Genomic DNA, 60,948 nt, shown 5'->3' on the forward strand with positions numbered 1-60,948 from the left:
CTATTTTACCCAACTGATTTCATCCTCATCATGGTAGACTTGTGTATAATTATGTTTCTCACACATAGTTGCAATAACCATTAACCCCCTAAAGAATTAGACTTCTCAGATAGCCAAAACAATTGAGAACACAAACATGTCCAAGTTCCCACATGAAACTAAGGGCTTTAACGCGGAGTTCCTCGGGTGGTACAACATGGAATCTTCTCTACTTCCGGGGTTGCTGAAGGCAAATTCTACGTCATTGTTTAACTTTGTGGACTCGGAGACGCGTTGAAAAGTATAAATTAGGTCTGCGGGATACTCGACTATAAGACGGTTGTCGCCGAGTATTGGAACCACAAGCTAATGAAGGCAGAAAAAAAGCTTGTGGACCTCAATGGTGAAGCCAACGAAGCGCTCTACTATGTAAGCAAGCAGAAAACGAAGGCTGACACGTCTGGAGAAATGATCACATTCATAAATTTTGATTTGTTCCAGAAGCGTTGGGGTCATATTGAGTCGTACGAGCGTTCTCGGGAGGGAAAGCCCGAAATAAAGGAGGAACACAACAAGGGCTTTGAGGATTCTTGTCGACTAGCAAAAGGAAAGGAACCGCGTCAGCCATAATGGGATTATATGACATTTTATTGTTGTGCACTGTATTAGCTAAGTTTTTTATGATAATAAATATGCGTACTATGTATCCTTGTTATATGCACATAACATGCACATAGAATGCACATTAAATGCCCATAATATGCCATACGTAAGAAATGCACACCTTATGTACGCAACTTGCACAACATATGCACATATAGGGAAGCTTTTGTGAAACTTCTGCAATTGAACTGCAACAGAAGTTGGAACATACCCACTACTGTACCACATCAAAAATCAAATTTTTTCGACACATTACTGTAAACCTAGTTGGCATTAGCATGTTGGTATTGTGATTCTCTTCAAGACTAGGCGCCAAAAGGGATGAGACTTACACTATTATTTTAGGGTTTCATATATTCGAAAATGCACCATCCTCATATTAGTGAAATCCCAAACAATAAAGTGCAAATTGGATAGCAAATTTTGCCTTCCACTTTCTAAATGGATTGGTTGGCAAACTAGTTAGCAAATTGACAAGACACAGTAGATGTGGTGTCCATGACCCTTATGTCTTGTCCTAACCTACTTGAGGTGTGCATTGCATTCAATATGTGTAAGATGTGTTTTTTTCTCATGTCAACTCATAAATTTCCCAATGTTTAATAATAATATATTACAAAAGTAGTGGGTTTTAATTAATGTTTTGTTTGGGTACTTAATTTGATTCAAAAGGGTTTTGGAAAATGTTAATTTTTTCAATTCTAGATTATATGTTTTCAGTATTCAAGACGTAACATGCAGTGTGCATATCATGACTGTAATGACCCAAAATATTCGGAAGCTAATTACGGTGATACGCCAAACATAAAAACATGGTTAATCTCTACGCTATTAACCACAATAAATTTTCTTAGTCAACAATTATTCATAAAATTTACTTCGATTAGTTATGGCTGCATCTAACCTTCTTGTTAGACTACCTACGTACACTCAAACGGGGATCAAGCCATTCGTAGTTCCTCTTTTGTTAAACTCTGAACTTTTCTCAATACACTTCTTAACTAAAAACATAGATTACCACACTACATAACAACCATACGCCAACCAAGACTTGTCGTTTCGTCGTTTCGTCGTTTACATACATAACCTGCTTTCCAACACCATTATACAATCACGTCAATTAATCGATTCAATGAATCAAAGATGCACGATATTAGCATTTAACTACGTTAATGAATCAACAAGATCACATATCATTTCTTTTCAATCATAAGTGTAATAATTGAAAATGGAATATACATCCATAAGCACCATTATTACAGTGGAATAGAATTCATTCATCGTGACAATGCTTAAATGCATTCACAAGTTTTGAATGCATATACAGAAGAAAAATGATTCAATAGCTATTTGGACATACATTTAATAATGCCAGCATATATGAATATTGCCAACAAGACTACACCCAACCCAATTTAATTCCATTCAAGATACACACACACACACATGCATAAGCCTATTCTTCATGTACACAGATAAAATGAGCATATGGCCTCAAACAATACAAAGGAGCTAATGTAAGTTCTATATTAAAGATGCTAACCCATGCTTCATAGAATTCAGTTATCTTATTAACATAGGATGAGCCAAATAAAGTAATCACATTTCAACATTCATATACAAATAGGCAAATCGAATTATTCCCATTCCTTAGAGAGCGTCCAAAACATTTTGCGGCTCAATCAATATGCTCAAATATTTTTACTACAATATGTAAGGGAAAAACATGAGAATTCTTAACCATCCGCCTCACCAATTTAACCACTCAAATAATTGTCTTGCCTTTATGATTACAGATTTAGGGTTTGGAAAATTCCCCAAACCAAGCAATAACTCCATCTAGACAAATAAAACAATCAAAAGAAGAGAATAAAAGAAACTCATAAACACCAAGCCAAATCCCTTTTTCCAAGAAAAATACAGATAGAATTGATAAACCCACTAACCCTACGTCCAAATCAGAAAATAATAAAGCATGGGTGAGGTAGAGATGTGAATAACATGATATTCTTACCAGAAACAGAGAAGTCACATGACAAATCGCAGGTACGCCTCGGAGCGAGTGTCAAAGACTGAGAACAAAAAGATTGAAGGTAGGGATTCAATGGAGGACGCCGTGGTGGTGGTCGAGTGGGTGGTGTCTGGGAAGGATGAGAAAGATTAGGGGGAGAGAATGAGAGAGTCCTCTCGAGAGTTCCCCTGAAAGAAGGAAAGTAAGATGTGGAGCCAAAATTAATCCAAAAAATCACACGTGGATTATTCCCCAAGAAAGACAAGATTGGCCATATTAAATGAGTAGGGAGCAATCTCATTCACCGTGCACAGCTGAGGTAGAGCGGATAGAGATCAATGACTGCTCAAGGCGCCCCCTGCCCATAGGAAAAGTCAAAGGTATTTATGATAGAATAATCCCTTATTTTTTTTCATAAATACATTCCTAATCAGAGAAGACCTCTTTCAAGTAAGTAATCCTAATTCCATTTATTTAGGATATTTATCTAAATATTCCAAGATATTTATTTACACAAATATCTTGAAATATTCCCACCTAAGTTCCACCCTAGGGCCGGCCACCTTTAAACCCTAGAGGGTTGGCCTATACTCATGTCCTCTCCTATAAATACCCACTTTATCTCCAAATTCATGAGGCTTTTTGCTACCCACAAACACTCAAACACATTCTTCTCAGAATTCTAACTTTGGCTCGGAGATTCTTCGGCCAAAGCTACCCCATTCATCGTGGACGCTTCAGGCTTTTGGCCTTAATCTTAGGTGTTATTATTTTGCAGGTGCAGATTCGTCAATCAAAAGAAGGCGGAAATTTGCATCGAGAAATTGGTGCTTTCATTGAGAGCTCTAATCCAAAGACTCGAAGAAGACTCTCGCTTTCAACTTTTTGTAGATCCACGACTATGATGGCAGGAAATTCAGAAATTTCAACCAATGGGACCCCTACGTTGAAGGACATAGAGCAACCAATGAAGATAGTGATGTGGCCCCATGCCGTCACTCATCGAGGCTCACCACAGCAAAGACTGCACCTTTGCCACTAATAGGTACCATGACCATGCTAGCAGCAGCAGCCGCTATAGTGGCCCACAGAGTAGCCTCCACTCAACATGAGAAAACTCTAGGGCAAAAGCCCTATGGCGCAATCAACCAGCAAAAGCAAGCTCAGGCAACTGCTCACCCTCGCCAGCAGCCCTTAGCGCCTACTACCTTCACTTAGACCCGAGCTGCCCAGACCGAGGCAACTCAAGCCGCACCAATCGCGACACAAGCTGCAGCCCAACACGAGGCCAAGCAGGACAAACCGAGGTGGCCTAGCTCCTGTGCGCACGACCTACCCCCTCAGCCCCCCAGACAGTCCAGCATGGTCCCAGACCAGTTCAACCTGCCCATATCCAGATTCTGAGGCTAACAGTTGAACTAAGGGTATTTTCACCCCACCTTACTGCAGATCTGACCCATCATGGCTTAAGATTTTCACCTGGAGTCCATTACACTTCCATAACTCAAGCAGACGTTTATCGTCCCAGCTCTTCTACTCCAAATGGCGAACAACACCTATCTTGACAGGTCGCCAAACTGACAATCGCCCTCACACAGTAGACTACCTTGGTGAGTCAGCTCCTGCAGCGCACCGAGGTGCAACGTGCCCCAAACGAGGTGTCCCGAAGTAGGACAAGGGTAGGCGATGACGTTTCTCTTTAACAGCATCTCGTCAAGCAGCCTTTCGACTAGCCAATAACCGAGTGTTTTGGCAGTGTACACTCTTGTATGGGCCTATGAGATAACGTATTCTCTCATCTTAGCACGCAAAAGAGTGTGCACTCTCGGCTAGGCCTCTGGACGAGCATACATTCACGGTTAGGGCCACATTCCGATAATCAACATGGACAACCTTCTAGGTGAAATGTTCATTCGTGGCTAGGCTCGCAAGGAGTATCATCCACCTTACATCGTAGTAGGCAGCATGATGACAGAGAGAAGCATTCCTTCTATCTGGCAGCCTACGAGTAATTCACTCGCCTGTTAAGAACGTACCATATGCACTGCAACCACGACATAGACGAGCTGAGCATAAGGAAGGGTAGCCGAGATCAGCATGTCTTGACTGAGTGATTACATAGATTCCAGTGCATCGAGACCACATACGAGGCCCTTTGTAGAAACATGACACACATAGGCAGATCACCTTTCATGGACGAGATAGAGTAGAATGAGCCCCCGCGTAAGTTTAATACGTTGCATTTAACCCTATTCAAGGGAGATAGAAACCCGAAAAGGCACTTGAAGCACTACTACAGCGCGGTGATCCTCTACAGAGCCAACGACACTTTAATCTGCAAGATATTTGCCACTTCTTAGTAGGGCGAGGCACAAGATTGGTTCTATACCCTGCCTCCACTGTCCATTCGAAGTTTTGACGAGCTTTCTGTAGCTTCTTAATGCTCAATCAAGAAAAAGCCCGATCATCTCTTCAACGTCAAGAAAAATATGAAAGAGTCACTCCGCGACCATCTCCCAGCAGATTATCATCTATTTGGAGAATTGATCATGAAGGAAGACCTGACTCTGGCATACTTATTCGCCCTAGTATAGAAGCATGCACTTTGGGATGAGGCCCGACTAGCAAACAAGGCATACGAGCCCAGAAAAAGGTGGACAAGAAACAGTCTAACGACCAAAGCAGGTAGGGGGCAAGCGCAAAGACCGGTCCCCGACAAAAGAAGGTCAGGCCGCCAAGAACTACACCAAGTTCACAATCCCGATTAACCAGATACTCTGCGATCTTAAGAGTGAGCCTTGTTTCAAGTTGCCAAGATAATCCAAAGAAGACACTTCCAAGCTAGATCACACCAACTAATGCGCGTTCCACCGAGGTCCTGGTCACACGACTGACGACTGCTATACCTGAAGGGACTACCTAAAGAAGCTAGTAAAGGAGGGTAAATGCAATAGATACTTGGACAAGCTAGCTGAGTAACCTTAGAGGAACGCAGATTCAAATGAGGAGCTGCCTGCTAAGACCATCAGAATCAACGACGTCTTTGCTGAGTTCGAATACTTGAGGGCCACAAACAACTCCAAGAAGAAAAAGATCCAGTAGACTATAGTAATCTCCCAAGTTCAGGCAACCGACACCAAACCTATACCCATAGTTGGTTTCACCGAGCATGATGCCGAGGGAGTTGACTTCCTACACGATGATACTCTGGTAGTGTCCGTTCAACTAGCACGCGCTATAGTTGACATAGTGATGATGGACAATAACATCATATTAAATTTACTTCAGCTATTGGTCATTCAGAAGATGGGTCTGGAAAGCATAATAATACGCTAAGCAGAGGTACTCACCAGATTCAATGGATATACCTCAACTGTTATTGGCAACATAACACTTGATGTGATAACACCACCAGTAGTCTCAAATCAGACGTTCATTATAGTCAGTGACATGTCTCTCTATAATGGGATTTTGGGAAGGCTCTGGCTAATGAAACTGGTCGTCGTAACCTCCGTCGAGTACCAGAAAATCCGATTCCGTATCCAAGAAAGAGGAGTTGGAGAGATCAAGTTTGACCAGGTCGTATCCCGATGATGCACATTGCAAATGTTGAAGGAGTTAAAGAAGAAGTCATTTACCCTCGTACAAGCTATTAAGGTTCAGAAGGACAAGCCTGCTACCAAATAGCTACCACAATTGGCGTATCAAGATAATGGCATTCAAAAGGACATACCGACAGAAGAAAAATGATGGAAGCCAGAAGAGGATGCTAAATACATCATTCTTAATCCTGAGAAGCCAGAGAAGACAACTAGAATTGGCTCACGACTTAGCTCAGTCGCACTCAATCGTTTCCTCTCGCACTCAATCGATTGATGCAAGCTATTTTTCAAGGCCATCAAAAAGGTGCAAAGAGACAAGTGGGATGACAAGTAAAAGAAAGCATTTCGAGACTTGAAGAGATATTTGACATCCCTTTGCTACTATCCAACCTGGAAGCAGCCGAAGAACTGTAGATCTACTTGGTAGTCTCAGACATAGCAGTAAGCTATACCCTCATACGAGAAAAGCTGAGGGCCTAACTGCCAGTATTCTACACTTCTAAAGCTCTCCTCAATGTGGAAACAAGATACCCGAGGATTGAAAAGTTAATTTTGGCGTTAATTGTTGCAGCTCAGAAGCTCAGACTATACTTTTAGGCTCACACGTTCGTTATCATGATTCAGTTTCCCCTACGATCTATCTTACATGGTCCAAATGCTTCTCAACAAGTGATAAAGTGGGCGTTGGAATTCGGCCAATATGGCTTGGTTCACCGACCTCGCATGACGATAAAAGCTTAGGCATTGGCAGACTTCATATCAGAGTTCACTCCTGGCCTAACAGACATAACATCACAGCCTAAAGGTGCCCCGAAGTAGCCAAGTATGCCCTGGCCGCACCAACCCTTTTTGACAAAGACTTTTGGCGCCTGCATGTCGACAGTTCATCCAACTACAAAGGTTCTGAAGTAGGCTTGGTTTTCATCACCCCAGACTGCTCGATGTTTGAGTAGGCAATCACTTCAAGCTTTAAGGCATCAAACACTAAAGTAGAGTATGAGTCCTTATTGGCAGGCCTCCGAATGGCATAAGATATGGTAATCAAGAAGCTCGCAATCCATTTTGATTCTCAGCTCATTACTAGCCAGACTATCGGGGGTATGCAGCAAAACATCCAAGAATGGCACTGTACCTCGAGAAGGTACGAAAACAACATGAGACGTTTTAAACTTACACCCTCACACAGGTGCCACAGGCAAACAACGTTCATGTAGACGCCCTGGCAGCTACAGGCTCTGCTTTGGACAACCATTTTAGACGCTCTATCCAGATTGAGTATTTAGGAAAGCCGAGCATAGAAAAATGCCCAGTAGCCGAGGTGTTACAAGTCAATTCAACCCTAAGCTAGCAAGATCCCATCATCGACCACCTGGTCAATGGGACACTCCCTACAGAAAGGTTAGAAGCTAGGAAGCTTTAAATAAAGGCGGCATGTTACTACATGTGAAATGGCATTCTCGTCCAAAGATCCTTTTTAGGCCCATATCTCCGCTGCCTAGCACCTTCTGACGACTTGAAAGTTCTGAGCTCAATCCACGAATGAGCTTGTGGAAACCACTTAGGAGGCCGATCCTTAGCACAGAAGGTCTTTAACGTCAGCTACTATTGGCGGATCGTGCATCAAGATGCTAGGGAATTTGTTCAAAAGTACGACAGCTTCAAGCCTGTACCGGCACTGCCTGCTAGCAAGCTCCACCCGTAGACAAGCCCATGACCATTCATGCAGTGGGTAATCGACTTGGTAGGGCCCTTGTCGCCCGCTGCTAGGGCAAGGCTATGACCACCACTACTCAATCAGACATAGAGCACTTCATATAGAGGAACACCATTTGCCGATTTAGCATCCCACAACCTATCATCACCGACAACGGCTCGTAATTTGTGGGAAAAAACTTGGCAAAGTTCTTCCCGAAATATGGCATCAAGCAGCACATATATAAGCCTAGATATCCCCAAGGAAATGGGTAGGCAGAGACATCCAACAAGACAATCTTGGACTGCCTCAAGAAATTCCTCACTAACAAGCAGAGAAAGTGGTCAGACAAACTTCTAGAGTCATGTGGGCATATCACACAACCAAGCGACAAGCAACCGGGGAAACTCTTTTCTCCTTGGCATTCGGTTCAAAACCAATCATCCATCCCAATGTTATCGTGTCGAGCATCAACACCATACTGCCAACTTTGATGCCGAACAAAAATGAGATGGCCACAAATCTAGTTATGGCAGAGAAAGAACGCGAGAAGGTCATCACATGCATTGCAGCCTACCAGCAGCAGCTCATCTCCAGCTACAACAAAAAGATAAAAATTCAGCAGTTTTAACCTAGAGATCTAGTCTTAAGAAAAACATTCATCACTGCCCGAAGAGAATGCTCCTAGCAGAACAGGCGACAATGGTAGCTACACCATCACCCCCATGAACGACAAAGAGATCGACAAGCAGTAGAATGCCTACAACATGCTGAAGTACTACACATGACCTTTCACTTCTCCCTGAGCCTTGCTCAGATGAAATAAAGCTCGAATACTAAAGCAGCTCGACGAGCACTACCTCGCAAGCCGATGACTATCCAGTTGTTATGCAGTTTCTACCTTTCAGCTAAGTTTAATATCCTTTTTCTCATTTTTCAATGAAGATTTCTGAAGTTATTCATCACTTAGCTCGATTGTGTATCTGCAACAACTGTCTACTTATGTTTTCATTGGAGATCGCGCCGAATCAGGGACCTGCCACAAAAATTGCGCCCCCTTCTAGGGACCAACCATGTTTTCCCTCTGGAAGAGGGTAAACTACGCATTCCGAATATCCAGATGTGGATGGGTTGGGTTGCCTAGGTATAACTACAGCACGATGGCCTGCGCCAACATCCCTAGAAGCAACCACAATGGTTTATTTCAAGACTTAGCTAGATTGGAGGATTTTAGGCCTTTAGCTTGATCCGCAGGGACCTGGGCCTTAGAGACGGAAGAGAAACACTATGCAGTTCACCCTTTGGACGGCTGCCCACGAAGATAGACTGCAGTTGAGCATCATTGATGTGATCAGCTGCTGGCAACCCCCAGGTGAGCAATCTATATGTGACCAACTAGCGATCTTCGTGTTACAAATAGTATTCCCTCTAGCAGTTAGAGGAACATCCTTATTTAGCATCCGCGATGTGACCAGCTGAGTATCCCTAGTACAATACATAGGTGATCTCTGCGAGGATACAAAATTCTAACTCCGGCTACATGCATGGGGTTCACGCAGTTGAGCATCCTTGATGTGACCAACTAGAAAAAAGTAGCTGAGCATCTTGTATTTGACCAACTTACGATCTTTGCGTATACTTGGAAACCTAAAGTCGCTGCTAATTCAACGAGCAGCCTACGATTTCTGGAAGATCCCTGGGAACTTAAAGTCGCTGGCTATTCAATAAGCGGCCTATGACTTCTGGAAGACTGCCTATGGTACACCCTTAAAGCAGTTAGCCACATAAACCTATACCACCGCACAAATCTTGTCAAAGGTTAACAGGTTAGCGCGCATATGCACTGCCTAGCGCAGAACAACCCCTCAGGTTCACACTGATTCCTAAAGTGATGTGCTACTTGCTACACAACCTACGAAATTGGTTACATAAAGTGCAAAGCGTTCTTTCGAACCACTGCCCACAAAATTCCATAGAACCATGCACTTTTGATGCGAAAGGGTATCGAATTTTGTGTCTCATCAATCTTTAGTATGTTGTGATGCAAACCACGTAGCTCAAATGATTGGAGAAATGATGACCAGCTAAGCAACCTATGGTTAGGGGGTAACAACGCGAGCTAAAGCTCAGCAGGTCAACGCCATAGAAGATCAAAGTTAACAACTGAGCAGTCATGCAGACTCGTCTGCTTCTGTAAGTAAGGCGCTTGGTTGTTGACTCTCTAGTTAACAACTTTGTAGAGGTCCTAAGCCTAGATTGGCAGTCACATAGGTCATCCAAGCCCGTCTGCTTATTAAAAAGCAGCACGCTTCGCTAACAACCTTATGATTAAAGATCTAGTGGACCACCAATACGAAACATGCAACTACGGAGGTCATTCGGCTCTGCAAGTTAGAAGTTTCAAAAGCATCAAGTAAGCGAAGATTCGCACTCGACAACCCGAAGTTGGTGCCTAAAGTAACTAAAATGGGCTTGGCTGCTTTGTTCAAAATAGCATGCTCAATTGATAATTTTATGGCAAAAAATTGAAGTAAGGCAAAAAGACAAGGATGAAGTAAAGCAAAGGAAAACAGTTTATTAATTTCTAGCAAATTAGTAAACTGGCACGAAGGCCAACAGAGTTCAAGCAAAGGGAAAAGGCAAAGCAGGACATGAAAAGAAAGTAAATCCTAAAGTCTATCTATAAAGACTACTTCTCAGCAGCTTGGAAATCTTCAGCAGTTGCATCGCTCCTAACAATATTAACCTCATGCACTTCATCTACAGCTGCCTCATCTTGGGCAGCACTGTTGCAAGCCGCCCTTGCTTGGGCGGCACTACCTTCAACCACATCTACTTGGGCACCCTGATCCTCAGCTGATTCACCAATGACACTCTCGAATGAAAACTTAAGCAGATTATCGGAAGAAATAGCAAAAAGCTCGAGGTCCTTATCAGAGAAGGCATAGTCAGACGGCATACCAAGGAAATTATATATATAGCCAAGCTTGTAGAAGTCAGCTCGACCTTAGGCAAAGACAACCTCAAGACTGAACATTTCGTTCTTCAGCTGCTTATTCTCTTAAATCAGGTCAGTACGAGCATTCTGCAACTCATCTAGTTCCTTCTTCAGGTTTAGACAACACTTCTTGTAACTCCATTTCCTTATACTCATGGATACTGACGGTCTTCTTGAGTCGAACAACATCATTATGCATGGCGAGCAGCTCTGCATCCTTGGCATCACGGGTGGACCGAAATTCTGAGATGGCACACTCAAGGTCCTGCACTAACAACGTTTGGACTTCAATCTCCTTCTTTGCAATGCCATACTTCTCCCGGATCGCATCAAGCTAAGCCTTTAAGTCATTAATCTCTTGGATAGCGGTCTCAAGCTTCTGAGCAATAGAGGCAGAGACATCAAATCCTTTTAAAAAGGCAAGTTCATACTCCAACTCTTTAATTTTCTTAGCAGCCGAGCAAGCTTCTGCTACCATGGTTGCCTCTATCTCCCTAGTAGCATTGGCATCATCATGCTCCATCATGTACCCGCTTGCCAAGATCTCATATTTCTGCATCATAGCAAGTAGGGAACCCCTCCGTGAGTGAGCTTCACGCCTCGTGAAGAAACTAGAGTTGACAACCTTACTTACACCATCAACAAACTTGGCACGTGCTTTTGTGTCCTCAAGTAGATCGGGCTTCAATAGTGCATAGATCTCAGAAAACTCCCCTAAGGCTAGTTTGGCAGGCTGTTCACGACTGCTCATAAGGGCAAACACTTCATTTTCAGCAAGAGGGCCAGCACTAGCATCGTCTTGGCAATTGAATCGCCATCTTCACTTTTTGTCGCAGCACACACCTCCGTAATTAGTTCAGACTTGGGCACGAAAGGTTGTATTGGAATAAAACCAGGGACATGGGGCACGACAGAACTCTTCTGTTGTGCAATCTTGTCAGTAACTGTTCTAGTAATCCTCGAAGTAGCAAGCTTCACAGGCTCATATTCATCAACATCTTTCTTCCCTTTGGAAGAAGTTGAGTCAATCATGAGCCTTCTAGCAGTGGACGCACCCTCGCGAACAGCAGAGGAAGTCTTCAACTTTTTCTCCATCGACGACTCTCGAGCAGGCGTTGAAGATCTATTTCTCCTGCATCCACTACCAACAGGCTCCATGGTAGCAATCAAATGAGCGAACACCTCACCCTTGATCCTTCTAATCTCCTCCTACTAGGGCAGCCCACCTTTCTCCCTACGAAGAAGACTGAGCAGCCAATGTTATTCGCGATATTCAACAGGCATCCTCAAAGCGATGTGAACCTTCTTTATGTCTGGAGAAGTCTTGGGAGTTAAACCAAATTCTGAATCTACATAAATAGAAAAGGACAAGTCAGAAGGTAACTTAGCAAAAGTATAAAGCAGCTTAGAGACTAAGCAGCCTACTTACCATCGATGAAAGCAGTCGGAACACGCAACCCAAGCAAGGATTCGAATTCCCACTCTTCGCTGATCTCTAGGGTCTTCTTGGCCCAATCATAATCCTCTTTGCTCGAGTGAATGAAGAGTCTATGCGGGTCCTCAGATACCCAACATCATCGATGTGACCTATGTCAAAGAAATACCAAAACTCATTGGTAGTTAAGTCCAAGTCAAAGAACCTGCTCAAGTTGTGGAACCCCACCATCATGCGAACCACATTCGGAGATCATTGAACAGGAGCATACTTCATGAAGCAGATCACCTCTTGGAAGAATCAAGGCATGGGAAAGGTGAACCCCAACATGAAGTAGTAGGGGTGAAACTCGATAGCTTTCCTAGAACCATACGGTTCACGGCTGCTACCATCCTTGACCCGCTTCACGCGAACCCCAAATGAAATTGCGTGCTTAAACAACTCAAGAAAGTCTTTGAACTGCTCATCAGAACCTACCTTGATGTGAGCAGCCCTGAAGTAGCTTAGCTTACTTACAGATCCGCCCTGATGATACAACGGCGAAATAAATTCATCATTCTTGTGGCTTGAGGAAGACATGTTTGAAAATCCTACAACGGCTCAAGGAAAAATTATTAGAAGGCTGCTTGAAAAAGAAATAAAAAAAAAAGGAAAATTTTGCATGGAGCATCGGGCCACGCCTCAACCCAGCTGGCTGCCCCATAAACCCAGTGCACCAGACCCAAGGCACGGACCTAGCACACCAGGCCCTACCTCTCAGGCCAAATCGGTAGCACGCTGCCTCCTATCACCCTCAGCCCAAAAGCCACGACCCAAGTTCAAATGGAGGGGGGTTGGCGCCCCTGCACCTCCCTCTTTATCCCACATTCTCTCACCTTGAACAGGCCCAAGCCTAGTATCCCCTTCAACTACATGGGCATGCGCCTAGTGGTCAATCTTGAGCAGCCCAGGATCGGCACCTTAACTCCCAGGTCCACGCATACCTGTTCTCAGCCATCTAAACCAAGTCACACCAACTATCGGCTTATCACCGAGCTGACTACCAAGCAGCAGCGTTGTGTTGCTTCTCCAACAGGAATAGTGGCATTCCAGCCACCTGTTTCCCAAGTCCTCGGCCTTTGTCGAGCTAAAAATTCAAGCCCCAAGGCTCCACAAAATCAAGAAGAAAGAGAAAATTAAATTTGTCTTACCTTGGAAAAAAAGAAAAACAACAGAACACAATTCTTTGCACGGGCAAGCGAAGAAGATTGCTAAGGGAGGAGGAACAAATATCCTCTGGCTTTCTCTCTTTCTTGCGGGGTTTTAATTGCACTCCAAATTTATTTAACCCCTGCTTGACGCAGACTTAAATAGGTTTTGTGGCAATTACATTCCCTTTCCTAGAAGAATTTAAATTCCAAGTCAAACAGGGAATCTACATCAAATTGGGACACAAACTCCATTGCAACTTTGGATTCCTACACCTCCCGCCCTTTCCTACGAGCAGCCCAGCCGGTGTGGGGGCATTTGTTGAGCTAAAAGTAATCCCAAAAATCATGGAGCTAACACGTGGATTATTCCGCAAGAAAGACAAGATTACCCCTATTCATCGTGGGCGCTTGAGGCTTTTGGCCTTAATCTTAGGTGTTATTATTTTGCAGGTGCGATTCGTCAATCAAAGGAAGGCAGAAATTTGCATCCACATAAGCCAGCCCCCAAAAAATGACAATGGGTTCCCCCCTCCCCCTAAATAAACCATGAAATCCACTTAAATTGAAGGGAATTAATAAAGTATCCCCAACTTTGTTAATTCATTTCTCTTTCATTACAACCTCAATTCGCCAACGGTCTTAGCCTACGCTCTCATAAGATTGACCTTTATCCAAATATGCCAAGAAAAACAACGGAACATATAAGGATAGAATATGTCCCCATATAATTATGTTTAGCCAACTAAGGGCATTTTCATCATTTTAACTTATCAAAAAATTAAACGCTGTAAATATAAATACATTATAACTCTAAATACGACACATAATGCTTAATTTAATAATCAAATCCGAGAACAGGATTTCACATTTCCCTTCACTTGGATTTCATAATCATCAATTAATTTGAATTTCATAAGTAAATCACATTTAAAAATAATCAGGGCATTACAATGGCCATAGGAGATCATTCAGTGTGCTTAGAGTGTGCATAGTATATGGATATAATGCGCATGCATTGTGCATATAATGCACATGCATTGTATACGGAGGGCGGTTATCTTTCATTTACTTATGTAATGGTATACGGTGGTTTTGTTTTTAAATTATTACGTACATAAGAAGTTAACTTTTTGTCGTGGGAAATTGCACCGTTTGAATGACCCTTTTTGTGATGGGAAGTTGCACCATTTGAATGACTCTTATTCTCCATATATTTAAGTTGTCTTGTAGGTTTGTATTTCATTACAAATCCACAAGTTCAATTTACAATCCCAAAAAAAAAACTAGAAATTGAAAATGATGAAGAAAGGCCGCACCACCTTTTCCTTTATGTAATTTGTTTTTTACGACATTCTTCTCAAAATTCTCATCATCATTGTTTCCTGCTCGTTAAGGGACCTCTTTTCTACGAAGATGGTCTCGAAGAAGTTCAAGGAAATAGCTGAAGACCCTCGCATCTACCAACACATCAATATTACAGACTTTGAGACAGTCAACTCGCTTAGATCATAGGGCATGTCTAACAAAGTCTCAACCTTCATCAATCTCCGCATCCAGTGCCGCAACCCCGAGGCCCTCTACATGGTGGGGATGCGATACTTCTTCCGAGACAATAAGGAAAAAACCGAAATCTAGCAGCTTAAGAGTGCAATCTCGGAGAGCCATCAAGTAGACGTACGTGTACAATGCGATCTTGGTATGCCACGAGTGGGATTCCGAGCACGAAGGGCTCAAACTTCTCTATTCTTTCAACCATCACAACTCGGGACAATTGAGTGTAATGGAATGCCGAGAGAGGTTTCGACTGTGTTTTTCGGGTTTTTGGGTGCATAGGGAAGTAAGGGACAACGTTGCCATCAAACCTTGCGGTGACTGTGGAAGTCCATAGGGTCCGGCCACACTCCGAACGCATTGGGATACATGTGACCATGAAAAATTCACTACTTGTAATGCATGTAGATGGCATCAGGAAATGAAGATATTTTGTGATATATTATGTGGTAGAGATAGGTACTAAGTTTTTTTTGCTCGTTTAACTTTGTTGTAATCGTAGCGTTTAAATTCCAGCATTTAATTTTGTTGTCTCTCATGTACTACTAAATTCATAATTCTATGGACTTTGTACTTTTAAATTTTTCTTTTTACAGATACACAAACAACAAGCTTTAAAGACTAGGCATAATTACAAAAAACTAGCCCAAGGTGTCATCATTACCATGTCATCGATCAAACTTGCCGTCATTTTTTCCCACTCATCAATGTTGGTCTATCTTTTTATTATTTTCTTTGGATATTGTGCATAAATGACTGACATGCAAAGAAAATGCACATTCCATGCATAGAAAATGCACATTACATTTCAAGTACATGCACAGTAAATGCACATGTATTGCACATGAAATGCACAATATATGCACACGACATCTTCTTGTCCCCTAAACGAACCCAAAAAGTACAAATAATAGTCAATGATGGGTCCCATAGGTTTGGTGTGTGCTTGGGTTCTCCAGGGTTGTCTGAATTAAGAGTGATGATAGTTCATTATTATGTATACATGGTTGGGTTGTAAAGTTTTAACCACCTCATCTAGTTGGTTATTGTGCATACACAAACAAGAAGCTTAAAAAAAGCAGGCATAATTAGAAAATTGTGATAATTGATTATGAAATTGTGCATGAATGACTTTTGGACTGCTTGAGAAGTGGTGTATTTATTCATGTTTGTCCAAACACAAACCACCTCATCCAGTTGCAGAACTATGAAGAAAGGCACAACGGCCCCTACTTTCATACAATCTCTTCCAAACGAGCTTTTTTTGGAAATACTCACCAAGGCTGCTTTCCGCTCTTTTCATTTCCTATATTCCGTAAAAATGGTGTGTAAGAAGTTCAACCAACTCACCCAACATGACCGCATTTTCGAACACATCAACATTCAAATATTCAAAAAGGTCAACCCGCTGACTTCATAGAGGAGACATGAAGAAGTGTACAAGTTCTTGGAATGGTGCACGAAGTGCAATAATCCCGTAGCCATGTACACCCAAGGGATGCGATGGTACTTCCGATACAATAATTTTGAACTCGAAATTAAGTCCATGAAGACGGCGATCTCTAAGCATCATCAAGCATTAACGTACGTCTACGGTGCAATCTTGGTGTGCCGGGGGGATGAAAGAGAGAGAGGCCTCAACCTTCTACATTCTCCCAAGCGTCAGAAATTGATGAGTGTATAGAGCGTAAAGAAAGAGCTCAACAGTTTTTTTGGTTAATTCGGGGTGGATAGGAAAGTTAGAGGTAGAATAATCAAACTTCACGAGGACAGTGCTACCGTCAAAGCATGCAACGACTGTGGAAGTGCACAAGGTCCTTTCACAATCCGACCCCATTGAGGTTTTTGGTGCCATGACAAATTCAGTAGCTACAATTCGTGTAGATGGCATAAGGAAATGAACATTTTTTTGTGATATGTTAAATGGTTTTAATAGGGACTAGACTTGTTTATTTTTCTTTAGTTTTCTTCAAATTTAGTTGTCATGTACTTTTTGTTAGTAAATGGAAAAGGGAGAAGTTTTTGGTATCATCAAGGTATTAAATATCGATAATATCGGAAATATTGGTGGTCCAAAAACACGGAAATATCGATGGAAATATCGGGATATTATCGATATCGATAAAAATAATATGGAAACCACGGAAATTGTAAGAAAAACTTGGAAATTTTTATTGAAACTTTGCAGGATGTTTATTTAGTCAATTATCTATTAGTTTATCATAAAAAATTGGAAGGAAATGCATTGTATGATGGATTTAACTTATTTAAGTTGATTATATAGCGAGTTGGCAAACATTGTGAGCGTAGAAAATATGTAGTAATTAATGAAAGAAGTTTAAACACACCATAATCATTTATATATAATGAATTAGTACAATATTTTACACTTTATACATTGCATGATAAGATATATGAGTGACTTAGTACCACATAGAGTTCCTATGAGGTTCAAAATTTTGACTATCTTCATCATCTCCATGTGTAGAGTAAGTGTATTGTGAAGAGTAGTCATCAAATGATAAATCCCCAAAATAGTTTTGCATGTAATTGTTAACATGCCACCCATATGGATCCGAGATTGGTTGATGTTGTCTATAAGCAAAATCATTTGAAGACATTTCCAGTAGCTTCAAAAAGCAGGGTGAATATATTGAAGACCAAACCTCACGATCACTGACACGTGGGCTGGATATTTTGAAAGCAGGTTTGGATTTTTTTTTTCTTCTCTCGGATAACACACACACACACACACATGGGTTGGATATAAGAAATTTCTTATATATTTTATGAATTAATTAAATTTACTATATCAAATGTAAATAATTCTTGACTAATATGTTATTTCTTATAGAAGAATATACATATGTGAATGTTTTATGTATATATATAATATGCTTGCCTATGAAAAAAAACCTAATATTATCTAAATAATTTATAATTTATATAACATATATATATATATATATATATAATATATATACCAAACTTTTAAAAATAAAAAAAACCCACATAGTGGGTGGTTTTCATTATTAAAAAGCTAAAACCATTAACCATCCCCTCACCTCTTTAACATCACCCGTCCACTTTTAAAACCATCTCATGGTTTTCAATTTTATAATCAAAACCACCTTGGGTTACCTCACTAAAACCATCCCATGGTTTTCAATTTCATAATTAAAACCACCTTGGGTGGTTTTCATCACATCACCTGTTTTAATCACATCCCATGGTTCTCTTCGCACTCTCTCAGACTCTCTTCCCTCATCTTCACAATTCATAGACGAGCTGCAAAAATTCCCTCATCTTCACAGATCGTCTCTGTGAATTTCTAACTACAACTTCACAAATCTTCACAGACGAGTTGCAAATCGTCTCTGCAAAAATTCCCTCATCTTCAAAGATCTACAACTTCCGATCACGTACGAATTTCTGCAGCTCGTCTTTGCGAATTTCTGCAGCCCATTGTGAAAATTGCAGTAAGTTTGGGATTTGCAGCAAGTTTTAGAACATTGGACTTTTCATTTCCGACGACGGAGGCGCAAATCTTGGGTCTGAGCCTGGATTGCAGAGAGAGATCTGGGCAGCTGCGACGACGCAGCCTCGGCTGCCTTTCCGACGACGGAGCCACGACGACTTTTTTGATAATATCGAATATATTGCGATATTATCGATAATATCGCGATATTTTGACGATAATGAGACGGATACGTGGGAAAATATCGGTGTCTCTGAAAAACGATAGTATCGGCGATATATCGCCGATATTATTGATATTTTAGTCATTGGGTATCATTAACAATATTTGCTTTCTTAAATGAGAAGATGCACAACACAAAGCATGAACAAAGCATGCTTAAGTCTCTAAAACCAGATGTCATAGGTTTGAATCGTATAGGACGTGATTCTGTGTCGTTGTTCATCGTGTTATGTCAAAATTAGACTATAATAATTGAGCACAAACCCAAAATTGACCTCCTTTATGCATCTCGTGTGCATATAGTGTCTAGTTTTCTAGAAAACTTGAAGCCAAAGCCAAGAAATATTTGACCTCAGCCATAGAACCCACGAACTCACAAAATATAGGTAAAGCCAAGAAACCCAGTAGCCATAAAACATACGAACCCAGAAATTAATACTCATAAATATTGCACTTTGAAATCAAAACCTATAAACAAACCTTTAAAAAATTAAAAAAATTATTCCCCAAATATTGTAAAGAAACCCACATCACTGGTACTGGGCTTTGGCTCATGTTGATTCATCCAATCGTACATGCGACCTTCATGAGAGCTTTTGTGGATGAATTATTATCCATTACACACCAAGCTTTTGGGATTGTGAGTTGGGAATTGTACTGCCACCCAAAAGTTAGATGCAATATGTGATAGGATTAAAAGCACACCACAAAGTAGCACACAAATGTCCTATTGATTTTCCTTATTAAAGCTAAGATTTGTCAATTGTAGCATATGAAAATAAGGGTCTTTCCCGCAGAAGATTGTTTTATCTAACTACTTAAAATGTCACAAAAACTGGGCTGCTGTCCCTACTGACTAGCCACCGAAAAATAATTATTAGACATATCTAAAGTCTACGAAATTTTATATGAAAACACTAGACACACAGAGCTACACTCACACAAATTTTTGGGATTTTTGGAGTTGATTTGCTATTTAAATTAAATTGAACAAAAACAGGACAGAAACATATTTTAAGTAGTTCACAAATTAAGAAAAACGAGTTAGGGGAATTGCTATCCACCACCAAATAATCATGCAAACATGCTATGTTCCATTCAAATTCCTTTTATTTCCGGATGAAGATGCTCAAGTTGGCTCAATGTTAGAACTCAACCTATTACTCTTTCTTATGTAGTATGTTAAGAGAATGGCGTTTTTAACTTAACTTAGTCCCTAGCATGCAATCGAGAATGGCGTGTTCATAGATTTAACAAGTAGAAATCATTAAGAACGAAAAGAGATTGAGTCATCAAAGGCATCGTAAGTACTGGCGTTGTCTTACTTATCCTAGAAATTGGTTCACATGTTAATCGCAATTAACAAGTACTACTCTAGAACATATGTAGGTCCTCATTCGACAAGGGCAAGCACACACATATTCATAGCGTTAAAATCCTAGATATGCTTACTACGTATGCATCCATAGAAAACAAATAAAGAATTCATCAATGAGACAAGTAGTGAACCAATTTTCATCCATTCATAAAAGTAATTCAAAGGAAATATCATAACAAACTTGCAATCATATTCGGGGCTTCAAAACAGCCCCTAACTACTAAAAATTTAGGGGTAAATTACATAGTAACCCTTCAGGTTTGAGGTCTATTACAACCTCATACAACATCTTTAAAACATTTCACTTTCATACCTTACGTACTATTTTATTTCAAAATAATACCTCCGTTAGATTTTCCATCCATTAATCCGTTAAATGATGACGTGGCTGCCACATGGTTGCCAAATGTGTGCCACGTGGCAAAAAAAAATAATTTTTAAATTAAAAAAAAAACCCGAATCTTCTATAAAAAATTAAAATTAAAAAATTAAAAAAAAAACTGAAAAACGTAGAGAACCCACACCCCACCTTCCCCACCCATCTTCTTCCCTGAGCCCTCCCCCTTCCCTGCAACCCATACATCCTTTCCCACCCTAACCCCACCTCCCCCGCCAGCCCCCCAACCTCACCTCCCCCCAACCCCCCACCCCAGCCCACCTCTCTCTCCTCCACTCTCTTCACCTCCCCTCCCATCCAAAAACCCACCCAATCCCATCCAAACAAACGCCCAGATCTCCTTCTCCCCCACATTTCTCCGATTCATATTTAACTTTCCTTGTTTCGGATCCGCCGAGATCATCCCCCACTTCTTCATCACCGCCCATCATGCTCCTCCTCAACGGCGACACGATTCGACGAGATTGACTCCAAGGGGAAGGTCCACGATCTCCTGCATCCCCATGATCCGACGACTCACCTTTCTCCTCGCTTGCCTCACAACGGGGTCCACCCCGGGCATCGAGTCCATCAGCAGCAGCAGCCGCATCAGGGATTTGGTGATAAGGGAAATAAAAAACTTTGAGGGATCTGGGGAAGCTGGACTTTGAAAAAGGAAATGAAGCTGGACTTTGAAAATAAAAGGAAATGAAGCTGCACAGATTAAGGCCATAGTTGAGGGATCTGGGGAGGTCTGTTAGGCAGACTTTGAGGGAATTTTGGGGAGAGAGATTTGTGTTTTGGGAAATGAAAGATGAGCAAGAAGGATGAGAGGAAGAAGAAGAAGGATTGGAGATGAAGAAGAGAGAGAGAGAGAGAGAGCGCGCAGTGGAGAGTGGGAAAGAGCAACGGGGAAGATGAGTGAGTTTTTTTTTTTTTTTTAATTGGGGTAAATTATTATAATATTTTAAAAGAATAAAAAATTATTTTTTTTGCCACGTGGCACACATTTGGCAGCCACGTGGCACAAATGTGGCAGCCACGTCAGCATTTAACGGATCAATGGATGGAAAATCTAACGGAGGTATTATTTTGAAATAAAATAGTACGTGAGGTATGAAAGTGAAATGTTTTAAAGATGTTGTATGAGGTTGTAATAGACCTCAAACCTGATGGGTTACTATGTAATTTACCCAAAATTTAGTTACACACAATCCTTAAGTTAAAACAAAAGATAGACATGAGTTTGAGAAGATAGAACCGAAAGAAATCGACCAAGGCCTCCTCTTCCTTCATTCCTTCCCCAACGTTGCTTTTAAACCAATTCTTGCTGCATCATTTTCTTCTCCTTGACTCACCCACTAATAGCCATATAGTGATGACAATAAGTGAGAGGAAATGGTAAAACAATTGTAACTCTTTGGGTAGCCTTTATGCCAATTACTCCCTATTAATTCTCATCTTTATTTCCATTCCCTTTTATATTTGAATAAGTGTCAGCTGACTTGTTCTTGGCTACATCAGATTTGGCTGCTAGATTTATTGGGTTTATTGCTTCCATTGCAGTTACAAACTGCTCAGCTTCTTGGGAACCTTTCAGTGTTAAAATGGCCATAACTTTTTCTAGATAAATGATGTTAACAATCCGCGAAATGGTCCAGACAATAGACATCCGTAGCTTTCCAAGAATATAAGGCTAATTTTCTAATTCATTCTGAGCTATTCGTAACTTGCTTCCAAAGTCAGCTGATCTGCACAGGCAATTTTGACGAATTTGTTACTTAAAATCCCACTTGTGCTATTTTTCTTTTATTTGCTTGACAAATCCCACAAAACACAAAAACAAAGTTAATAGCTCAAGAATACAAGGAACTAACTAAGAAAAGTCAAGTGAATTTGATGTAAAATATATATAAATATGAGCTTATCAATCTGAATCTTGGGTCACCAGTTCGAAAATAGAGGAGAGAGGGGATTGGTGAAAGAATGGCCATCGGTGAGAGAGAAAGGGTTGTCGCTGGTGAGGTGGGTTGTTAAAGGGTGAGTGCATCGTTAGGGTTCTTCAACAAGAGATAGAGTAGAGAGAGAAATCAGAAATTGGGAGGAAATAACTCATTTATATACGAGGGCAATTAGGTCATTTCAAGGTGTAAGAAAATCATATTTATGTCCAGCAAATGTGTATGACGTGTGTATGCTTTGTGCATATTCAAAAAAATCTTTTTTCTATCCCAAGATTAAGAAAATGTCTCATTTTGTTGTATTTTCCAAATTTTAATGGCCGACAGCATCACAAGAAACAGCAGGCGCGTGGAACACAAGGGACATTAAGGTGTGTGACCCCTTCATCAAAGCTGTTGAGAGATAGCAGGGAAATTTGGAAAAGTAATCAAAATTTGAACCCTATTTAGAATTATAGCCACTATTAAAAGATTATGATAATTATAACCAAAATTGGGTATGAAAGTACTAATTTACCCTGAATAACTAAAATCGTCCTCTTTCTGGTCTTAACCGTGAACGAAGTAGTAGTTCTGTTGTACCGACTAGAGCAGCAGTGGCGTTGATGAGGAGAAAGAGCTCTTCGTACGAAATACCAAACATTTTGTCCCATTATACTTCAATGGAGGAGGAGGAGGGTTTGGTGAGGAATGGGACTAAGGATCTACTAAGAGTGGGAGGGCAGTGTAGGTAGCGGCTGTGGAAAATTGGATATGGTGGTTGTAGGGCGGGGCGAGGCGGGGTGGTGAAAAATCTAAGTCCCCTTTGAGTCTGGTTGATGCTCTTGCCGCCACGACACCCAAACACCGCTGCCACCACAACCTCTTGTATTAACACCGATCTTCTCCTGCTATCCTCCAACGCCCAAATACGAACCATTTCCTCCTCCTCTTCTTCTTTAAAAGTATGAAAATTCAGTTTCCCCGACAATATTCCTATTCATTTTCTTCTAGTATATGTATATATATCATGTGTGTGTGTGTGGATATATGGATAAGTTTTAGCTTTAAATTATGTCTCCCTCACATACAATATTGCTTAGGTAGGAACCCACATCTGCTGTACTCAAGTTGCAGAACAATTAAAGTCATAACGACGGCTGAGGAGACCCTTACAGTTACAAACCATTGTTCAAGAATTTTAGTCATTAAGGACAAATTAGTACTTTCATATCACATTTTGGTTAATAATATCATAAATTTTGAAAGGTGGTTATAATTCTATACATAGTCCAAAATTTAGTTAGCTTTCCAAATTTCCCGAGATAGCAAGTTGATAACAACATGCCCATGTTTCCAATTGGGCCACATGCTGCCGACATATCTCCAGTCCACATTTCCAACTAGGCCATATCCTCATCTTCATCTAATCCATTGCATGGCCTTTCTCATGAACAGCTACAACAACTTGCCCATGTTGTGTCCTTGATCAATTCAAACTATACTTCCGATAATAAAAATGCTTACGCAAATGTTATAGGTCTGCCCTCTGTTTCTATTCCTTCAAAAAATTCGATATTTACAAAGCCTTGGATTTTGGATAGCCAAGCTACAAATCACGTCATTTCTGATTCCACACTTTTCACTAAAACAAATTCGACCCCAACACCCGTAGTCAATTTATCCACAGGTTCTACCACCCCCAATCACTTCCCCTGACACCATACAATTTAATTCTGATATCACCTTAGATAATGTTTTATGTGTCCCATCATTTCGTTTAAACCTCATGTCTGCTAGCAAAGTCAGTGATTCTCTAAAATGTTGTGTTATAATGTTTCCCACCTTTTGTCATGCAGAACTTGGCTACAGGGAAAATGATTAGCTTGATAAATAGTGTGGTGGTCTCTATTACATGTCCCCTGTGCAGAGGACATCGGTTTCTTGCCAAGTTTCGCAACCCTTCAACTTATGCCATATGCATCTTGGCCATCCTTCTCCTTCTCGTCTTAAATTAGTATCTCCATTATTGTCTTTGAATAATCTATCTTTCAATTGTGGTGTTTGTCTCATGTCCAAACAAACCAAATTTCCTTTTCCTTTAAGTTCAATTTCAACTCATGTTGCTTTCAATTTATTACATTGTGATATTTAGGGGCCACATAAAACTCCCTCGTATTCGGGGGCTAGATCCTTTCTAACCATTGTGGATGACTTTACTAGATGCACATGGATATTTCTTATGCAATTTAAATCTGAAACTCAACAAATTTTGCAAAGCTTCATATCCTTTGTCCACGCAGAGTTTCAAGCCAACATTAAGGCAATCAGGGTTGATAATGCGTTAGAATTCTTATCCATGAAATCATATTCCCAAACTAATGGCATTGAATATCAATGCACATGTGTTTACACTCCACAACAAAATGAAGTTGCCGAACACAAACATCGTCACATTCTCATTGTAGTTCGTACCTTCCGCTTCCAATCCTACTTACCTCTGTTCACCTTTGGGGTGACTGTGTTTTGTAAACTGTGTATCTCATCAACCGTCTACCATCACCATTACTCTCCAATAAATCTCCTTTTGAACTTTGGTACAACCGACCACCATCACTTGCTCACTTCCGCATTTTTTGTTACCTCTATTATGTTGGAAAATATTAGTATTTAGGTTTATTTTAGTTTTTGGGTTTTGCTTGTTAGTTTAGGATTTGGGCCTAGCCCATCTGAGTTAGGGTTTCTTAGGTTTAGTTCTCTATAAATATTGCTTGTAATTTAGTTTGAGAAGTAAGTCATTCACAATGTAGTCTCTTGGAGTTTTGTAGCCGTTTCGGCATTCTTGTTTGTTTAATAATATTCCTATTATTTTGTAGTCTTGTTCGTTGCGTGCTCTGATATCAACTTGGTATCAGAGCAGGTTTGATCCTTCAGAATTTAATCTGCTTCTGTTTGCTCGTATCAGTTTGTTTGTTTTTGGATTTCGATATTAGTTGTTGGTAGTCTAAACCGCATCTGAAGCATCTGCCCCGTACCGCCACCGTCCCTCTGAATCAGAACTCGTTGGAACAACCACTGCATCTCTTCATAGAAAGACGACCCGTTCGAAACTGCACCCACACCTAATCTGCATCACCTCTCCTACTGATTCACACTACACCATCACCGTCTGCACCCTTCACTAACCTGCATCTCACAGCTTGATTTGCACCTTGACTCGGGTCAGTACCCGCATCGACTTCTACGATTCGAATCTGTGGCAACCGGTATGAAGTCCTGCATTTTGACATTGCATTGGAGTTGTTTTGTTTGCTGCAATCCCTTTTCTTTTGTTCGACATGTATTTTAAAAAGGCCCAGCAGGAGGAAAGAAGGAAAGAGAGAAAATTAAAAAGGAATAAAAAAAAAGAGGAGGATTAAAAAAAAGGAAGAAAAAAGAAAAAGATAAAATTGGTTGCTTGTTTGAGGCCCATACGAGCAAAGGAAAAAAGTTGGAGGTTTTAGGCCACTCGAGCAATCATTGCGGAAGTTGGATTTTTTTTTTTTTTTTTTTGGATCAAATTTTTTGCTTGTTTGTTCAGGTTTGTTTGGAAGCTCACAATTGGTATTGGGAAAGTCCACATCTACGTTGGCAAACTCATGTCGTGTACCGCCATGAGTTTGATGAGGAGTGTTGGAAAATATTAGTATTTAGGTTTATTTTAGTTTTTGGGTTTTGCTTGTTAGTTTAGGATTTGAGCCTAACCCATCTGAGTTAAGGTTTCTTAGGTTTAGTTTTCTATAAATATTGCTTGTAATTTAGTTTGAGAAGTAAGTCATTCACAATGTAGTTTCTTGGAGTTTTGTAGCCGTTTCGGCATTCTTGTTTGTTTAATAATATTCTTATTATTTTGTAGTCTTGTTTGTTGCATACTCTGATATTCAACTTATTATGGTATTGTTGTCTATCCCAAACACAAATTTAACAATCGTGCCAAATGTTGCATTTTTGTTGGCTACTCTCATGGCCGAAAAGGTTACAAACACTACGATTTGGATACCCGTACATTCATTATGAGCCGTGATTTACAATTTCACGAAACCATTTTCCCTTGTGCCAAATTCCACTCCATCTAATGAACCACCTCCTACCAACCCACCAGGCCCTCACAAACCCATTATCCATGCCTACCCACCAGGCACAGCATCTTTTGCCCCTTCTGACGACCCAATCGACCTAGGCCCACTACCCCCCGACCCCACCACACTCAGGCCAACTGCCTGGCACATGCCTGCCCACTATCAACCCCAACCTCCCGCGCCTTCCAACACCACACCACCTCATCCTTCACCCATTTCGGCTAGCCCATCACCACATGCCAGCCCACCTTCTCCTACTGCCAGCCCACCTCTTAATAATATCAGCCCACTCCTGATACCAACCCACCTTCTCCTGATGCTAGCCCGATATCACCCCTCTCTTCGGAGCCAACCATGGCATCTACACGACATTCACACGACATTCACCCATCCTACGCACCTTCCGGCATGGCATAAAGACTACCACATGTCCAACCACATCAGTACATCGACTCGTCCTTCAGGTACTTGTTATCCCCTCTCTGATTTTCTTTCCTATTCTCGTTTCTCTCTTACTTATTCCGCTTTTCTAACTAACATCACAGGTCCTACCGAGCCTGCTTCATATGCTCAAGCTATCTAAGATCCTAATTGGCAACAGGCCATACGTGCTGAATTAAAAGCTCTGCAACAAAATCACATATGGACTATAGTTCTCTTGCCTTTTGGTCATAAACTCATTGGCTGCAAGTGGGTATACAAAGTCAAATATAAGTTCGACGATACCATTAAGCAATACAAATCTCGTATTGTTGCCAAGGGTTATACTCAGGTTGATAGCGTTGACTATCAAGAAACCTTTTTTTCCGATTGCCAAACTCACCACCATCCGTTTTTTTTTACTGTTGCATCAACCTGTCATTGATATATCCACCAATTAGATGTCCTAAATATCTTCCTTCATAGTCACTTACATGAATTGGTTTGAAGTCTCCTCCTAGTCTTCGCCGACAGGGGGGGGGAACATTATATGTCGGCTCAACAAATCTCTCTATAGACTCAAAAAGGCTTCTAGAAATTGGTTTTCTACCTTTTTAGATTCCATTAAGAGAGCTGGTTACAATCAATCGAAGGTTGATTATTCTCTCTTCACCAAGGCACAAGGTACTTCCATTAATGCAGTCCTTATATACATGGATGATGTACTCCTTATGGCAATGATCTTCAAGAAATGAACACCTTAAAACTTTTCTTCTCAAACGCTTCCGAATAAAAAACATTGGAGATTTGAAGTATTTCTAAGGCATTGAGTTTTCACGTTCCAAGAAAGGTATTCTCATGTCTCAAAGAAAGAAACTACGTACTAGATATGTTGCAAGACTCAAGACTCACAGGTGCACAACCAAACAAGTTTCCAATGGAACAAAAAATCTCAAGCTCACACTCACAGGTGAACCGCTGCTCAATGACCCAACCAAATACAGAAGATTGGTTGGTAGGTTAATTTATCTCACTGTCACAAGGCCAGTTATTGGGTTGGTTGTTGTGCTTTTTAAAAAAACTGCTTCTACTTTGTTGTGATAATAAACAGCTGTAAAATAAAGTTATTGAGTGTTTGGTAATAATTTTTTTTTTTTTGTAAAAGTGCTTTTAACAAAAAAAATAGTGTCTGAATGTTTGGTAAACTTTTACATAAATTACTGTGAATATTTTAAATGACTAAAAATGATATGGTATTTAATGTGATATGATAATTATCAAAGAGAATACTATAGGGGCAATAATTGTAATTTTGTAAAATATGTGGGGGTATACTTTCCATTTGAAAATTCCATTACATAGGCACTGACTACTATGTTTTGAAGAAAAAAAAAGCATTTTTTTGGAAGTATGGTAGACCATACTTCTATTTTTCTACACTTTTCTATTGTCATTGAAAAAGTTTTTTTTTTTAATTTTTTTTAAAGGAAATTATTATTAACCCTCCAAAAATCTCATTTGGCACTCCAAACTTTCTATAATTAGAAAGAAAAATACACTTGTGATGAGTGTAGAATGAGATTTTTGGAGTGCTAATAACAATTCCCAAAAAAAAAAATCACTTTTTTTACCAAACACATTTTATGTTCTAGATTTTTTAACAAGCTGTTTTTTTAAAAGCACTACAATCCCAAACCAACCCATAGTCTACTTTTTTCAAACACTTAGTCAATTCATGCATTAGCCTCGATAAACACATTAGGATGCTACCTTACAGATCGTTAGATACATCAAAGGCACACTTGGTCAAGGTTTACTGTTTCCTGCCTTTAACAATCTTGCCTTGAAAGCCTTTTGTGATTCAGATTGGGGAGGCTGTCGTGCCACACGTAGATCAGTCACAGGATACTACATTTTTTTTGAAAATTCTCTTATCTCATGAAAATCCAAGAAACAAACCAATGTCTCAAGGTCATCAGCAGAAGCTTAATATCGAGCCATGACCAAACATGCTTGGAGCTAACTTGGTTACAATATATTTTACAAGATCTAAAGGTCCCACAGGTAGCTCCTATACCATTGTACTATGATAATCAAGCAGCTTTGGATATTGCGGATCCATTTTTCCACAAACGTACAAAACACATTGAAATTGACTGCCATATAGTTCGAGAAAAATTGCAAGCTGGAATGATTAGCCCTTCACATGTTCCTACTCAATTATAGCTAGCATATGTATTTACAAAGGCTTTAAGAAATGACCAGTTTGTGACACTACGCGACAAGTTGGGAGTTCACGATATTCACTCTCCAACTTGATTGGAATAAAGAAATATTATTATAATACTATTCCTTTCCTAACATAGGTCAAATCCCACAAATCACGGAAATATTATTATATGATTATATCATACCTTTCCTAACCTAGGTCAATCCCACAAATGCATGGCTTGCATGCCACGATTGTAGATGTGTATTGATTGTGAAATATTTTATATAATATCTTGCATGAGGAATAGTCAACTGAACTTTGAAGAATATTCAAAGAAATTACTTCTCCTACTTTCTTTACCCGTCTTGACTTAGAGTTGCATATAGTCGTCTTGACTAGGAGTTGCCAAACCTCATCCACATACATAGATCAATCTCTGCAAATTGCTCAATCTTGTGTTTCTTCCTAAATAGCGTGCTTTCTGCAACTTCTTTCTAACTATCTGATTCTGATATATCTTATTATGATTACACATGTATATAGATTGGGGAGGTTGTCTTGACACTAGCAGGTCAATCACACGATACTGCATTTTCTTGAAAATTTTCTTATCTCATGGAAATCCAAGAAACAAATCAATGTCTAAAACCCATCAGCAGGAGCCGAATATCGAGTTATGGCCAACACATGCTTGGAGCTAACTTGGTTACGACATATTTTACAAGATTTAAAGGTCCCACATGTAGCTTCCACACCATTGTACTATATAGTATGATAATCAAGCAGTTTTGCACACTGCAGCTAAGCCAGTTTTCCACGAACGTACAAAGCACATTGAAATTGACTGTCATATAGTTCAAAAAAAAATTGCAAGTTGAAATGATTAGCCCTACACATGTCCTTACTCGGTTTCAGCTAGCAGATGTATTTACAAAGGATTTGTGACACTGCGCAACAAGTTGGGAATTCACGATATTCACTCTCCAACTTGAGGGGGAGTATTAACGAAATATTATTAATATATTATTCCTTTCTTAACATAGGTAAAATCCCTCAAATCAGGAAAATATTATTATGATTATATAATACCTTTTCTAACCTAGGACAATCCCACAAATTGGGGATCGCGGTTCGCATGCCATGATTGTAGATATGTATTGATTGTGGAATGTTGTATAAAATATCTTGCATGAGGAATAGTCAATTGAAGAATATTCAAAGCAATTACGTCTCCTACTTTCTTTACACTTCTTGACTTAGAGTTGCATATAGTCGTCTTGACTAAGAGTTGCCAAACCACATCCACATACATAGATTACTCTCTGCAACTGCTCAAAATCTCGTATTTCTTCCTAAAAAGCGTGGTTTCTGCAACTTCTTAGTAGGTCTCCTACTTTCTTTGAACTTCTTGACTTAGAGTTGCATATAGTCGTCTTGACTAAGAGTCGCCAAACCTCATCCACATAAATAGATTAGTCTCTGCAAACTGCTCAATCTTGTGTTTCGTCCTAAAAAGCTTGCTTTCTGCGGCTTCTTTCTAACTATCTGATATATCTTTCTCATTCGATCCTTGAGGTGCAACTTAATCCTGGTTAATATTTCATCTCTTAATCCTTTTTAGTATTTCATCTCTTATTCAAAACACGGATGTCTTTTGATGTGTGGTTCTGCAGGCAATGAATATGGCTTCTTCTTCTACCATCTTCCCTCAAGAAAAACATGATGTGTTTCTGAGTTTCAGAGGCGAAGATACCCGCAATACTTTTACAAGCCATCTTTATGCTGCTTTGCGTAGGAAGAAAATCGAAACTTTCATTGATTACAAACTAGAGAGAGGAGATAAAATTGCGCCTGCCCTTGTCGAGGCAATTGAGAAATCAAAGCTTTCCGTAATAATTTTCTCAAAAAATTATGCTTCTTCCACTTGGTGTCTCGATGAACTTGTGCATATCTTGCGATGCAAGGAAAGATATGGGCAGTTTGTTATACCCATTTTTTACGACATCGATCCATCACATATAAGAAAGCAGCAGGGGACTTATGCAGATGCATTTGCTCGACTTGAAGAACGTTTCAAGGACAGTATGGACAAGGTGCACAAGTGGAGGGATGCTTTGAGGGAAGCAGCAAAAATATCTGGGTTCGATAATTCAAACAAAGCCGGGTAATTAACTAACTCTTAAAGCTTTTATTAATTTCTACATACATACTACTTGTCGGGTAATTAACTAACTCTAAAGCTTTTATTAATTTCTGCATATAAACTACTTGTGACCATTTGATTCATGTTAATATCAGTTCAGGTATATATACGTACTAAATAACTATCGGTTGTCCCCTTCGTAATCATGTATGCCAGGTCGGAGGCTGATTTAATTCAGAAAGTTGTCGATGATATTTTGGCCAAACTGAATCGCAAAAAGTCAAGTGATTTGAAGGGATACGTTGGAATTGAAAGCCGTATCAAGGAAATTGAATTCTTATTATCCATTGATTCAATAGATGTCTGCAGTGTAGGTATTTGGGGCATGGGTGGTATTGGCAAGACCACCCTTGCTGATGCTATATTTCATCGACTCTTTTCTAAATTCGAAGCTTGTTGTTTTCTTGCAAATGTTAGGGTGGAATCAGAGGAAAAAGATGGACTAATTCACTTGAGAAATAAACTTCTCCGTAAGTTACTAGATGATAAGAATCTAGATATTGACACTCCATCTATTGGATCAACCTTTGTTCGTGAGAGGCTCAGTCGTATGAAGGTCCTTATTGTTCTTGATGATGTGAATGACTCGAGCCAAATCGAACTTCTAGCCGGGGGCAGAGATCATGCTCGGTATGGCCCCGGAAGTAGAATCATTGTAACAACCAGAGACAGAAGCCTGCTTAAGGAAATTGTTGAAGAAGATAAGATATATGGGGTTCAGGCACTAAAACCTGATGAAGCTCTTCAGCTCTTTCATTTGAATGCCTTCAAATATAACACTCGTATAACAGATTATACAGAATTGGCGGAAAAGGTGGTAGATTATGCCGGTGGCATTCCATTAGCTCTTAAAATTTTGGGTTCCTCATTCCTTTGCTGCGAGAGCAAAGAAGATTGTTTAGATGAATCAATCGCAATGAAAGAATTTCTAAGGAAAAACATTCAGAAAGACTTGAAAATAAGTTACGATGGATTAAAAAACGAAAAGAAGATATTTCTTGATATAGCGTGTTTACATAAAGTGGAGACTATGCATATTGTAAAAAGAATGTCCAATGCTTGTGGTTTTCGTGCAGCTGGAATTAGAGCTCTCAGTGATAAGTCCCTCGTATCAATTTCCGAAAGCAAGCTTATAGAAATGCATGTTCTGGTCCAAGAAATGGGCAGGGAAATTGTTCGCGAAGAATGTATTGAAGAGCCTGGAAAACGAAGTAGATTGTTCAGTGCGGATGATGTCTATCATGTACTGAAAACTAATACGGTAAGAACTATAATTATTCACTTTCTTATACAAGAAAAATCTTGAGCTTTCTATGAGATGATAACATCTGATTGAATTTGTTGTGTGTAAGTATATCAATATTTTATTCACATTTATACTTTTGCTCTTGATTGTCAGGGAACTGCAGCCGTTCAATGCATATCCTTTAACATTTCAGAGATTGGACCGTTGAATCACGCAGACTTCAGAAAGATGTTTAATCTAAGATTGCTCAATGTTGATAGCTATGGCAAGCTCAATGTTAGTGATGGCAACTCGGAGTTAAATGTTTCTCTTCCCAATTCTCTTAGGTATCTTTGCTGGGTGGGATACCGACTAAAATCTTTGCCATCAGAATTTTCTCCAGACAATCTTGTTGAGCTTCGAATGCCCTACAGCAGTGTCGAACAACTTTGGAATAAAGGCCAGGTATATATATACATATTAGTATATGTGTGTGTGCGCGTGCGTTTGTGTTGAAAACGTGGTGTGGCAAAGTAAATCAGGCTAACTTGTTAATGCTTGCCATTTCTCTTTAATTTGTTACAGAAGCTTGGAAACTTAAAAGTGATGGATCTTAGTCACTCCATGCATCTGACTGAAGTTCCAGATCTTTCTCAATGTCTGAAAATCAAGCATATAAATCTTATGAAATGTACAAGTTTGGTTGAAATTCCTTCGTATTTTGTGAAACTGGACAAGCTTACTGTTCTTAACCTGGGATACTGCTCACTTCTCAGAAATCTTCCGAAGATGCCAGGAAATATTGAATACTTAGATTTAAGTAACACCGTGATAGAGGAGTTGCCTTCATCAGTTTGGTCTAGTGCAAACATTTCTACCTTGAATATTCAAGGGTGTAAGTACCTTAAGAATCTTCCAAGCAGCAGTTGTAAGTTGAAGTTACGTAATTTGTCTTTTTGGGGCTGCTCATCTCTTGGCAAGTTTTCGGAGCTTCCCAGGAACATAACAGAGTTACAGTTGACTGAGACAGCAATAAAAGTACTGCCCTCATCAATCGAGCATCTCTCTCATCTCAAGAAAATTGAACTGGAAAGTTGCAAACGTCTTGCAAGTCTCCCAAAGAGCATTTGCAAGTTAAATTCTCTTGAGAGACTTAACCTCGCTGGTTGCTTAAAATTTCAATGCTTCCCAGAAATATTGGCGCCTATGGAGCACCTAAACTTTCTTAGCTTGTCAGAAACCGCAGTTAAAGAGCTACCCTCATCGATTGAAAATCTGATTGGGCTTCAGACATTACAGCTCTACCGGTGCAAAAAACTGAAGTGTATCCCGAATAGCATCTACAACTTAAACTCACTTCAAACTCTCACGTTTGGTGGTTGTTTAAAGCTTAAAAAGTTGCCTCAGTTCCGGGTAGGTTTGCGCTCTTTGGAAGAACTAAACCTCAGTTACTGTGGTATATTAGAAATCCCTGATCACCTTGTTTGCTTAACATCGTTACGAGAGTTAGATCTAAGTGGAACCATGATCTCGAGCATACCTGCAAGCATCAAACAATCTTCTCAGTTGTCTGTCCTTCGTTTAACCAAATGCAAGAAGCTGCTGTCTATACCGGAGCTCCCAGTTGGGCTGCAAATTCTTGAAGCACAAGGCTGCTTGGCGCTGGAGACAGCGTCCAAATCAAGGTCTGCGCTAATACAATTATGTCATGATAAAATGAGGGTAAGGCTAGCCGACATTCACCTCTCCCAGACCCTGCGTAAAGCGGGAGGCTTGTGCACTGGGTACGACCTTTTTTTATCTTTAGCAACTAAAATTTTCTAATTGCCTAGGAGGTTGTTGTGAGTTCGGATCAAGTAAAAGTAAAGGCCAGTTTGAGATTGATGTGCATTTTTATAAAACTGCTTTGACGTGCTTTAAGAATAATGAACTGTAAAATAAGCAGAATCACCTTTGTTTGGAAGGCCTAACAATTTAAGCAAATTCCTTTTTTTCAAAGGCGGTCTTTTTCTTTCCCCATGACTCGCTTGTTTAGAGTGTTTGATAACTGTATTTTTAAAATTATTGTGAGTATGAAAAAAACAGTGTAAAAACATCTGATAAATTTTAATGTAAGTGATGTATTTATGTATAATGACAAAATGGACATGGTATTGCAGGTTTTGGCAACGACAACAACGATGGTGGTGGTGGTGATTATGGCAGAAACAATGGTGGAGGTAATTGTGGTGTCATCAGTAGGGCGCAGTAGTTAGGGTGTAAAGGTAGCAATGGTGATTGTTGTGGTGGTGGTGGTGGTGGCGGCGTTGGCAGTGGCAATGGCAACAATGGTAGTGACTCGAGCAAAAACAATGGTGGAGGTAATGGTGATGTCATCAGTAGGGTTTAGGGTGTAAAGGTAGCGATGGTGGTGATTGTTGTTGTGCTGGTGGTGGCATTATTGACAGTGGCGTCATTGGCAATGGAAAAAATGGTGGTGATGATGCCGATGGGGGTGTCGGTGGTGATGGCAACTACAATGATGTGTGTAGTGTGGTGGTGCTAATAGTGGGGTGTGGTGGTTGGGGTGGATAGGTATTGGAAGATCTACTCTAGTTATTTGTCTCTTACCATAGCTGGTAGGTAGCATGGGTGTATACATGAGGGTGCTGTTTACCACCTAAAGTATGGCTGTCATTCTCCTTAATTCAAGGGATTGCTGATTTTGCTTTAGTTGTTAGGTGATTAGGCGTAAATCAAGGAAAAATTATTTTTGTGTTGTTTCTTTCTTCTTTCTACGCTCATTTATATGAGCTATCTTTGTACTTTATTCCTTCATAATAAAAAGTACACCTTCAAATTCCAATAATAGATAACAATGATGGTGGTAATGGCGGTGGTGAGGGTTGTTGTAGTTGTGGTGTTGGTTATAGCGGTGGTGACAATGCGGTGATGGCAGTTGTAACTCCACTTTTTATTAAACTATATGTTAAAAGTACCCTACAAGTTTTTTTTTTTTAAATTGTTTGAAGGTCATTGCTTTTAAAATAAGCAGGTATTTTAGTTTTATTAAATACTTTTTAATTACCTAACTTTAAATGAAACAACTTTTAATGAAAAAAACGAAAAGAAAAAAAAAAAGCAATACCAAACACTGCCATTTTTGGCTCTTATGTAAGGCACAACTGGAACTACTTAACAGGACAACAAGAAGCTGCTTTTCTCACCTGTGTGCAAGGTAGAAGTCTTTATCTTTGTAATCTGTTTGGTATTCGTAGCTTCTGGATTTCGAACATTGGCTTTTTCTACATAATTCTGTAGTTATAGTTCTACAATAGTAATGTTACTAGCAAGGGTGCCCGAGTGTTGCTCTGGGATTGAAAATTGTATAACACATGTAGAAGTTCAAAAAAAAAAAATATATATGTATATACAGCAGACAATACTATTCACATACATTTTGTCAAATTCCATACATGTCAAAATTCATTTAGGAAGCTACAACGGTAAAGAATAAAGTGATAAACACACAAAGACAGTTCACGATATGAAACCGTTGCTTCACTAAATAAGCAGTACCAACAAAATCATGCTTGTTTTGCTGCAAAAGAACAAAGTAGAAAAAGGGAAACAAATATTTATTTCCTTTTTTTATATTACGTGGAAAAAACTTGGAAGAAGCAATAGTGAAAATATCATATTTATTTCAATTTTTTAGGCAGAGTACATAAACCAACAATGAAGGCACATTGCTTAAACCTTTCCTCCTTTTGCTTAGCATGTCTTGAGTAGATTAGACTTAGGCATAAATTCAGAAATCAGTTAAGAATGAAACCGAAAAGTAAATTGCAGTTTCTTATTATCATTTCTTTTAGAAAAGACTAACAAAATTGTTTCTTAAAATAACAATATGTATATAAGCAGGATTGTGCTTAATTTTCTCTAATTAAATAAACGGTTTGCACAATTTAGAACATGATATAACAAAAGCATAACAAAAATAATTTCCAGAACTTGAAGTGCCTTTTGAAAGCTCGGTCCTACTTCGAAAATCTACAAAGGGAAAAATTGTAAACCATTAAAGCTTCTTCTCTCATTCAAAAGAAAAATGGAAACTTTATATGGAAAAAAATTGAAATTCTGCATAATCAAAAGTGGATCAAAACTCTAAATAGATTATCTTAACGCGAAGGAGTTCGTTGTTAGAATTTGAAAACAATTGAAACTTCATTTTAAACACACTTAATCAATTGATTTATATTTAAATGGAAAGAAAGTAGTGGTCAGTTTTACCCATCTTTTGTTTAGCGTTGCTCCATTTCTAATTTGTATTAAAAGCTTGAATTTTTACTTCCCTTCCATTCCCATGTGCATAACAATACGATAGCTCTTGTTTACCTACAACAAATTGAAAACCATTTGGGAAAATACCTAAGCCTTTGGTTATTAGATTCTTGGTAGCTAGGCAAAGCAAGAAATTTACACACAACAAAATATTAAAGCTTTAAAACCCACTTCCCAAATTAGGTTCTCTGACTGGCTAATTATCATATTGGATACAAATTATCATCCCAAACACTGTAATGCTTGATTTTTTTTCCTGGACATTCTAGTTATCATTATTTAACTGACGAATACAATTCATAGAACAATAATTAGTAGAGAAAACGAAAGGGAACAAAATAGCAAAATTTATAGTTAACAACATAGAGCTAAGTGAATACTACACAAAATTAGGATAGGAATGGAACCAAAATGTGACTCTTACCTAGTTTTGGTTATGCTTCTATCAAGTGCTGCCCTTAACTAACGAAATAAGGAATCTCTCCACGTAGCACATTTAGTCATCAATCCCTTACACACTAAAGATATTATGTATTACATTCTAATTTTTCTTTACTTACATTTTCATTCTATTTCTTTCGGTGTGTAAACTTATACTAATTCTCCATAATTTTCAGACAATTCTATTGTAATTAAAATAAATTTTGAGTATATACAAGCTAATAAACACACAAAATTTAGTTTTCCATATGAAAGCACATACATCAAGTCAATGTTCCTACTGTATTCATTTAATCAAACGATGCATCAAATATAAAAATTAAATTATACCTCTCATTTGTAACCTTTTGATTTCGCTTCATCTGCAGCTAAACCAAAATTTAGACAGTTGCCAATATAATTCTGTCAAATACCAGATAGCAACAACATGTAAAAGTCATATTGGGTGTCCACACCCACACTTATACTTTACAAACAAATTTGAACTTTGAATCACATGGGTTTCAACAATATTTGCAAATAAATTCGAAAGAAGATGAATAAATCAAAGAAAAATCATATCTACTGCCAATTCAGACTTACCCAAAGCTGCTATCGAGCTCTGCCAAAGACAACTCTGCGATGTTGACAAAGTCTAGAACAACCTGGAAATTTAAAGCCAAATAAGCAATCATTTACTGAAAATCTTTCACAAAAAAAGTGCTAGTTTCACAAATAAATGAAACCCATATTAAATTTCTTGATAAAAACTAAGAACTTCAAAGCTTAAGAAAAACCCATGAATCCAACCATAAAAAAGATGCAAACTTACGCAGTGGCAAACCATTCATAAACCAAAAATAATATCTTAAACAAAACACATGATTCCAACTCAAAAAAGCTCAAATTTAAATCAACCAACACAAACAAAATATCAAACATGGTTCATTGTCTCTCTTTGCATTTTAAATCACACAGTGTTGCCCAATATATTATTGTCTTAACATTTCATATACTTATGCATTAGATAAAAAATGATATCTATGTTAAAATTAAATGGACTACTTTATCATGGTTTAAGAAAGCAACCACAAATCATAGTATCTACATGTTCCTCAAATTATCTAAAACACTAAAACAAAACCCTCACTTCCCACTACATGTTTAAGAGACATGACCCATACAAACCTCTTCACCATTCACCAATACCCCTGGTGCTATAAATCCAGAAAAATAAATAAATAAATAAATAAAATGGCTACTAACCAAAGCATCCTTTGAACAAATTAAGAAATTCAAATAAAATTAAAAAAAAAAACACACACACACACACACAAGATCTGCTTGAATTGTCAAGGAAATCAAGATACTAATAAATATAAAGGTATGTTTGAACTGTTAAATAAATAAATAAATAAATAAATAAGGCAAAGCATTTCCAAACGTTGATTATGTCTGATGAGTTAATGATATAAGTATAAAAACAATATGAAAGGATCTATACAAGATACAAGTAAAAGGGACAACTACACCCTAATAACCAATCTAACCAATAACCCCAATTACGCACTCTTGACTTTCAATACGTCTCCCACTTTCTTTACACTTCTTAACTTGTGTTTCTTCCTAAAAAGCATGCTTTCTGCAACTTCTTTCTAACTATTTGATATATCTTTCTTCATTTGATCTTGATTCCTGAGGTGCAACTTAATCCTTTTTAATATTTCATATCTTAATCCCTTTTAGTATTTCATCTCTTAATCAAAACACGGATGTCTTTTGATGTTGGTTCTGCAGGTAATGAATATGGCTTCTTCTTCTGCTACCATCTTCCCTCAAGAAAAACATGATGTGTTTCTGAGTTTCAGAGGTGAAGATACCCGCAATACTTTTACAAGCCATCTTTATGCTGCTTTGCGTGGGAAGAAAATCGAAACTTACATTGATTACAAACTAGAGAGAGGAGATAAAATTGCGCCTGCCCTTGTCGAGGCAATTGAGAAATCAAAGCTTTCTGTAATCATTTTCTCAAAAAATTATGCTTCTTCCACTTGGTGTCTTGATGAACTTGTAAGTATCTTGCGATGCAAGGAAAGAGATGGGCAGTTTGTCATACCCATTTTTTACGACATCGATCCATCACATATAAGAAAGCAGCAGGGGACTTATGCAGATGCATTTGCTCAACTTGAAGAACGTTTCAAGGACAGTATGGACAAGGTGCACAAGTGGAGGGATGCTTTGAGGGAAGCAGCAAAAATATCTGGGTTCGATAATTCAAACAAAGCCGGGTAATTAACTAACTCTTAAAGCTTTTATTAATTTCTACATACATACTACTTGTCGGGTAATTAACTAACTCTTAAGGCTTTTATTAATTTCTACATACATACTACTTGTGACAACTCCGCCTATGTCTTACATGGCCGGTCCCAAGCCCGGATAAAGGAGGAGGGGGAGGGCGTCAGGTAGTCGACAGCCGGCACTCCATGATCACGTCGAATCCTTATGAAAATGAATCCAGAACAAAATCGCGCTAAAGCTAGGGCGTCACCCGTAAGTGGCGCGCTGTGTGGCCTGAGCACAGTGATAAGTGAGCAAGGGTCGCTGTATCTCCATCGGCACCCGGATGCAGTGTTAAATGAGCAAGGGGGTCATAGAAACTTCTTTTCGAACGACTCCACTCAAAGTTGTTTGGGAGCACATGCTCCTATCAACTTTACCCGGGACACACAAAAGAAGTACTTTGATCCTATTAGACGGGGGAGGGTGAAGAAGCTAGGACAGAAGGGTAGAGTTCAAGAGAGCAAAATGCGTTTAGGAACGTGGAATATAGGAACCTTAACGGGAAAATCTATGGAAGTAGTGGAAGTTATGGTGAGGAGAAGGATAAATATTATGTGCCTACAAGAAACTAAGTGGGTTGGTAGTAAGGCAAAGGATCTAGAAAACTCAGGGTTTAAACTTTGGTATTCGGGCACAAATAGAACGAGAAACGGTGTTGGCATCATCGTGGACAAGACCTTGGTACAAGATGTTGTAGATGTCAAGAGGGTAGGAGATAGAATCATGGCAATCAAGATTGTAATAGGACAAGAACTTATCAATGTGATTAGTGCGTACGCACCTCAAGTAGGGTTGGATACGAGTTCGAAGGAGAAATTTTGGGAAGATCTTGGAGACTTGGTGCAAGGAATTGCTCAGACGGAGAAGTTATTTATAGGAGGAGATTTAAATGGACACGTGGGCAGGGAGACAAGCAACTATGGAGGTTTTCATGGTGGCCATGGTTTTGGGGAGAGAAACGAGGATGGGGAAGCTATCTTGGATTTTGCAATGGCATATGATCTCTTCTTAGCCAACACCTTCTTTAAGAAGAGAGAAGAACATGTGATCACCTACAAGAGTGGGTCGTCAAAAACACAAATAGATTTTCTTCTAATGAGGAAAGGGGATCGTATAACTTGTAAGGATTGCAAAGTTATACCAGGAGAGAGCGTGGCTAATCAACATCGCTTGTTGGTGATGGATGTACATATCAAAAGAGTAAGACAAAAGAACAAGACTTGGAAGTGCCCAAGGACTAGATGGTGGAATCTAAAAGAAGAAAAACAAGCAATTTTCAAAGAGAAGGTAATCACCCAATGTGTATGGGATAGAGAGGGGGAAGCTAGCCAAATGTGGGATTCCATGGCTAGTTGTATCCGAAAAGTAGCAAAAGAGGTATTAGGAGAGTCCAAGGGCTTTGCCCCACACCAAAAGGAATCTTGGTGGTGGAATGAGGAGGTACAAACAAAGGTGAAGGCTAAGAAGGAATGTTGTAAAGCCTTATACAAGGAGATGACTGATGAAAATGGTGAAAGGTATAGAAAAGCGAAGCAAGAGGCGAAGAAAGCTGTCAGAGAAGCTAAGTTAGCGGCTTACGACGATATGTATAAACGACTAGATACCAAAGAAGGAGAGTTGGATATCTATAAACTATCTAGAGCAAGGGAAAAGAAGACAAGGGACCTAAACCAAGTGAGGTGCATCAAGGATGAGGATGGAAAGGTTCTTGCTACAGAGAACGCGGTTAAAGACAGATGGAGAGGTTATTTTCATAATCTTTTCAATGAAGGACATGAAATGAGTGCTTCTTTAGGGGAGTTGAGTAACTCAGAAGAGTGTAGAAACTACTCTTTTTATCGTCGAATCCGGAAGGAAGAAGTGGTTGTAGCTTTGAAGAAGATGAAGCATAAAAAAGCAATAGGCCCAGACGATATACCAATCGAAGTGTGGAAACTTTTGGGAGAGACAGGTATAACATGGCTCACTGACCTTTTCAATAGGATTTTGAAAACGAAGAAGATGCCAAATGAGTGGCGAATGAGCACTTTGGTGCCTATCTACAAGAATAAGGGCGACGTACAAAATTGCATGAACTATAGGGGTATTAAGCTAATGAGTCATACAATGAAGCTCTGGGAGAGAGTCATTGAGCATAGATTGAGGCAAGAGACACGGGTTTCGGACAACCAATTCGGGTTCATGCCAGGGCGCTCAACCATGGAGGCAATCTATCTCTTACGAAGATTGATGGAAAGATATAGAGATGGGAAAAAGGATTTACACATGGTCTTTATAGATTTGGAAAAAGCGTATGATAGGGTCCCAAGAGACATTCTTTGGAGGATTTTAGAGAAGAAAGGAGTACGAGTAGCATATATCCAAGCTATAAAGGATATGTATGAAGGAGCAAAGACTGCCGTAAGAACTCATGAAGGACAAACCGAAAGCTTTCCTATAACTGTAGGATTACATCAAGGCTCATCCTTAAGTCCTTACCTTTTTGCGTTGGTAATGGATGAGTTAACACGACATATTCAAGATGATATTCCTTGTTGTATGCTTTTCGCAGACGATATAGTGTTGATAGATGAAACTCAGGAAGGGGTAAATGCAAAGCTTAACCTTTGGAGAGAAGTGTTGGAATCTAAAGGTCTTCGCCTAAGCCGATCAAAGACAGAATATATGAAGTGCAAGTTCAGTGCAAATGGAGGCCAAAACGAGTTAGGGGTGAGGATCGGAGATCAAGAAATACCAAAGAGCGACCGTTTTCGTTACCTAGGATCTATCTTGCAAAAGAACGGAGAATTAGATGGAGATCTCAACCATAGAATACAAGCTGGATGGATGAAGTGGAAGAGTGCATCCGGCGTATTGTGTGACCGCCGTATGCCACTGAAGCTCAAGGGAAAATTTTATAGGACGGCAATAAGGCCGGCGATGCTGTATGGCACAGAATGTTGGGCGGTGAAACATCAACACGTACACAAAATGGGTGTAGCGGAGATGAGGATGCTTCGTTGGATGTGTGGGCACACGAGAAAGGATAAGATTAGGAATGAGGATATCCGGGGTAAAGTAGGAGTAGCCGAAATTGAAGGAAAGATGAGAGAAAATCGGTTACGGTGGTTTGGACATGTGCAAAGAAGGCCTACTGACGTTCCGATTAGAAGATGCGACTATGGGACAGAGGTTCAGGGCCGAAGGGGTAGAGGAAGACCTAGGAAAACTTTGGAAGAGACTCTAAGAAAAGACTTAGAGTACTTGGATCTAACGAAGGACATGACACAGGATCGAGCACAATGGCGTTCTAAGATTCATATAGCCGATCCCACTCAGTGACTTGGATTTTCCAAGTCTCCAACCGAGAAGTTTTCCTCACTCGGGAAATTAAGGGAACACTACCCCAACCTACATGCTCCACTCAGAAAGCTTCAACATACAAGCTTTAACAAAAGAAAATTCAAAGAACTTAGCGAAGAAGGCTTTGGTGTATTTAACACAATACATTGAAATGAAGGAAAGCTTATTTATTGATATCCTCGATAAGCTACAAATATGTACATATACATGAGTCAAAATAAGCACACAAGAGGGAGCCTTCACAAAGGTTGCTTAGGAGAAGTCTCAGCAGTCGGTAGAGCCCCAGAAAGAGAAGGCACCGGAGGGGGATCATTTGGAGCCTCAGTACTGGACAGAACCCTAGAAGGAGGAGGCATCAGAGGTTGATCATTTGGAGCTTCATTACGCGGTACAGCCCCAGAAGACGAAGGCAATAAATGTCTTTGGAACAAACCCACAAATCTCTGATGATCAAGTAAAACCTGACCATCAGTTTCCTTCATCTGGTCAAGCTTCCTCTTCATGTTTGTAGCATAGTCATGTGCGAGCCGGTGCAACTGTTTATTCTCATGCTTGAGCCCTCTAATCTCCTGTTTGAGACTCATCACTTCAGCTGCCAATGATTCAACTTGGCGGGTTCGAGCAAATAGGCGTTGGGCCATATTAGACACAGAACCTGCACACTGAACACTGAGAGCCAGCGAATCCTTAACAGCTAACTCATCAGACCGTTTGGAAAGTAGTCTGTTATCTTTGGGAGTGAGAAGGTTCCTGGCCACCACCGCAGCGGTCATATCATTCTTCATCACGGAATCCCCAACGGTAAGAGGACCAGTAGGGGAGACGAAGGATGGGCGCCATATGTTGTCTGGAGAAGGCGGGGCTGCCTCTTCAACAAGGTTCAAGTCAAAACGACGGTCGGAGGGGCCAGACATTTTCAAAGGTGTTGAAGAGAGAAGAGGTCGGACAAATCAAGATCTTAGAAGTGCAAGAATGAAGCTTCTACTGGTGGAGATTCAAGTGTGCTTTGGAACTTAATGCCAGCCCCTATAAAAATCTGCAATCGACGAAGCTTCAGAAATCGAAGAGGCGCCTGCTCAGAAATCGAAGAGGCGTTTGCTTTCTCAAAAGCTGGGCTGCTTAGAGATCACGAGGGTTGATCTCAGAAATCGAAGAGGCGTTTGCTTTCTCAAAAGTTGGGCTGCTCAAAGACCACGAAGGCCGATCTCAAAAATCGAAGATGCGCTCGCTTTCTCAAAAGCTGGGCTCCCCAGAGACCACGAGGGCCGATCTCAGAAATCGAAGAGGCACCTACTTTTCCAGCCTTTTCCAGCCTTGTCAGCACCTGTCACATGCACACTCAGTTTTGCGGAAATTATGGGCATTCTGTCAAAGACTTCTGGGGAAGTAGAAAACACATGAATCTTACTGTTCAATCACCCACTTCCCACACGCAACAATAGCTCATGGGTACCACAGATAACTTTGCCAAAGTTCTCTGCCAAAGTTGAGCACGTGAAGCTTGCAGCTCCTACTACATCGCTCTAACCAAGAAGGGTAAAAGAATAGCAAAGAAACAGCACTAACAAAGTTTAGACCCATAAATTTTGAAGGTCTAGCTACCATATTATTACCCACAAGGGTAAAGGAACAGTACCACTGCTGGATAATTGGAAAGTCCCTGTGTGTCAACCTCTGTGCTTCGTGGCAAGGTAGACTAGCAAACATGCCCAACCTTTACTCACATTCGAGAAAACACTCCCAATAAGATTGCTTGCTCCAAAATCGAAGAGGCACCGTCCTCCGAATCTCGAGAGCCAGACTCCCAACATGACTACTTTCTTAAAAATCGAAGAGAGGGTAAAGGAACAGTACCATTGCTGGATAATTGGAAAGTCCCTGTGTGTCAACCTCTGTGCTTCGTGGCAAGGTAGACTAGCAAACATGCCCAACCTTTACTCACATTCGAGAAAACACTCCCAACAAGATTGCTTGCCCCAAAATTGAAGAGGCACCGCCCTCCGAATCTCGAGAGCCAGACTCCCAACATGATTACTTTCTCAAAAATCGAAGAGACACTGCTTCCCGAATCTCGAGAGCCAGACCCCCAGCATGATTGCTTTCTCAAAAATCGATGAGGCATCGTTCTCCGAATCAATCGAAGAGGCGCTCGCTTTCTCAAAAGCTGGGCTGCTCAGAGACCACGAGGGCCGATCTCAGAAATCGAAGAGGCACCTACTTTTCTAGCCTTGTCAGCACCTGTCACACGCACACTCAGCTTTGCAGAAATTATGGGCATTCTGTCGAAGACTTCTGGTGAAGTAGAAAGCACATGAATCTTACTGTTCAATCACCCACTTCCCACACGCAACAATAGCTCATGGGTACCACAAATAACTTTGCCAAAGTTCTCTGCCAAAGTTGAGCACGTGAAGCTTGCAGCTCCCACTACATCGCTCTGACCAAGAAAGGTAAAAGAATAGCAAAGAAACAGCACTAACAAAAGTTTAGACACATAAATTTTGAAGGTCTAGCTACCATATTATTACCCACAACTGTAAAGGAACAGTACCACTGCTGGATAATTGGAAAGTCCCTGTGTGTCAACCTCTGTGCTTCGTGGCAAGGTAGACTAGCAAACATGCCCAACCTTTACTCACATTCGAGAAAACACTCCCAATAAGATTGCTTGCTCCAAAATCGAAGAGGCACCGTCCTCCGAATCTCGAGAGCCAGACTCCCAACATGATTACTTTCTCAAAATCGAAGAGAGGGTAAAGGAACAGTACCATTGCTGGATAATTGGAAAGTCCCTGTGTGTCAACCTTTGTGCTTCGTGGCAAGGTAGACTAGCAAACATGCCCAACCTTTACTCACATTCGAGACAACACTCCCAACAAGATTGCTTGCTCCAAAATCGAAGAGGCACCGCCCTCCGAATCTCGAGAGCCAGACTCCCAACATGATTACTTCCTCAAAAATCGAAGAGACACTGCTCTCCGAATCTCGAGAGTCATACCCCCAGCATGATTGCTTTCTCAAAAATCGAAGAGGCATCGTTCTCCGAATCTCGAGAGCCAGATACCACAGACCACTTTTTCAAAGTGCTCTGACAGAGTTAAAACATGTGAAACTGGCAGCTCCCACTACCGTGCTATGACCAAGCAGGGTAAAGGAATAGCATTACTACTTGTTGTTAGGGAGACTCCTATATATGTCGACCTCCATCCCCAACGGACAGGCAGACCTGCAAAAATGCTCAACCCTTCATCATATATGAGAGGGCACTCCCAACGAAGCCTTTCGAAATATTCAGCTTTCTTTCCCCCCGATAATACCTCTGCAAACAAGCTATACTAGAGCAAGAATATCTCATATCATCAGGGTTAAAAGCAAGAGTATCCCATATCATGCTTTTTCCCTGTCTTTTCTTTTGGCCTTGTTTTTACCTGCAAGACAAGGAGAAAGAGAGCAATCAGTCAGCACTTGGAATCAAGCTTCCAGCCAGGAACTGACTGCCTGGAACCCCTTACCTGATTACTTACCTGGCATTGCTCTCGAGTACTCATCTTCAACATCTTATGCTTCTAGGGAAGATTCCGCATCTGCTTGAGGAACAGATAGGGCAAGTGCGAAGGATACAAGGAAGCATGTGGAGACAAGCGTAACAGCACACGTGCCGATACATTCATTACTCTGTCAAAAGCAAAAGTATCCCATATCAGCAGGGTGGAACGTACTCTAGATTTGATGGACTTGTTTTGACCCTCAAATTCTTCAGTCGGCCTTATACTCTGGAGGAAACCAGAAAACCCTCCAGCTCAGTTCAAGAATAAGCCTGTGGAAAGTTACTTCTTCAAAAGCAAAAGTATCTCATATCATCTCTTCTCATTTTTCTTCTCTTTATCCTTCATGCTGCTGCAAGATGGGGAGAAGGTGAACAATCAGTCGGAGCTCTGATTGCTTACCTTGTCTGTCACCTCTTTCAGCAGACCCCCTAGCTCGGCGACTTGGGGGACTCCTACTACATGGTTTGTATCGCGCTTGACCAAGCCTGAAACTACAAGTAAGCTTCAAGTGAAATTGATACATTACCTTGTGCATCTCCACCAGTTAAAGATACCACCCCTGGATGGAGGAAGAGTACTTCCAGAGAAGATGCCACATCTACCTATGAGACAGATAAGGCAAGTCAAGACGACACCACACTCCGATACTTAGAAGTTTCGTGATTACGAGATCATTCTCCCACAATATTTCCTAATGTCATTTGTACTAAATCATTCACTTGTACTCACTAAATGAGAGCTTGAACCTATGTACTTGTGTAAACCCTTCACAATTAATGAGAACTCTTCTATTCCGTGGACGTAGCCAATCTGGGTGAACCACGTACATCTTGTGTTTGCTTTCCTATCTCTATCCATTTATATACTTATCCACACTAATGACCGGAGCAATCTAGCGAAGATCACAAAAAGCGATCGTTTTCGCTACCTAGGATCTATCTTGCAAGAGAACGGAGAATTAGATGGAGATCTCAACCATAGAATACGAGCTGGATGGAAAGAGTGCATCCGGCGTGTTGTGTGACCGTCGTAGGCCACTGAAGCTCAAGGGAAAATTTTATAGGACGGCAATAAGGCTAGCGATGTTGTATGGCACAGAATGTTGGGTGGTGAAGCATCAACACGTACACAAAATGGGTGTAGCGGAGATGAGGATGCTTCGTGGGATGTGTGGGCACACGAGAAAGGATAAGATTGGGAATGAGGATATCCGAGGTAAAGTAGGAGTAGCCGAAATTGTAGGAAATATGAGAGAAAATCGGCTCCGGTGATTTTGAACATGTGCAAAGAAGGCCGACTGACGCTCCGGTTCGAAGATGTGACTACGGGACAGAGGTTCAGGGCCGAAGGGGTAGAGGAAGACCTAGGACAACTTTGGAAGAGACTCTAAGAAAATACTTAGAGTACTTGGATCTAACGGAGGACATGACACAAAACCGAGCGCAATGGCGTTCTAGGATTCATATAGCCGACCCCACTTAGTGGGAAAAGGCTTTGTTGTTGTTGTTGTTGTATACTACTTGTGACCATTTGATTCATTTTAATATCAGTTCAGGTATATATACGTACTAAATAACTTTCGGTTGTCCCCTTCGTAATGATATATGCCAGGTCGGAGGCTGATTTAGTTCAGAAAGTTGTCGATGATATTTTGGCCAAACTAAATCGCAAAAAGTCAAGTGATTTGAAGGGATACGTTGGAATTGAAAGCCGTATCAAGGAAATTGAATCATTATTATCCATTGATTCACTAGATGTCTGCAGTGTAGGTATTTGGGGCATGGGTGGTATTGGCAAGACCACCCTTGCTGATGCTATATTTCATCGACTCTTTTCTAAATTCGAAGCTTGTTGTTTCCTTGCAAATGTTAGGGTGGAATCAGAGGAAAAAGATGGACTAATTCACTTGCGAAATAAACTTCTCCGTAAGTTACTAGATGATAAGAATCTAGATATTGACACTCCATCTATTGGATCAACCTTTGTTCGTGAGAGGCTCAGTCGTATGAAGGTCCTTATTGTTCTTGATGATGTGAATGACTCAAGCCAAATCGAACTTCTAGCCGGGGGCAGAGATCATGCTCGGTATGGCCCCGGAAGTAGAATCATTGTAACAACCAGAGACAGGAGCCTGCTTAAGGAAATTGTTGAAGAAGATAAGATATACGGGGTTCAGGCATTAAAACATGATGAAGCTGTTCATCTCTTTCATTTGAATGCCTTCAAATATAACACTCGTATAACAGATTATACAGAATTGGCGGAAAAGGTGGTAGATTATGCCGGTGGCATTCCAGTAGCTCTTAAAATTTTGGGTTCCTCATTCCTTTGCTGCGAGAGCAAAGAAGATTGTTTAGATGAATCAATCACAATGAAAGAATTTCTAAGGAAGAACATTCAAAAAGTGTTGAAAATAAGTTACGATGGATTAAAAAACGAGAAGGAGATATTTCTTGATATAGCGTGTTTACATAAAGTGGAAACTATGCATATTGTAAAAAGAATGTCCAATGCTTGTGGTTTTCGTGCAGCGGGAATTAGAGCTCTCAGTGATAAGTCCCTCGTATCAATTTCCGAAAGCAAGTTTATAGAAATGCATGTTCTGGTCCAAGAAATGGGCAGGGAAATTGTTCGCGAAGAATGTATTGAAGAGCCTGGAAAACGAAGTAGATTGTTCAGTGCGGATGATGTCTATCATGTACTGAAAACTAATACGGTAAGAACTATAATTATTCACTTTCTTATACAAGAAAAATCTTGAGCTTTCTATGAGATGATAACATCTGATTGAATTTGTTGTGTGTAAGTATATCAATATTTTATTCACATTTATACTTTTGCTCTTGATTGTCAGGGAACTGCAGCCGTTCAATGCATATCCTTTAACATTTCTGAGATTGGACAGTTGGATCACGCAGACTTCAGAAAGATGTTTAATCTAAGATTGCTCAATGTTGATAGCTATGGCAAGCTCAATGTTAGTGATGGCAACTCGGAGTTAAACGTTTCCTTTCCCAATTCTCTTAGGTATCTTTGCTGGGTGGGATACCAACTAAAATCTTTGCCATCAGAATTTTCTCCAGACAATCTTGTTGAGCTTCGAATGCCCTACAGCAGTGTCGAACAACTTTGGAATAAAGGCCAGGTATATGTATACATATTAGTATATGTGTGTGTGCGCGCGTGCGTTTGTGTTGAAAATGTGGTGTGGCAAAGTAAATCAGGCTAACTTGTTAATGCTTGCCATTTCTCTTTAATTTGTTACAGAAGCTTGGAAACTTAAAAGTGATGGATCTTAGTCACTCCATGCATCTGACTGAAGTCCCAGATCTTTCTCAATGTCCGAAAATCAAGCATATCAACCTTATGAAATGTACAAGTTTGGTTGAAATTCCTTCGTATTTTGTGAAACTGGACAAGCTTACTGTTCTTAACCTGGGATACTGCTCACGTCTCAGAAATCTTCCGGAGATGCCAGGAAATATTGAATACTTAGATTTAAGTAACACCGTGATAGAGGAGTTGCCTTCATCAGTTTGGTCTAGTGCAAACATTTCTACCTTGGATATTCAAGGGTGTAAGTACCTTAAGAATCTTCCAAGCAGCAGTTGTAAGTTGAAGTTACGTAATTTGTCTTTTTGGGGCTGCTCATCTCTTGGCAAGTTTTCGGAGCTTCCCTGGAACATAACAGAGTTACAGTTGACTGAGACAGCAATAAAAGTACTGCCCTCATCAATCGAGCATCTCTCTCATCTCAAGAAAATTGAACTGGAAAATTGCAAACGTTTTGTGAGTCTCCCAACCAGCATTTGCAAGTTAAATTCTCTTGAGAGACTTAACCTCGCTGGTTGCTTAAAATTTCAATGCTTCCCAGAAATATTGGCGCCTATGGAGCACCTAAACTTTCTTAGCTTGTCAGAAACTGCAGTTAAAGAGCTACCCTCATCGATTGAAAATCTGATTGGGCTTCAGACATTACAGCTCTACCGGTGCAAAAAACTGAAGTGTATCCCGAATACCATCTACAACTTAAACTCACTTCAAACTCTCACGTTTGGTGGTTGTTTAAAGCTTAAAAAGTTGCCTCAGTTCCGGGTAGGTTTGCGCTCTTTGGAAGAACTAAACCTCAGTTACTGTGGTATATTAGAAATCCCTGATCACCTTGTTTGCTTAACATCGTTACGAGAGTTAGATCTAAGTGGAACCATGATCCCGAGCATACCTGCAAGCATCAAACAATCTTCTCAGTTGTCTGTCCTTTGTTTAACCAAATGCAAGAAGCTGCTGTCTATACCGGAGCTCCCAGTTGGGCTGCAAATTCTTGAAGCACAAGGCTGCTTGGCGCTGGAGACAGCTTCCAAATCAAGGTCTGCGCTAACTGATGAGTCACTATTTTACTATATATTTTACCCTATTCTTAGTATTAATTTATTGGTTATTTTGTGTGCATTTTGATAATTTGTTATGTATTTTCAATATCGGACATTCGATTTCCTCTTGAGCATAAAGTGATCAAACGGATGAATTTTGGAGTGATTCTAATTGGAGGAGGTTCGTGAGTCTTTCAAGATGATTATGTCAAAATTCCAGAATTTTCTACCAAGTCGTTTGACCGTGGTGATGAAATAAAGTCTCAATGCGCAGCTTTCCGAGATTGACGTTTCTGGACGTTTTAGGTATTTTGGAGGTCAAGATGGCATATTTTGAGGAAGATTTATTCTGAGGATTTGTAGGGGACATCTTCAAATTTCAAAAGAAACCTTTTGGGACCAAATTGGAGTTGAGTTTGTCAGTCAAAATGATGATTTTCTGAGAAGTCTGAATTTCAGTTCAAATAGGAAACGCTTTTATTTTCTGTTTTATTATTTTATTATGTTTCCTAGTTTTATTCTAAGACCTTTTAGGGTTTTATTTTGAAATAGTATAAATAAGGTTATATAGCCATTAAGGAGAGGATTGGAGGAGAACGTATGCACTATTTTGGATTCAAGTTTATTTTCAAGGTATTTTCTTTCTATGTTTTTAATAATATTTTGTTTTATGATTGTTCGTAGCTAGTTTCTTTTGCTAGGGCGAGGCCACGAGTCTTAGCAAGAATATGTAGTTTCTTTTCAATTTACTTATGATATTATGCATGCATGTTTTGAATTATTAATCATCAAGATTAAAATTATCTAATTGTCTTAGTGATTCATGACCATTAGTAGGGTGAGGCCATGAGCCTTAGCAAGAATATGTAGTTTCTTTTCAATTTACTTATGATATTATGCATGCAAGTTTTGAATTGTTAATCATCACGATTAAAACTATCTAATTGTCTTAGTGATTCATGACCATTAGGATTTTTAGACAAGTAATTTGATGCAATTTCTGTTGGAACATCACCCTGAAATTAAGGAGGGCTTCTTATGATTAGTAATTGTAAGTTCACTTAAGGTGAACATCACGCTTTTAAGGGTTGCATGGTTGTTCAAAGGGTTTTCACAAAACTTAATGAGTCTTGCATGTTTATACTTGATCTAAACATCACAGACAAGTTCCATGTTAGATATACGTTTTCACTTAAACATCACGAGGAAAATATATATAAGGAAAACCTAACCTTCAAAGCATGTATGTAGAAATTCATAAGTAATTGGTAAAATTGCATGAGATTGTTAATGGTAATGGTAGAACCCTAGTGTTTAAATTGTTTTCCAAAACCTTTTTCATTTGCTTTCTTTAACGTTGCCAATTATTGAATTATTTTTATTTAAATTCGTTTTTATTATTTTAAATTCCAAAATCAACATTTTCAAGACCTTGTTCTAAATAATTAGCTAAGGATTAGTTTAAATACAAATTATTCATCCAATTCCTGCGGAAAACGACCTTGCTTGAGCTACTATACTACTACAACCTTGTACTCTTAAAAATATTTTAAAGTGTTTTTGTCCCTACTTTTGCAGGCGGTAAAAATCATATCATTAACACAATTATGTCAGGACGGATATGAATTTTCGCTACGCCATCTTTATCAACTTGATTTTTCTAATTGCCTAAGAGGTTGCGATGACACGCCCCAACCCAAAATCTTAATGACACCTGGATGGCACGTGTGGGTAGACACTCAAGAGTGATGAAAGCCCTAAGTGTACAAACAAACATGAATGACAGGAAACAATTAAGAATATAAAAGAATACGTAAACTAAAAATCGTATAACCAACAGAAAAATACGAAACAAGAAATACTAAGTAACACAATAATGATGTAAAATCCATAGAAGGAAAAAAAAAATATACGATTATAAATTCGAAGTCAAAGATATAATATGTCCAGAGTATACCAATAAACAGGATGCTAAAGAAAGATGAACATCAAGTTACAATGGTCAATAAGAGTCATACATAGATGAAAGAAAGCAGAGTTATTGGTAGGGAAAAGCCTCGAAGCTCGGATCGTACTCTTCGTCACTATGTCCTGAGGGGGCGCAAAAATAGAAAGTGAGTGGACCACAATTTATAATCATACTAATAATACGAAAACCTTTTATATCAGAACATGCTAACCCCCTATTTTGAAAACATATATATATATAGGGTAAAAGACTGTTTACCACCCTCATGTTTGGTGGTTTTCAACATTTAGTACATCAAGTTTTTTTCGTCCCAGAGTCATACCTAAAATGTAAATTTTGGGACAGTCTCATACATCTGTTAGTCAAACTGTTAGTTCTCCCGTTAAGTGATGACGTGGCGCCCTGATTGGACGCCACGTGTCATTAAAAAAATAAAAAATTTATTTAAATAAAAATAATATTAAAAAATATTTAAATAAATATTTAAATAATAAAATAATAATAAAATATTTTTTTTTCCTTCTTCTCTTCTTCTTCTTCTTTTTTTTTTTTTTCTTCTTCTTCTTCTTCTTCTGGGTTCGGTTCTCTCTTTTTTTTCTTTTCTTTTTTTCTTCTTCCTCCTCCTTCTCCTTCTTCTTCCTTCTCCTTCCTCCTCCTTCTTCTTCCTTCTCCTTCCTCCTCATTCTTCTTCTCCTTCTTCTTCCTTCTTAAGAAGGAAGGAGGAGAAGGAAAAAAACAGAAAAAAAAAAAAACCGAACCCAGAAAAGAAGAGGAAGAAGAAGGAAGAAGAAGGAGAAGAAGAATGAGGAGGAAGGAGAAGGAAGAAGAAGAATGAGAAGAAGAAGAAGGAGGAAGGAGAAGGAAGAAGAAGGAGAAAGAGGAGGAAGAAGGAAAAAAAAAAGAAAAAAAAAAAAAGAGAAACCGAACCCAGAAGAAGAAGAAGGAGAAGAAGAAGGAGGAGGAAAGAGAAGGAAGAAGAAGGAGAAAGAGGAGGAAGAAGAAGAAGAAGAAAAAAAAAGAAGAGAGAAACCGAACCCAGAAGAAGAAGAAGAAGGAGAAGAAGGAGGAGGAAGGAGAAGGAAGAAGGAGGAGGAGGAGGAAGAAGGAAAAAAAAAAAAAAAAAAAAAAGAAACCGAACCCAGAAGAAGAAGAAGAAGAAGAAGAAAAAAAAAAAAAAAAAAAGAAGAAGAAGAAGAGAAGAAGAAAAAAATATATATTATTATTATTATTTTAATATTTTATTATTTAAATATTTATTTAAATATTTTTTAATATTATTTTTATTTAAATAAATTTTTTATTTTTTAATGACACGTGGCGTCCAATCAGGGTGCCACGTTATCACTTAACGGGAAAACTAACAGTTTGACTAACAGATGTATGAGACTGTCCCAAAATTTACACTTTAGGTATGACTCTGGGACGAAAAAAACTTGATGTACTAAATGTTGAAAACCACGAAACATGAGGGTGGTAAACAGTCTTTTACCCATATATATATAATACTACATATAGGTTTTGTGAAAAACCCTAGAATGTCGTGTAAAATATCCTTAAAACAAGTATGAGTGATAATCATGCTCAACAACTGTGCTATCATCGTCCGAAGGCAAGTCCACAAATCTCATCAATGATGTACTCTTTAGAGGTATCATAGTCGCCCACAAGCAGTATCAATCCATCACACAAAGGTGAAGCTGAAATACCTATCCATCACCCAAAGGTGAAGCAGAAATACATGTCCATCACTCGAAGGTGAAGCTTAAAAAGCTAGCATAACATCCACACCGACACTAGCCTTGGCTAGTGAAGCTGTTCGACACCGCTTTCGACGGTGAAGCTGGGGGTATAACATATATCATCTCCCTACTCCTCATCATCATTGTCTTATGGTCATAAACATCTATACGCATGGTGTGTGGATGTGCTGTATGATAACCTACTAGAGAAGTATGGAGAAACATATCTCAAAACTCGTATTAAAACACTAGAGCTCGAAAGCTCAAAACCTCATTTCATAAATCCATAATAATGCACATATTCATAAATCCATAATATAAATCATAATTGAAAACTATAGAATTCTTATATGTAAATCCAAGAATTCATATCCATAGAAATGCATAAATGCCAACCCATAGTTCATAACCTTTTGGTAGAATGTAGTTTCGATAAATAAAAGGTATTCGTAAAAGTAATTTTTGATAAATCAACTTTGAAAACCTCAGCTCCCGCCACAACAACTACAAGCGATTACGATGTAATCAGTTCATCCAAATCTATAACTGTTTGAAGAGTTTGAATTCAAACAGATTGTATGATAATATTGTGTTTTTGTATTTTCTGTAATTATATTTTAGTTTGTTTTGAAGAGTTTGTTCTTCACTCAAACTTTATCTTGTAAAGCTCTATATAAACGTTGAATGAATATAAGCTTAATATCGAGCACAATTCTTATATGGTATCATCCTTATTTTAGTCTCACAACATACCTCTTTACAATCCCAATGGCTTTTTCCGCTGCCTTTCTCAATGTTTCTGCATTTCTTCCTCTGAAACTTGATCGCGATAATTATCCGTTGTGGCATACCCAGTTCATTCCGTTTCTACGAAGCCGAAGTGTGATGTCCTTTATCTATGGCAGCTCTCACTATCCTCCTGCTTTCTTTCTGGATGATGAAGACCTACTGACTGACAACATCAACCCGCTTTACGAACCATGGATCCAGCAAGATCAGATGGTTCTTTCATGGCACATTAGTTCTCTTTCACTGTCTGTTATGCACATTGTTGTCAAATGCATTAGTGCTGCTGAGGCCTGGAAAGCTTTACAGGATAGGTATGCACCCTCTTCTCATAACCGTGTTATTCAACTTCGTGGGGAACTTCTTAATCTATGTCACGGCGATCTCTGTATTTCTGATTATTTCGACAAAATAAATACCTTGGCTGATCAGTTGGCTTTATCTAGCTCTCCCATGGCTGATTCTGATCTCATTGCTACAATCCTAAATAATGTTGGTCCCTTGTATGAGAACAATGTTGCCTCCATACAGGCCCGTGAAACTCTTATTTCTTATGCTGCTTTGGAAGCTCTCCTGCTCAGTGCTAAAACACGCCATCTTACCTTCACTTTGTCTGGCGGCACTTTCGTTCTTGCCATGACTGCCATGGCTACTAACTGTGGACGTAAGGTGCCTACCTTTGCTGGTTTTACGCATGGAGGAGACCATGGTGCTTCTTGCGGTGGTCATCAACCACGCCCTCGTGCTGTAGCTGGTTCTCAACAAAGTCGGTCTATTGATGGTCTTCTCGGTGCTAGGCCTTCTTCTACAGATCGACCTCCTATCCGCTGTCAGATTTATAGTCGCAATGGTCATTCTGCCATTAATTGTTACAAACGAATGAATATTGCTTACGAAAACCGTGTTCCTAGTGCTCATCTCACGGCCATCACTGCGCAATCTAGCCGTGTATCTCCTGCATCTACTGCTCCAACCACCTGGCTTTTGGACTCCGGCACCAACACTCACATTACTAATGATCTTGGCTAACTTACCAATACACAGGAATACACAGGCACATATCAAGTTAATAGTGTTAATGGTGGTCAAGGTTTGCACATCTCCCACATAGGCACATCCTACATTCATTTTCCCACTAGATCCTATACTCTTTCTAATACTTTATATTGTCCCAAAGCTTCCTAAAATATTTTATCCATCAATTAGTTTTCTTCTGAAAATGACTGTTTCTTTGTCTTTCATCCTAATTTTTTTCGTGTTCAGGACATCCACTTGGGGATGACCCTTTTATTAGGCCGGAGTAACACTGGTGTTTATCCTTATACAAGTTTTACTTCAAATAAAAGACATGGACTGTTTTCATGCATGGGAGTTAGAGTCGATGATCATATTTGGCACTCTAGACTTGGTCATCCATCATCCTTTATTTGTGAACTGATGGTTGGTTATGTTGCCACACAAGATCAAATTGCAGATTTCTTGACCAAGGGTCTGTCAACTTATCGTTTCAATTATCTTCTTTCCAAGCTTCTCGTTCGCTGACTACCTCCTAGCTTGCGGGGGTGTGATAAATCAACTTTGAAAACCTCAATTCCCACCACAATAACTACAAGCGATAACGATGGAATCAATTCATCCAAATCTGTAACTGTTTGAAGAGTTTGAATTTAAACATATTGTATGATAATATTGTGTTTTTGTATTTTCTGTAATTATCTTTTGGTTTGTTTTGAAGAGTTTGTTCTTCACTCAAACTCTATCTTGTAAAGCTCTATATAAATGTTGAATGAATACAAGCTCAATATCGAGCACAATTCTTATAATTTTAAATCTTAATTTCTCTTAAACCATAATTATAGAAAACTGTAAAGGCATAATATAAATCATATTCAAATCATGAAATATATCAAGCATGCTAGGCTAGTATTTTATTAAAATATATACGTTAAGAAGGGGTCCACTCACAAATATTCTAAGGTGTCATCGGACGAAGGTCAACCTTTCCGTAGTTAAGTTTATTTTCGAGATTTTAAATTAATATAAACGTAAAATTAAATACAAGTCGTTACAACCTACCCCCATTAAGAAAAATTTTGTCCTCGAAATTTCACTACCTCAGGTGAAAAGGAAAGGGTATTGGTCATAGATTAATTCTTTAGTCTCCCACGTTGCCTCCTCAACTGTGTGATTTCTCCACAACACCTTAACTAGCAGGATGACTTTGTTCCTCATAACGTTATCCTATCGATCAATAATAACCACTGGTTTTTCCACATAACTTATGTCTGGACTCACCTCTTGTGGCTGCGATTGTAGAATGTGTGACAGATTCGACACATACTTTCGAAGCATGGATATGTGAAACACGTAATTTATCTGGGATAATTCGGGTGGTAGCTCCAATCTATAAGGAACAACATTGATTCTCTCCAAAATTTGATAAGGGTCAATATATCGAGGACTTAACTTTCTCGCTTGCCAAAATGGACAACACCCTTCCAAGGCGATAACTTCAAGAATACAAAGTCACCGACTGCATATTCTCACTCCGTGGAATGCTTATCGGCTATACTCTTCTGTCGGTCTTAGGCAGACTTCAAATTCCTCTTAATCAGCAAGATGTTGGCATTTATAATATCCACAATCTTTGGTCCCACCAACACGCGTTCCCCAACCTCGGTCCAAGATAGTGGTGTCCTGTATGCCTTGTCGTATAACACCTCGAATGGTGCCATACCAATGCTCGAGTGATAGTTGCTATTATATGCGAACTCTGTTAAAGACAAATACTCATCCCAACTACCTTTCCATTGAAGAATGCAAGTTCTCAACATATCCTCAAGAGTTTGTATCGTTCTCTCAGATTAGCAGTCCGTCTGTGGGTGGTAAACAGTGCTGTATAATAACTTAGTATCCAGGCGTTATAGAAGGCTTTCCAAAATCGGGAAGTAAATCTCGGATCCTAATCCGAGATGATGGTAACTGATACGCTTTGATACTTGACAATATTCTCAATAAACAGCTTTGCTAATTCCTCCAGTTTATAGTTTTGTCGGATGGGTATAAAGTGAGCGAATTTTGTTATTCTGTCCACGATTACCTAGATGCCATCGAAATTCGACCGAGTCTTCGGCAACCTGTACACGAAATCCATCATGCTGTCTTCCCATTTATGGACTGGAATCAGAAGGTTATGTAGTAATCCACCCGGTTTCTTCCTTTCTGCCTTAACCTGTTGGCAAACTATGCACTTCCTCACATAGTCGGCAATATCTTATTTCATACCATACCAATAATAATAGGGTCGAATGGTGTGGTACATCCTTGTACTACTCGAATGCATCGCATAAGTCGACTAGTGTGCCTCAACGAGGATCGCAGCCTTCACTGCCTCATTATTCCTAGGCATAAGTATCATGTTCCCATGCATTAACATTCCATCTTTGCGGATTCTCAGGTCTTGTCTCAGCTCATTCTGCACTTGTTTTTTCAACTTTGCGCATTGCTGATCATTCTCTTGAGCTTCTTGAATTAAATCTCTAAACATTGATCGAACTTGTAGATGAGCCAATATCGCTTCCTGTGGATCCAACGTGAACGACATGAAGAGAGGTTAGTTGCCCGTGAGATTTCCTGCTAAAAGCATCAGCTACAACATTCGCATACCCATGATGGTATTCAATTGTGCAATCATAATCACTGGTAAGCTCTATCCATCTCCTATGTCTCATATTAAGCTCTTTCTGTGTAAACACATATTTCAAACTCTAGTGGTCCGTGAAGATACGACATTTCTCATCGTAGAGATAATGTCGCCAAATTTTCAGGGCTAACATAACCGATGCCAGCTCAAGATTGTGGGTGTGATAGTTTCTCTCATGCAATTTAAGCTCATTGACACATATGCAATGACTTTTCTGTGCTGCATTAATACGCAACCCCAACCTGCCGAAGAGGTATCACTGTAGATCTCAAACTCACCACTATCATCTGGAAGAGCAAGAACATGGGCGTGAGTAAGGCGTTATTTTAACTCTTGGAAGCTCCGTTCGCAGTCTTCATCCCACTTGAACTTCACTCTTTTCCGATTCAACCTAGTCAGAGGCAAGGCAATGGTCGAGAAGTCTTGAACAAATCTTCAGTAGTACCCTGCTAAGCCAAGAAACTCCTAACTTTTGTGACGTTTTTAGGTTGTTCCCATGCTGCAACTGATGAAACCTTATGGGGTCCACACAAATCCTTCAGTAGAGACGACATGTACAAGGAAATTGATTCGGTCCAGCCAAAACTGACATTTACTAAACTTTATAATAACTGGTTTTTCCTTAGCTTCTCAAGCACAAGCCTCAAATGTCTAGCATGCTCTACCTCGCTCTTGGAGAAAACCAAGATGTCATCGATGAATATAATTACAAATCGTTCAACATATGGCCTAAAAACTCAATTAATTAAATCCATGAAAGCCGCAGGTGCATTCGTCAACCTGAATGGCATCACGTGAAACTCATAATGCTTATAGCGAGTATGAAATGTAATCTTCGAGACATCTTCTCTCTGAATTAATAACTGATGATATCTAGAACGAATATCGATTTTGGAGAATACGCAAGAACCTCTCAACTAATCAAACAAGTCATTGATGCGCAGTAGTGGATAACGATTCTTTATGGTCACCTAATTAAGCTGTCGATAATCCACACAAAGCCGCATCAAACCATCTTTCTTTTTTTCACAAATAAAACAGGGGCTCCCCAAAAGGACATAATCAACTGAATAAAGCCTTTTATCAAGAAGTTCCTATAATTGAACTTTTAACTCTAGTAACTCGACATGTGCCATACAACAAGGTACCAAGGAGATAGGGTTAGTACCTGAAAGCACTTCAATGGTGAATTTGATCTCCCATGCAAGTTGCATTCCAGGTAGATCATCAAGAAGTACATCGGCAAATTCATTTACCACCAGTACATCCTCAACACTAACAGAAGGTTCGCTTGGTACGACTACATACGCTAAGAACCATTCACAACCTTTCTATAGGGACTTCATTGCCTTGTGGGCAGAAATAATATTGTTTTGAAGAATTCTTCGCTCACCCTGAAACACAATATCTGGCTGTCCAAGTCGAGGGAAGGTCACCACTTTGCTCTTACAACCCACACTCACATCATGTTTAGCTAGCCAGTCCATCCCTAGTATGAGGTCAAATTCTACAAGTCCAAAAGGAATCAAAGTTGCCTAAAAAAGTACTTCATCAACATACACTAGGCAATCCCTAAACTCCGACTGGCACAAAATATCTCACCATGCGGCAACTGTATAAGTTTATCATAACCAATCTCGGATAGTTGCAGATTCATCGCCCAAGCTAACTGAGATGATATGAATGAAAATGTGGCACCAGGATCAAT

At 39.6% G+C, this 60,948-nt stretch overlaps 2 protein-coding genes across 4 annotated transcripts; both read left to right on the forward strand.

The window, feature by feature from the left end:
• Positions 1-30,553: 30,553 nt before the first annotated feature.
• LOC103445298 (disease resistance protein RPV1-like) lies at positions 30,554-35,542 on the forward strand. 3 transcript variants are annotated; one of them, XM_070806986.1, is made up of 6 exons: positions 30,554-30,841; positions 30,940-31,430; positions 31,626-32,730; positions 32,869-33,159; positions 33,280-34,478; positions 34,854-35,542. In XM_070806986.1, exons 2-6 carry the CDS (start codon positions 30,943-30,945, stop codon positions 34,888-34,890), a joined length of 3,120 nt encoding a protein of 1,039 aa, XP_070663087.1. In that variant the 5' UTR covers positions 30,554-30,841; positions 30,940-30,942; the 3' UTR covers positions 34,891-35,542. The 3 variants fall into 3 exon arrangements, with proteins under 3 accessions (XP_070663087.1, XP_070663086.1, XP_028965673.2); XM_070806985.1 differs by having other exon boundaries at positions 30,560-30,857; XM_029109840.2 differs by having other exon boundaries at positions 30,565-31,430; positions 33,280-34,379; positions 34,854-35,033.
• LOC103412132 (disease resistance protein RPV1-like) lies at positions 34,965-52,094 on the forward strand. The gene is made up of 5 exons (XM_029109214.2): positions 34,965-35,054; positions 39,235-39,728; positions 48,285-49,389; positions 49,528-49,818; positions 49,941-52,094. The coding sequence occupies exons 1-5, from the start codon at positions 34,965-34,967 to the stop codon at positions 51,126-51,128; spliced, it is 3,168 nt and encodes a 1,055-aa protein (XP_028965047.2). The 3' UTR covers positions 51,129-52,094.
• The last annotated feature ends 8,854 nt before the right edge of the window (positions 52,095-60,948 follow it).

The sequence above is a fragment of the Malus domestica genome, chromosome 10 (genome assembly GCF_042453785.1).
Source record: "Malus domestica chromosome 10, GDT2T_hap1".
Lineage (NCBI taxonomy): Eukaryota > Viridiplantae > Streptophyta > Magnoliopsida > Rosales > Rosaceae > Malus > Malus domestica.

Bases quoted from the DNA above. Each gene is read 5' to 3' on its own strand.
- LOC103412132 (XM_029109214.2), top strand. From the start codon at position 34,965: ATGGTGATTGTTGTGGTGGTGGTGGTGGTGGCGGCGTTGGCAGTGGCA. The intron at 39,729-48,284 runs GTAATTAACTAA...GATATATGCCAG, and splicing joins GATAATTCAAACAAAGCCGG to GTCGGAGGCTGATTTAGTTC. The intron at 49,819-49,940 runs GTATATGTATAC...AATTTGTTACAG, and splicing joins AACTTTGGAATAAAGGCCAG to AAGCTTGGAAACTTAAAAGT.
- LOC103445298 (XM_070806986.1), top strand. From the start codon at position 30,943: ATGAATATGGCTTCTTCTTCTACCATCTTCCCTCAAGAAAAACATGAT. The intron at 32,731-32,868 runs GTAAGAACTATA...CTTGATTGTCAG, and splicing joins ATGTACTGAAAACTAATACG to GGAACTGCAGCCGTTCAATG. The intron at 34,479-34,853 runs GTACGACCTTTT...ATGGTATTGCAG, and splicing joins GCGGGAGGCTTGTGCACTGG to GTTTTGGCAACGACAACAAC.